This window comes from Monodelphis domestica, chromosome 2 (genome assembly GCF_027887165.1).
Source record: "Monodelphis domestica isolate mMonDom1 chromosome 2, mMonDom1.pri, whole genome shotgun sequence".
Taxonomy (NCBI): Eukaryota; Metazoa; Chordata; class Mammalia; order Didelphimorphia; family Didelphidae; genus Monodelphis; species Monodelphis domestica.
In genome coordinates, this window is record NC_077228.1 from 203,547,793 (window position 1) to 203,608,740 (window position 60,948).

Sequence of the window (60,948 nt, forward strand, 5' to 3'; positions counted from 1 at the left end):
AATAAAATAAAAATTTTCAGCAGAAAACCAGGTGTACCCAAATTACTAAAAATAAAAGACATTAAAAAACAAAACAAAGATTCTGTTGTGTTTTACTGTTCTATTGAATCATATTCTTTCTTACTATTGAAAATAAGATGACAGCAGGATTTATTTTCTATAGGTTTGGAAAGACATTGTGAAAAACCATCCATGAAATCTGCCTTTTCCTTCCCCTTGCAGATTTTCCATCATGTGCACAGAAATCATTCTCATAAAGGTTTCATAGAGACCAGAAAGTAGTCATTTGGGTCTAGAATTGAAACCATCTTTTCAATGACCTTTTGAGATGGAGTGGCTCATTGTTGATGCATTCACAGGTCCCAATTATTTCTTTATTTGTTTTTTGCTCTCAGTAGAATGTAAGTTCCCTGAGGGTAGGGATTGCTTTTTATTTTGTCTTTCTATCCCCTAGTTTCTTACACATAGTAAAAACCCCATGAATGCTCATTGGAATAGATCCTGGTTTGAGATTTCTTGATAATCAGATCACAAGTGTTTTTCAAATTGTGTCATATCCAGAACAAATTTCTGTATTATTGTTGTTCAGTCATTTACAGTTTTGCCCAACTCTTCCAAATGTTCCTATTTTGGGCTTTCTTGGCAAAGATATTGAAGAAGTTTGTCATTTCCTTCTCAATCTCATTTTACAGTTGAAAAAACTGAGGCAACCAGGGTCAAGTGGCTTGCCCAGGGTCACAAAGTTAGTATGAGTCTGAGACCAGATTTGAACTCAGGAAGAGGAGTTTTCCTGACTCCCAGCTTCTGGTGCTCTATCTACCTAGCTGCCTCCGTCTATATTAAGTTGGCTCCAATCATTTTTCCCAGCTTCTTCATGTTGAGGCATATGTACTCTTGTGATGGTTATTTTATTTTATTTTTTAAAAAAACCCTACCTTCCACCTTACAATCAATACTGTGTATTGATTCCAAGGCAGAAGAAAAGTAGTAAGGGCTAGGCAATGGGGGATAAGTGACTTGCCCAGGGTCACACAGCTGGGACGTGTCTGAGGTCAGATTTGAAACTAGAACCTCCTGTCTCTAGGTCTGGCTATCAATCCACTGAGCCATCCAACTGCCCTCTCTTGGTAGTTATTTGTGATATTAATGATAACTGTTTTAACTTTCTAAATGGTGAGCTTCTTGGCTTCTGGGACCAAGTGTGGTACTAGTTTATTTATTTATTTTTAAATCCCTTACTTTCTATCCTAGTAACAACACTAAGACAGAAGGGGTAAAGGCTATGCAAAGGTTAAGTGACTTGTCCAGGGCCACACAGCTAGGAAGTGTCTAAGGACAGATTGAGGCTCTAATTTATTTTTTCATATCCTAGCACAAGTGATAATTCCCTGTTTTAAGTAGAGATCCAAGTAGATGAGCTGTTTAAATGAGGTGAATTGGACTTCTGGCTCTAACCCCCTCAGAGTCAAAATCTCGGTGAGATCTTTCCTCTTCAGATTCCTTACCTGGGCATTGGATAACTTGGTTCATAGAGTTGGAGACAACTCTCCCCCTCCAAATTGGAAAAGCCGTCAGTACTGATGGGTAGGAAAGGGAGAGAGAGGGAGCACAGGTCCTGAGGTCTGAACAGGGCTAGTCCACCTCAGTTCCTCCTATCTGCCACACCATATGTTGGGGGCCCCAAGACTGGCTGTAGTTGAGAGGGATCTGTCATGAAGCCAAGAAAAAATGGCTCTGAGTGTGTGCATCTGTGTCTCTGTGCATGGGTATTGACATCTATAGACATCTGGGTGGTGTGCCCTGTGTGCTACGTATGTGGAAATATGTTATAATATGTGGTGAGAAAGTGAACAGAATACTGACCATAACAATTGATTCATTTGCTCAAGTCTCCATTTTTCCAGTAGTTTCTGCTCTATAACAACAATTCTTTGTGACTATAAGTTAAGCTTGAAAAATAGGGACCTACCTATTGAATCCTGTCTTAACTGCACCAAAGGGGCTTTGACTGAGAACAATCCTAGGATTTCCTGATATGAAGATCATTATCCCCCCAGAAGAGGCTGGAGAGATTTCCAGAGAAGATAGCACTCCCAGGAACTACTGTCAAGAATCTGCTGTTACACCCATCTCTCAAGCCACAATCTGTTTTTTAATTTCCCCCTTCCTCATCTTTCAAACAACAAAAGCTGGCTAATTTCTATATCAAATAGGCTCCTCTCCTTAGGAGAAGGGTTCTTGCATGCATGTACTTTCTGCTGAGAAGAATACATTAAAAATACTATTTGCCTCTCCCTCAGTTTCCAGTTCCCTCCACTTTCTCTCACTCAGTTCTACTTCTGTCCATGAAGTTAGACACCAGGGAAGGTAATTGGGTTACCAGTAGTAGCAGTACCCTGGGCTGAGGGGGCCAGGTTGGTGGTGGTGGTGATGGTGGAAGGGAGCACTAAAGAAACATTTCTCCCTCTTCAATCCAGAAGCAAAGTTTCCTTCCTTTTCCATATTTTAGGCTTCCTGAATATTATATTATAGTCGGAAAATCCTAGCATTGGGAGGATTTAGGGCTAGAAGGGACCTTAGGAATCATCTAGACCAGTGATGGCAAACCTTTTAGAGACTGAATGCCATTCCCCTCCCCCCTCCCCAGAGACCCAATGTTGTGCCTTCCACCCATTACCCCCAGACAGGGAAGGGAGAAAGGGAGGGGAGTGGCCCAAATACCCACTTAGGGAAGGGAGTAAGCACTTCCATTGGGCTTTCATTGGCTCCCAGAGGGTTGGGTAGGCACATGGAAAGGGTGAAGGGAGCAGCTCTGCCAGGGTCCCTCTACCTTTCTAGTAACTAACTCTGGCAGCCGACAGTACTCATGCACACAGAGAGGTCTCTGCGTGCCATCTTTGGCAATGTGCCATAGGTTCACCATCACAGATCTATTGCAACATCTTCTTTTTAAAGCATAGAGGTTAAATAACTTTTTTAAGGTCATACTTTGAGGGTGGGACAAATGAGAAGACCTAGATTCTTATCTGGACTTTGTCACTAACTGTGTGTCTCAGTTTTCTCATTTGTAAAATGGGACAAGAAGTGGGTTATATTAGGTGGTCTCTGAGATCCCTCTCAGCCTTTATGTTCTGTGGCTTCATGACCAAGAGCCAGGAGTGACATAAAGCATCATTTTTCAGATACAGCAGAAAGAGCAAGGAAGCAACTGTATTTCACCAGAAGAGCTGGGAGATGAAACTTCTAAGTCTTCTCTTTATCCCTTTATCCACCATAGAAGGCACAGAATTGTCCAAGGTACACAGCTGAGGTTCTTATCAAGGAGGGCATATTTCAGGAGACTGAGTTCTGAGGATGGTAGGGCTGGGTGGGGAGCCTCCAAGGAGAAGGAAGGAAGGGAGGGAGGGAGGGAGGGAGGGAGGAAGGAAGGAAGGAAGGAAGGAAGGAAGGAAGGAAGGAAGGAAGGAAGGAAGGAAGGAAGGAAGGAAGGAAGGAAGGAAGGAAGGAAGGAAGGAAAGAAGAAAGGAAGGAAGGAAGGAAGGAAGGAAGGAAGGAAGGAAGGAAGGAAGGAAGGAAGGAAGGAAGGAAGGAAGGAAGGAAGGAAGGAAGGAAGGAAGGAAGGAAAAAGAGAGGGAAGGAGGAAGAAATGGAAAGAGGAAGGAAGGGAAAGAGGAAGGGGGAGAAAAAAAGAAAGGAGGAGGAAGAAAGCCCACTAGGAGTTTGCATCATTTTAGAAGAAAACAAAATATGCATTTGTAAATGCAAAATACATACCCAATAAATACCAGGAAATGTGTGCATGAGGGAGGGGAAGAATGCTAGCACTTGGGAGAAATCTGGATAGGCTTCACTTAAAAGTTGGCATAAGAGCTGAGAACCTTGAAGAAAACTAGGAATTTCAAGAGGTGGAAGTGAGGGCAGAGTAAGAAGGTGCACTTCAGGAATGGGGGACATCCTGTACAAAGACAGAGCTGGGCAATGAAATGTGGTGTAAGAGAATGTGTCTGGAAAGGTAAGTTGGGACCAGAAAATGGACTTTAAATGACAAGCTGGGAGATTTGTATTTTAATCTTAAAATGATCATGAGCTTCTTGAACAAAGAAGTGACGTGGTCAGATCCACTCTTTTGGGAAATCATTTTGGCAGCTGGGAGGAAAATCAATTGGAATGGGGAGAGAACTGAAGCTGGGAGACCAATTAGGGACTGATTGTAATAGGAAAAAAAGAGATGAGAACCTGAATTAAGGCACTCCCGTGGAGAGGGGAAAAAAGACACGGAAATTAAGATGGAATGGACAAGACCTGGCCACTGAGCCTATATTTTGAGTGAAGGAAGATCAGAAGTAAAGGATGACGCTAAATTTGTAAACAGGTTGACTGGGAAGTGAGGGATGGGGGCGGGGGTGTTGTTTATCTCTAGTCGCAGTCTCCACCTTCTTCTAGGCTCCCGACCACGCCCCACTCTCTAGTCCAACCTCTCTTCTTTTTTTTAAACATAATTTGGTTTGGCCAATCAGCATCCTGTTCCTTTATTTCGCTGGTCAGTTTCAACGGGGATTCAACCAATGGGAGCCGAGAGAGATACAGGGGCGGAGCCAGTCGTAAGGACTCCAAGTCCTATCTCTGGGCTCCTCTTGGTCTGGTGGGGAAGGACGTTAACTCCTTGCGTTCCATCCAAAAGCACGTGTTTACTAAGCTCTAAAACCATGGAGGTAGAAGCGGGAAAGGGATCCGGAAAAGGGAAAGTCTCTCGAATTTCTGCGCTTTGGGAAACGGGAAAGAACTGGCTGGGGACTGAATGGGTTCCCAACTCACTTCCCCTCCCCTTTGGGAAGCTAAGTAGAGGTCTTTTTCTCTATTAAGGACAGACTAAAGAAACGGTTCTTGGTGGTTCTGCCAGTCCAGAATTGCTACTTGTTCTTCCCCCAACCTTAGGCTCGAAGGAAAGAGCTTTAGACAACAGCCAGGACTGCCAGAGACACAGCAGGGATGGAGGTCCTTTTTTAGAAGAGAGCATTGATTTTAATGTCTGTACTGGGGTAGAAAGGCTAGATTTAAACAACTAATAAGCCCAACTGTGGGATTCCTCTTTGGGTCTCAGTTTATTCATCTGTTAAATATGGGAATTGGACTAGTTGCATTTTAGGGTCTCTAGTTCTGATATTCTGTAGTTCTGTGACTGGTTCCTCTGAAATTTGGGTATGTTCCATCTTTCCCTCTGTTTTCTAATCCATTCCCAGCTTATCAGAGCAATACTCAATACCCCTACCTTGGGTGTGTCCTAATAATACAAAATAATGTAATTAAGAAATTGCATGACAAATACTAATAATATGGAAATAGGTCTTGATCAATGACACATGTAAAACCCAGTGGAACTGCTTGTTGGCTACAGGAGGGAATGGGAGAAGGATAGGAAAAGAACGGGAATCGTGTAACCATGGAAAAATATTCTAAAATCAATTAAATAAAAATTTTCAAATTAAAAAAAAAGAACTTGCATGAGAGAAAGGGTTAGTGATATGGGAAAGAACAAGGGTAGTCATTGAGCTCCACTGGTACCCTTGCAGTACCAGGAAAAAGTAAAGAAGGCTTCCAGCATATAGGACAGAGGCCCTTAGACAAACTTATGGGAGGGCACAGACAAAAGGTGGAATGGATTGGTGGCAATTTACATCATTAAAAGGGGATTTCTGAATTGATTACATCTCAGAGCCATTTGAGAAATTCAAAAGGCAAAGGTGTCTATTGGGTTATCACTACTGAAGAAAAACTGAATATTCTCATGCTACTTTTTCTTGTTTAAAAATTTTAATACAGTGCTTGTCAGTTTGGGGAGAGGGGAAGAAAGAAGGGAAGGAAACAATATGGATCATATAACTTTGGAAAACTTATGTAGAAATTTGTTATTAAAAATTTTTTAAATAAAAATTTAATTCAGAGACAATTGGGTGCTTCAGTAGATTGAGTGCCAGGCCTAGAGACAGAAGGTTCTGGTTTCAAATTTGACCATAGACACTTCTTAGCTATATGACCCTGGGTTTAACCCCATTGCCTAGCCCTTACTGCTCTTCTGCCTTGGAACCCATACACAGTATTGATTGGAAGATGAAAGGCAAGGGTTTAAAAAAAAATTTAATTCTTCAATGTAAATAACAAAAAAGTACTTCCTTATGGGGGAAGGAAAAGGAATAATCATTTTTATAGTGCCTGATATGTGCCAGGCACTGTGCTAAGTGCTTTTACAAGTATTATCCCTTTTGTTTTCATACATGATAGAACTCAAAAAGAGGATTATGAGACCATGACAATGCTTGTTTTTTTAAAAGTATGTGATTCTCTGTCTTTTTGTCTCTCTCTGTCTCTCTGACTCTCTTTCCCCCACGTCCTCTCTCTCTGCATTTGTCTCTTTCTACATCTTTTGAAAAAACTACTTAAGTTGCCCCCAAAGTTGCTAAACTATGAAACCTCTTTTACCCAATGATATATTTACTAAGTTTATACCCCAAAAAGAACAGAGAGAAAGAGAGAGAGAAAACTTAGGTATTGATCTTGCAAGTATCTGAGTCACTTGAGGGGGGGGGAATTAAAAATGAGAGAAAGGAAAAAAACATCCTTTTAAACAAAATTTATTTTGCTTATAGAGAGGCTGTTCTGAGTAAATTTTGTTTTGTTTGGGGTTTTCTTCCCTCCTCTCTCCCTTAACAAAAGAAACAGACATATATATATATATGTATACACACACACACACACACACACATATAGTCACTTAACCCCATTTTCCCAGTCCTTATCACTCTTTTGCCTTGGAACTGATACTTGGATTCTAAAACAGAAGGCAAGGGTCTGAAAAGTGTGTGGAGTGGGTTTGGGGGGCCTAGCAGACTCTGATAAGATGGTGACAGGATGTAGCCATTATTAGAGAAAGAGCAGACCGCAGGGAACATTACTGAAGATTACCTCAGCTGTATCCACTAGCTTACAAGAAAAATCTTTATTTTATAGGAAAAAATCTATGCAATGGTTGCCTTGATTAACCACCTGTGTTTCTTATCTGACATAGTCTTTACTCCTTTTTAGTTCCCAGCTAATTCAGTCAGGCTTCAAGAATGTACAAGGCCAAATCGTACCAGTCTTTCTAGATAGGGGGACAAATTCCCATGGGAGATTCTCCTACTGTATCTTCTAGGCTCCATGGCCTCCTCTGTACTGTAATTTTCCATGAGATTCCATTTTCCTAATGCTGATTACAGGTCAATTGAGAAAGAAAAAAGGGTGGGGGCAGAGAGAGAAAGAGAGAGGGAGAGGAAGAGAAAGAATGAGAGAGAAAGAGAGAGAACATTATGGGATATAAAATGGATAATTTTGATTACAACAAATTAAAAAGGTTTCATATAAACAAAACCAAGGTAACAAAGATTAGAAGGAAAACAGTAATTTGGGAAAAAATGTACAGCTAGTATCTCTAATAAAGGCCTCATTTGTTAAATATTTAGAGCACTGAGTTAAGTTTATAAGAATATGAGGCACTCTTCAATTGATAATAGTCAAAGAATATAAACTGGAATTTCCAGAAGAAAAAATTACAGCTATATTTAGCCTTATGAAAAAAATGTTTTAAATCACCAATTATTAGAGAAATGCAAATTAAAACAACTCTGAAGTACTCTATCAGATTGGTTAATATGTCAGAAAAGGAAAATGATAAATGTAGGAGGTGATGTGGAAAAACTGGGACATTAAAGCACTCTTGGTGGAAATGTGAACTAATCCAGCCATTCTAGAGAGCAATTTGGAACTAGGCCCAAATGCCTACTAAACTGTGCATATACCCTTTGACCCAGAGATACCACTACCAAGTCTATTCATGAGATCAAAAGAAAAGAACTATTTGTACAAAAATATTTATAGCATATCTTTTTGTGGTGTCAAATAATTGGAAATTCAGGTGATATCAATTAGGGAATGGCTGAACAAATTGTGGTATATGATGAGAGGAATGCTATTGAGCTAAAAGAAATGACAAACAAGATGACTCTCAGAAAAACCTGAGAAGATTTACATGAACTGATGTGAAGTGAAATGAGCAGAAACAGAATATTGTACATAGTAAGAGAAGTATTGTGTGAAAATTGATTGTGAATAACTTCACCATTCTTAGCAATTTAGTGATCCAAGACACTTCTGAAGGACTTATGATGAAAAATGCTATCTACCTCTAGAGAAAGAACTGATGGAATCTGAATAGAGATTGAAACATATTTTTAAAACTTTCTTTACTATTCTTTCTTTGTTTTGGGGGGTGGGGTGGGGTTCCCAGTTTCTATTCACAAGAAAAAGGTTCTAGTCCATCTTTTAATTTTTTTTGGAAAAATTCCTGATATTATAGAACTAAACTGAAATGTATTATATTCTCCTCTTACATTTCAATGACAAAAACAGAAAAAATTCATGAACTCTCCAAAAAAAAAAAAACCTTAAAAACAAACAAACAAAAACCAGGGAGATCTTGGTTTGTTTTTGTTGTTATTATTGCGGGGGATATGTTTTCCTTTGAAATATAGCTAACATGGAAATATTTTGTATGATTGCATGGGTATAATTTATTTCAAGTTATTTGCCTTTTCAGGGAAGCAGGTGGTAAAGGAAGGAGAAAATTTGAAACTCAATTTTTTAAATGAATGTTTAAAATGTTTATATGTAATTGAAAGAAAAAATTTTTAATTAAATGATTAATATGTCATTAATAAAAGAATATCAAGGAATAAATTTTAAAAACTAAGAAGGAAAGATTCCTACCAATACCAGATTTCAAACTGTAATAAAAAACTATATTTGTCAAAAACAATTTGATATTGGGTAAGAAACATAAACTGATGACTGAAACAGTTTAGACATATAATATACAGAGGCCAAATAACCTAATGTTTGATAAATCCAAAGATTCCAGTTATTGCAGCAAGAACTGACTATTTGATGAAAATTATTGGGAAAACTGGAAAGAAGTCTTGGCAGAAACGAAGTATAGGCTAATATCACTCTGTATACCAAGATAACATCACAATGGACACATGGTTTAGACATAAGGGGTGATATCATTAGTAACTTAACAGAGTAGGGAAGAAATTACCTATCAGATAGAAGGGTGAGGGAAGAATTTATGACTAAACAAGAGTTAGAGTGGTTCATGGGAAATAAGATAGATAATTTTTATGACATAAAATTTAAAAGGTTTTGCACCAACAAAAACCATTTCATTAAAATGAGAAGAACAGGAAATCATAGGGGGAGGAATTTTTGTAGCAAGTTTCTCTCATAAAGGCCATGTTTTTAAAATATATAGGGAATTGAGTGAAATTTGGAAAAATAAGAGCAATTTTCCAACTGATAAATGATCAAAAGGTATGAATAGGCAGTTTTCAGAGGAAGAAATTAAAGCTATCTCTAGTCATGAAAAAATGCTCTAAATCCCTAATAATTAGAGAAATGCAAATGAACAATTCTGAGATACTACCTCACACCTATAAGATTGACTAAGATAACAAAAAAGGAAAATGAGAAATGTTGCAAGGGATGTGGGAAAACAGGTATACTAATGCACTATTGATGGAGCTGTGAATTAAGCTGCTATTTTGGAAAGCAATTTGGAACTATGCCCAACAGGCTACTAAACTGTTTAAAACCAACAATATTGGTACTAGGTCTATACCCCAAGGAGACCAAAGAAAGAGGATAAAGATTCATATGTATGAAAATATTTATAGTAGCTCTTTTGGGAATGGCAAAGAATTGGAAACTAAGGGGGAGCCCATAAATTGGAGAATGGCTGAATAAGTTATGGTATATAAATGTGATGGAATACTATTGTACTATAAGAAATGATGAAGAGGGGACAGTTGAGTGGCTCAGTGGATTGAAAGTCAGGCCTGGAGACAGGAGGTTGCTGGGTTCAATTCTAGCCTCAGACACTTCCCTGCTGTGTGACCCTGGGCAAGTCACTTAACCCCCATTGCCTAGCCCTTACCACTCTTCTGCCTTGGAGTCAATACACAGTATTGATTCTAAGATGGAAGGTAAGGGTTCAAAACAAAATGATGAAGAGGATGGTTTCAGAAAAAAAAAAACTAGAAAGACTAATCTGAACTAATGCAAAGTGAAATGAGCAGAACCAAAATAATCAACAAAATAACAACAATGTTGTAAAGATAATCAACTATGAAAGACTTAGTAACTCCAGTCAACATAGTGACTAGCCACAATTCCAAAGAATTCATAATGAAATGTGCTATTCACCTCCAGATAGAGAACTGATGGACTCAGAATGGAGACTAAAGCAAAATTATTTCTTCTTTTTCTTTTTTGGGAGGTGGGGGGAGGAGAATATAGCTAATGCAGACATTTATTTTCTATGATTATTTATTTGTAATAGGTCTTGTTTTTCTAACCTTCTCATTGGATAGGGAAGGAAGTAGTGGAGGGAAGAGAATTTAGAACTGAAAAAAGTTTATAAGCTCTGTGCTAAAAGATAAACAAGCAAATATACATTTATTTAACATGTGCTTACTATGGTAATATCTCTTCTCCTCTTAAACCCCTCAAGGAAAAATCAAGAAAAAAAGCAACAACTTTGTAACAAATAAACAGGCTAAAAGGAATCTAAAAATGTTTATCTTTCAACACATTAGAGTCCATCCCCTCTCTCAGGAGGTGGGTAACATGCTTCATCATAGGTCCTTTGGAGACCTGGTTGATTATTGCATTCAGCAGTGTTCTTAAATCCTTACAATGTTATTGTCCTAAATTGGTCTCTGGGTACTGTTCACTTCCCTCTGCACTAGCTCACATCACCTAATATTCTCTGAAATCAACTTTATCATTTCTTTAAGTATAATAATATTCCATTTTATTCATATAGTAAAATTTGTTCAGCTAATCCCCAGTTGGTGGGTATCCTCTTTTGATTTTTTCTTTTGGTTCTCTTCTCCTTTTTCTTTTGTTTTTTTTTCCCCTTTACTGCTACCTTCAAGATCAGGAAGTTTATTTGTTTGTAGTACTATTCTCTTCATGGCATTATCCTTCCTTTTAACCCCCCACCTCTACTCATGCTTGTTTCCCAGTTGAGTTTGATGCATTTCTCCATCAAATTGTGTGTTTATATTCAACCTTATTTGTCTTTTTGAGATGAGTGAAGTTCATCTGATGTTCTCTTTTTCCATATTTGTGTACTTTTTTCCGCTTGTGGATCTCAATTATGAGAAATAGTTTTATCTTTTTCTTCCTTCATTAGTGTATTTCTTTTGTCCTTCTCTTTCTTCTCTTAAAATCCTCAGAACAAAATCACTCCACTACCAGGTCTTCTGTTTTTCTTATATAACTCCTTTAATACTCTTTGAAATATTAAGATTTTAAGGGACATGGTTTCTTCTTCCCCTATTAGAATATTACGACTATATCATCGCATTGTTGTTTTTCAGTCATTTTCGGTCATGTCTGACTCTTTGTGATCCCACTTGGGGGCTTGGCAAAGACACTGGAGTGGTTTTGCCATTTCTTTCTCCAGCTCATTTTACAGAGGGGGAAACTGAGGCAAACAGGATTAAGTAACTTGCCTAGCTAGTGTCTGAGGCAAGATTTAAATTTAGGAATATAAATCTTCCTGACTCCAGGTCCAGTGCCACTTAACTGCCCCAGCTTTAAGGGATTCATATTTATATATGAATGGAAAAAAGATGGTTTGGTTTTGAATGACTTTTTGAAAATGACAGAGTAGCTGAGATCACAGTCCTCAGTCCTATAATTATATATAGAACTAGGCAGTCTGTTGAGAGCTAGCATGAGGATTACAACTGTAAGAGAATGCAGACTAGTCAGTCAGTCAATCAACAAACATTTATTAAGCATATTTTATGTGCCAGGCACTATAGTAAGCACTAGAGATACAAAGAAAGATAAAAAACGATCCCTGGAAGAAACTAGGATAGAGAGCCAGGTCTGGAGATGGGAGGTCCCAAGTTCAAATTTGACCTCAAACATTTCTTAGCTGTGTGACCCCACCCACCCACCCTGTTGCTTAGTCCTTACTGCTCTTCTGCCTTGTAACTAATACACAGTATTGATTCTAAGATGAAGGTAAGAGTTCAAAAGAAAAAACAAAAAAGACAGGCCTGGTTCTCAAGGTGCTCTTAGTCTACTGGAGGAGACAACATGCAAAAAGCTAGATACAAACAAGCTGTATGCATGATAAATTTGAAATAATCAATGAGGGAATGCCCTAGAATTAAGGGGATAAGGAAAGACTTCTTACAGAAGGTGGGCTTTTAGCTGGGATTTAAAGAAAGTCAGGGAACTCAGAAGGTGGAGATGAGGAGAGAGAGCATTTCAGCCCAGAGAAAATATGCTGAGCCAGGAGATGGGTCTTGTTCAGGGAGCAGCAAGGAGATCAGTGCTCCTGGAAGAGGAAGAGAGAGGGGGGGTGGGGGAGGGAGGGAGAATTGTCTAAAAACTGTGCTGAAGGAGAACCTTTTGAGATTTGTTTATTTTTTAATTTGGCATTTGAAAAGTCAATCAGAATTTTGCCACATGGACTCTGTTGTGGTTTTTGGTTCTAGTTGTTGGGAGAGGCACTTGGAAAGACAATTCTTAATTCTCAGGAGTGCAAGGACATTTTTGAATTTGAGGATATGAACAAATTGGTTGATTGCATCCTGATCAATTTGCTGAGGTCAGGCAACTCTGCTACATCAATTTAAAGTATTTCCATCCTCACCTCCCACACTGAACTCTCGCTCTCTTTCCATTCCCCCCTCTATCTCTCCTCCCCATCTCCTTTATCCTAGAGCTCAAGTCACAGGCACATTCTCCAATCTGTGACTTTGAGGTTTTTGTTTTATGCCTTTCCCTGAGTATATGTGGGCAACCCAGAGCTGGTTATCCCTAGACTTTGTGGTAGCTTTATGAGTTCCAGAAGTTAGGAGCTCAGGAGTCCCTCAGTGACAGCTGATTGGCCAAAGGAGGAATTGCTTGCATTGGACAGGATGCCCCTTACTAGGAAGAGGATCCCAAGCTCTGGCATGATTGTCCAAAATTTTTTAGAGTTGCCTGATCCATCCTACATGGTAGTTCCAGACTTCATCAGCTCCAGGGGAACAGTTAGAGGAATTGACACTGACCTGCAGCACCTGGACCCAGCACAGGAGGGCAGAGTCTTAACAGCACCCACAGTACTCCTGCCAAGCACAGGAGAGCAGCCCTGCTGCAGCAACCATTTGTACAAGAGGACAGAATCAGGTTCCAGCAGTGATTGTGCAATGTGTCTTCAGAAATACTTTAGCAGTGGCAACTGTTCTATCCTGTTACACAGAGGTAGCTGTTGACCTTGACAGAGGGGGTAACAAGGGTAGATGCAAGCTCAGAGGGGAAGAGATACTGGGTAGGGATATGGACTTCCATGGCAGCAGACTGAAGAAATGGCTCCCAGTGGAGAAAAGTGAGCACTGGCATGTACAGTGACAAAAGGCTGGTTCTTTGTAGCGTTTTGCTTCCTGTAATATACAGCTGATGAGCCCCTCCACTTTGCTTCCAGTACAGCACTGAGTAATCATTGTGTAACTAACTCCTCCCCAGGAAGGACTTGGAAGACCAAAAGCTGGCATCGTTGGGAAGAGGCTTGCTTTCTGACCAAAAGGTGTGATAAAAACATCCAACCAATCCCCACAGATGAAGGGAGGGCACTTCCTCAGAAGCCTTTCACTGAACAAAGACTTTGTATTCTCTCCTTCTCCACACTATACCCACTCCTGGCTCCCATGGAATTCCTAGGAAAGGGGAGGCCTTGGCTGTTGGGCCAGAGAATACTAAATGGGTGACAGTATAGGGTAATCTTCCTTGCTCCTTGATATGGATTGATGAGCAGGTAGGAAAAGACATCTTCTTAGCCGTAGCCCTGATGTCTCTGGGGCTCCTCCAGCTTATGGTTAGCTATTTACATGGAGACCCACTGACTACAAAGGTTTGGCATCATGGACCTGAATGTTTAAGATCTGACCCTTCCCTATACCTTCCTAGATTCGATTACTCCTTCAGGTTATTGTGATATTGTTTGTTTTGCTTTATTGTGCTTATATATGTCTTAGATTTTCTTTTTCCTTTTCCTTTCCTGTTTATATTTTTAACTTCCTGAATATCAGAGGTTAGAGTTGACCAGTAACAGTCATATAGTCATTTCATTGGTGGAAGTTCCTCTAGCAGACCTAAGGATCTTATCACCAAACAATAGATGTGCCTGGTTTTTTTTTTCCTTAAAAAGTATTTTTTTAAAAACCCTCGGGGGCAGCTGGGTAGCTCAGTGGATTGAGAACCAGGCCTAGAGACGGAGGTCCTAGGTTCAAATTTGCCTCAGCCACTTCCTGGCTGTGTGACCCTGGGCAACTCACTTGACCCCCATTGCCTAGCCCTTACCACTCTTCTGCCTTGGAGCCAATACACAGTATTGACTCCAAGATGGAAGGTAAGGGTTTAAAAAAAAAAAACAACCCTCACCTTCGGTCTTAGAATCTGTCAACATGGAATCTAGAAATCCCAAACTTATAGCCTAGTAAGATCTGATGAACCCCAAGTTTTAGGACTAGCTTGTAAATTGGAGACCCCAAAGCTTGTTGCTGGTTCTGTGAGAATCCACCCTGAAGGGAATCTCTGGCTAGCAGTTTCAGACTGAATAATAGATCCTGAGGTAAATGACAACCCACTTCAGGTGGGGGCTAAGCCCAAGCTACAAGCTAGTCCTAAAACTTGGGGTTCATCAGATCTTACTAGGCTACAAGTTTGGGGTCTCTAGATTCCATATTTACAAATCAATACTATGTATTGGTTCTAAGGCAGAAGAACAGTAAGAGCTAAACAATGGGGTTTAAGTGACTTGCCCAGGGTCACACAGACAGGTCTGTCTGTGTCTGTGTGTCTGAGTGTCTGAGGTCATATTTGAACCCAGGACCTCTGGTCTCTAGGCCTGACTTTCAATCCACTGAAGCACCTAGCTGCTCCCCACTCCCCTTAAAAAGTGTGGTTAGATCAGGGGACTTAAAACGCAGGTTGTTAGAGCCCGGTCTGGGTTATTTGAGAGAGACATACAAAACAGCCAGAGGGAGGTCTTCGAATCATAAAGAGCAACTCAGGCAAAGCAATTTCCCTCAGCTGAATCAACCTGAGGTGGCCTTAGGACCTATCCTCACTGAATAGCCTTCTCTAACAAGTAAATCCCCCTTTATTCATCTTTGAGGAATTTTGTTTGTTTCTTTGTTTTTAAACTCTTATCTTCTGTCTTAGAATCCGTACTAAGAATTGGTTCCCAAGCTGAAGAATGGTAAGGAGTTAAGTGACTTGCCCCAGGGTCACATAGCTAGGAAGTGTTTGAGGTCAAATTTGAACCCAGGACCTCAGGCTTGGCTTTCTATCTGTTGAGCTACATAGCTGCCCTCTCATTTTATTTCAACACTGAAATCTAAACTATTTGAGGATTGCTCTGAGTTTGACCTACTTCCTTCCTGCCCTTATCTCTCACAACTTTTCCAACCTGGATTCCAATCTGAAATAAGATTTCAGATATATGTAGAAAAGTGGGAAAGCAGGTTGAAGGAATATTCATTCTTTCCAAGCCAAAGGAGATAAAGCAAGAGAAAATGGATGTATACTGCAGCAAGAGCCAATTAGGTCAGATACATCAGGTACTAATGGGACTAGAATGGGAGAGCAGAGCAAAGGAGTCTACTTACTCTTTAAGAATATGATGACAGGGGGAAGCTGGGTAGCTCAGTGGATTGAGAGCCAGGCCTAGAGATGGGAGGTCTTGGGTTCAAATGTGTTCTCACACACTTCCTAGCTGTGTGACCCTGGGCAAGTCACTTAACCCCCAGTGTCTAGCCCTTACTGCTCTTCTGCCTTGGAACCAATACACAGTATTGATTCTAAGATGGAAGGGAAGGGAAGGTTTTTGGTGGTTTTTTAAAAAAATATAATATGATGACAGATCTCAGCTGTGAGTCTAAAAGCAGAAGTAATATCTAGGGTGAGTTAGGAATTAAGAAAGATAAGAAGAGATGAATGCTATGGATTGAGAGACCAGGCAGGACCTTGGGTTTAAAGCCTGGAGTTGGTAGAAAGTAATATCTTGGAACAAAAAACTTTACTGATCATATTCATAGAATCATGTGATTTAGAGCTAAAAAGGGACAGGGTGGAGGCAGTGTACAAATTGGAGTAGAATGTTGAGGTGAAACAGAGGAATCTTTCTCTTCTCCCTCAATTGAAGCTTCTTGGAATACTGGGTAAGCTAGGGAAAAGAATGGGGGAGAAGGATGTGGCATCTGGCACAGCTGAGAAGGCAGAAGAGTGATGGGTAAATGGGAGAAAGGGTTGTGTCCAGTTTAGAGAGAAGATTGTGGTGGCATAGAAGGCATGAGGGGAGGAGGGGAAGGAAGTCAGGTTTGTGCTTAATTTCTTCACTTCATCAGGGGTGAGGGAGACTATGTTCAGCTGGTGGGGGCCCATGTGACAGGAAGGGCCCAAGTGGCTCTGTGCCCAGTCAATTGCCTCATTCAGAGCTGGCAGATGGCACGGGAAGGCACGCTCTGGCAATGGAAGAGTTAATGGCAGTGCCCATCTGGACAGTTGGCCCTGCCCTCCACAGGGGATGCTGGGGGCGTGAGTGTGGGGGTGTCTGTTAAAGAAGCTGGTATCTAGGCTGGTACCCTCTGCAGCTCGCTCAACACATAACTGGCTCAGGAATGGCCATGGCTTCCCCCACACCCATTTTTCTCTGGCTTCCTCCAGCAAACTGCAGGGACTTTCATTCAGTACCATCTTTCACCCAGAGACCAACAGACAGACCCTGGGATTGCATTCCCTTGGAACAGCCAGGTAGGGAGAGAGAGGTCAGACTGACAGAAGTGATATACAAGAGGGTGTCAGGGCCTCTGGCCACGACTCAGGGACTGAGAGATGCCCATTCTAGCTCAGAGATTAGAGACGCTGGAGATAATAACTCAGACACTGGAGACCAGAGATCGTCCCTGGGGGTAGGGGGTGGCCGGTGGTGATTAGACTCCTCCCCTCTTCTTCCCCCATCCACCCACCCACTTTTCGCCCCCGCCCCATGATTTGGCACCGGCGCATTCCAGCCTTTTCAAGGGCCCCTACATACTCGGCCCTGGCCCTCCTCTCTTCCCTAACACCCAACCCCTGCACCCTTCCTCGGATTGGACTCTGGCCTGTTGGAGGGCGGGACCTGGGGGCCCTTACGTCATCGAGGGAGGAGGGAGGTGGAGCAGGGAGGGGGGAGGGTGGGGGTGGGGAGGGGGAGAACAGGGCGCAGGCAGGCTCAGCACCACGGAGAGCTCCCTCCCCGGCCCTTGTTTTGCTGCGGAGCTACTGTCACTTGAGGAGGGAGGGGGTGAGGGGCCGGGGGCTCTGAGTGTGGAATCAGGGGAATGGCCAAGGAGGGGAGGGGGGGTTGGGGCCGGCTGAGAGCCCAGTCCTGAGCCGGTAGGGCGGCCAGGGCGCAGGGTAAAGGTAGGGGCGGGGGGCCCGGGGAGCAGAAGGGCGGCGGGCAGCGGTGGCAGCACCACTTCTGGATGGAATCCAGCTGCGTCCAGTCCACCATGGCTCTGGGGCTGTCCTCTAAGAAAGCATCTTCTCGCAACGTGGCCGTGGAGCGGAGGAATCTGATCACCGTTTGCAGGTGAGGAAAGGCCGAAGAGGTGGGGGTGGGAGGCTGCCAGGGCCTGTGGGGAGAAAATTAGACCACGAAGGGACAAGACAGATGAAAAGAGCTGGGGTGGGAAGAACTGGCACTGGGGGGGAGCAGGGCTGGTCCATTCCGAGATTTATTCCGAATACAGGTTGGACTTCTAGGATCAGGGTGGCTATGGGTATAAAGCACCCGACAGAAGGCAAAATACTTAAAATGAATAGCAGGCCTGCTTAACTGGTCACTAAAGTGGGGACAGAAATTGAAGAGGGCTGTCTCCCACCCTTTTAGACCTTTTCAGGGCCCATGTCTAGCTTGGGGACAAAGGGAAATTCCTCCTTTGGCACTGAGGCTTCCTGCAAAGACAAGAAAGTGCCATTATATCTGGAGAAGGGAGAGAACTGGAGGGGGAGGAATAGGAAGGGTTGGCACCCTGGGGAGGGTGGGTATAGGGAGCAGGTACTGAGAGTGACAGCCTGATGGATGGTGCCTATCACACCCTCAGCACAGTTTTTCTCCTCCTACATGACTTCCTTTCACTTCAAGAACAGAAAAAGAGGGAGACACTTCTCCCTGTTGACTTGGACCTCTGGAGCAGACTCTTCTGTGGTGGGAAGCATGGACTTGAAAATTCTCACTAATACCCCAGGATATGGACTGTGCCCCATCATCCCTGGGCACACATTCTACAGTCTGGGTCAACTATTTTAAATGATAGGGGGAAACTGGGCACTAAGAATCTTTCTAAGTCCTGAAAGATGTCAGGAGGCACCAATAAGAGCTGTCCATCAGTGAGAACCTAGGGTGGAAGGAAGGATAGAGTATACCCACTCTCCAATCATGAGGAATCTCTCTCAATCTATTTCATGGTGGGAGGAGGGAAGAACAAATTGGCAATTTTGAAAAAAAGTTTTTCCTTCTCAGGTACTGTGGGAATGTCAGGACTCTGAATGGGGCTGGAGGGCAGGGAGAGAATGGAGGGAGGAATGGGGCTGATTACATGAGGAGAGACCCAGAGACATAGGGGTAATAGAGGAAGTGCAGCCAAGAGTCTAAAGGGATGTTACCACCTCTCAGATCTTCCTCCTCTTGCCCTAGTGTCCAGGAAATACCCCCTGCCCAGTTCTGGTATTTCAGTGATTCAATTACTTCTGACTCCATACCCAAAATAAATCCTGCCAATAGCACTAACCTCACACTTCAGAAGGCAGAAGTGGCTTCAGGATGAGCCACCTTCCCCTTAATCACATCCTACCCCAGTTTCCCTCCTTATATTTCTTGTTGCTATTTCCCCATGCCACTTAAACCTGCAAAAAGCCTCAAGATACCATATTGGGAAAAGAGGCATTTCTGTGGAGGGCTCCCCTAAGTCAAATGTAAGAAATCAAGGCTGTCCCCTGCCACACACAACTGGCATCTTCCTTCTAAATACAGGCCTTTGTTCTGGCCCTTCTCTCACTGGAACCTATGGTTACCAGCTACCTGGGCTAGTCTCTGATGATGCTCTCCATGGGCTTTGCATCTATGCAAATTCAGTTATGAGCCCTAAGTCCAGTCCAGGCCCCTATCCCTTCCAGCCCCCTGGCTATCTCACTGCTTGTCCCTGTACTCATGGTCCCTTCTCCAGTTTCTTTGTCCCCTCCTCATTTTCTTTCCTCTTCTTGCTTGTCATATGGCTGTCCACCATTACCTTGAAGGGAAAACCCCTTCTCTGTACTTCAAACCTCTCTTCATGATCCTCCATTCTCTCCTACTTTGCTGTAGTCTCTAACCAAGAGACAGGCTTTCTTCTTGCTAAAACCAAAACCTGCATGTGTCCTCTTTAAGAAAAAAATTCTTAAACCCTTAGAATCAATACCATGTATTGGTTCCAAAGCAGAAGAGTGGTAAGGGCTAGGCAATGGGGGTCAAGTGACTTGCCCAGGGTTAGGAACAGCTAGGAAGTATCTGAGGCCAGATTTTAACCTAGGACCTCCAGTCTCTAGGTCTGGCTCCTCAACCATTGAGCCACCCAGCTGTCCCCAACTTGTGTTCTAGATCCCTTGTCATCTCCCAGAGGTAGCTTACCACCTCGAGCATCTTGAATTTCTCCATCCATTAGCTGCTTTTTTTGCTGCTTCTGGACACTTTTACATTTACATGTAAAATGTAACATCTCCACCTCCTCAGAAACCCTTTACTTGATCATGCCATCCCTTCCAACTATTGCCTTCTCCATTTCAGAGCCAAACTCCTGGAAAGGCTTGTCTACATTTAGGCTTCCATGTCCTCACCTCTTCCTCATTCTCCTCCCTTCTGACTTCTGATGCCACTACTCTCTCAAAGGCTGCCATTGATGTAACACTCCTATGTGGTCTTGGAGAAGTGACTTCACTTCTCTTGGCCTCTGTAAAATGAGAGGGTTACACTAGATGATCTCTAAGCTTCTTTTATCTCTAAACCGATGACCCTATGGTCTCACCTGCTGTTTCTCAGTATTTATTTGATGTGGCCTCTCTGTAGTTCTTGACACTGCCAACCACCCCTTTCTCCTGATTACTCTCTTCTCCATGGGCTTCCATGATGCTGTTCTTTCTTAGTTCTCTTACCTATCTGATCAGTTTTTTTTTTCCTGTTTCCTTTGCTGAATCATCATATAGTTCCCATACCCTAAATGTGGGCATCCCCCAAGGCTATGTTTGGGCTCTCTTCTCTCTCTAAACCCTCTCAGTGATCTCATCAGCCCCCATGGGTTTAATTACCATCTCTGCAGATGACACAAAAATCTAGGTATTCAGACCTAATCTCTTTCCTCAATACCAGTACCTCGTTGCTGCTTGGACTTCTTCACCTGGATCTCCCGGACATCTTAAACTCGACAGATAGAAAATCAATCCATTTCTATCCTCCCCACTAAATCTATCCACCCTCCACACTTCCCTGTTTCTGGGGAAGGCTCCACCATCCTTTCCAGTCACCCATTTTTGAGTCATCCTTGTCTGTTCCCTTTCCGTTCTAGCCCCCACCCACCTATATCCAATCAGTTGCCAAGGCCTGTTGATTTTACTGTTACTGTCACAATATTTTTCACATGGGTCCCCTCCTTTCCATGCACACAATCACCTCCCCCCAACTTAAGCAGCCCTTCATCACCTCTCACTGACTATTACAATGCTCCTCGAATTAGCCTGCCGTTTAAAAAAAAATCTTCCCTTCCTTCTTAGAATCAATATTAGATATGGATTCCAAGGCAAAAGAGTGTTAAGGCCTAGACAATTGGGGTCAAATGACTTTCCCAAGCTTATCTTCTAAACCCATCCTTTATGCATCTGCCAGACTGGTATTCCTAAAACACAGGTCTGACCTCATCATTCCTCTATTCAAAGTCTTTCACTGGCTCCTGGCTGCCTCTAAAATAAGATGCAAAAGGGGAAGCTGGGTGGTTCAGTGGATAGAGAGCCATGCCTAGGGATCAGAGGTCCTGGGTTCAAATCTGGCTTCAGATGCTCCCTAGCTCTGTGCCCCTGAGAATGTAATTTAATCCCCATTGTGTAACCCTTGTTGCTCTTCTGCCTTGGAAGAGACACCTAGTATCAATTCTAAGATAGAAGGAAAGGGTTTAAAAAAATAATAAATAAAATAAATATTTTATTTACTAAATAAATAAAATCAAATTATTAAATAAATAAAGTCCTCAGCTTCACATTGGAAACCATCCATGATCTGGCTCCCATCTCTCTTTCCTGTTTCATTTCATATTATACACTCTCTGTTCTAGTAAAACTGGCCTGCCCACTGTTCACTTTCTATGAAATTCCTCCTCTCACCTTTTTACCTTTGCTGGGCCTGGCCTCTGTTTCTGGAATGCAGGAGCTCCTCACTTTTGTCTCTTAGATTCCCTAACTTCCTCCAAAGCATTGCTCAGGTGCGACTTCTCCATCCATTCCATTGCTAGTGCTCTCAGCCCATCTGCCTCCCAGCCCCAGTTATGTCACTTGTATACATGCTCTAGCCTTCCCTGCTCTAGAAGAACATAATCTCCTTGAGAGCAAAAGCTTTTTCCATTTTTGTTTGTAGATTTTTACTTCCTAGCATAATGCCTTGTACATAATAGAGGGCTTAAGGGACAACCAGGTTGGCTCCTTATGTAGAAAGCCTGGCCTGGAGACAGGTTCAAATGTGGCCTCAAACATTTCTTAACTGTGTGACCCTGGGCAAGATTTTTTTTTTTTTAGAAAATAGAGGCTGAGAAATGACTGTTGCATTGAATGTGGACAAAAATTCCAAGAGGGGGTGGGATCTCCCTTCTTGACCTGAAATCTCCATGGAGTCAAGGAGATAACAGTGGAAGATCATAGACATTGATTATAATTTGGAAACCAATATGGTTTCTGAATTTATACTCCCCCCCCCCAAACCTTTACCTTCTGTCTTAGTATCAATTCTAAAACAAAAGAATGGTAAGGGCTAGGTAATTGGGCTTAAGTGACTTACCTAGAAAGTGTCTGAGGTCACATTTGAACCCAGGACTTCCTATCTCCATGCCTGGCTCTCTATCCACTGAGCCACCCAGCTGCCCCTTCATTTACACTTAACAGCCCTGAGAAGGATTTGTTCTCCCCAGGGCCACTATCTCGTAAGTTGCCATTTTATCCAAATTTATTAGAGAACATCAATTATGATGTTTTTTGTGGATGAGAGCCATTTGAACCTTGGGCCTGGTGGTTCCCATAGGAATTTACATGCTTGGGAGAAATATCTCACTGTGGTTGCCATATGGACCCCAACTCTAATTATATACTCACATATTTATTCAGTTTCAACTAAGACCCTTCCACCTCAACTAGAAATCCTTTTTTGTTCATTCAAGAGACCCAATCCCCCAAAAGAACACTAGGAAATATACTTCCTAGCTGTGACCCTGAACGAGTCACATAACTATTTGTCTAGCCCTTGCCTTTCTGTCTGAGAGTGTTCTTAGGAAAGAAAGTAAAGGATTTAAAAGGAAAAAAAAATTAGAGAGTAGTCAGAAAAGAATAGGACGTGAAGGCCTGGCTTAAGATATAAACTTATAACCATAGCCCCAAAGCCAATTTCAACCTAAAATCAACTGAACCTCTAAAAGAATCAATCCTAAGCAAGTCTCAGAGAGGCTTAGTGGCATAGTGGATAGAGTTGGTCTCTAAGCCACCAAGACCTGAATTCAGGTCCTGCCATTGATATATCCTGGCGGTGTGACCCTCAGCAAATCACTTACCCCCTCAGACAATTCTCTATGACTGTAAGTCAGAAGGTGCCAACCTGCATTTCTAAAAATTCCTTCCCTTTTGTCCTAGTAGCAACTCTAAAACAGAAGGGCAATGAAAACACAGGCCCATTCCTTCCATATCCCTATTAAAGTCTCAGTTGACTAAGAAATCCTAATCCTAGCTCCAAACCTTTTTCCCCCAAAGGAAAGTGACTTGGCAGAACCTGGAACATTGCAGTGTTGTAGAAAGCCCCTTGCGTCCAGAGTCAAAGAACCTGGGTTCAAATTCTACTTTCAATATTTCCTACCTGTGTGATCATAAGCCAGTTAATTATATACATATAATTAATTTTTAAAATCATTGGATTTTGGTTTTCTAATCCATTAAATGAAAGGGTTGGTTGGGCTAGATGACCTCCAAGAATAAATAAATAAATTTAAAAAATTTTTAAATGAATAATATGGAAATAGGTATCAAGTGATAACACAAGTACAACCCAGTGGAATTGCTTGTCAGCTCTGGGAGGGGGGTAGGAAGAGGGGTGGGAGAGATCATGAAGCAGGTAACCATGGAAAAATATTTTAAAATACATACATTAATTTTTAAAAATAAATAAAAATAAAAAATAGATGACATCTGAGGTCCCTTCTAGATCTAAATCTAACTTAAACCTGTCTTTGAATCCCAACTCTGCCCTAACTCACTCTGCAAACTTGGACAAGTCTTATATCTATTTAGGTCCTCAGTTTCCCCATCCTAAAATAAGGATTTAGACAAGAGAATCTCTGAACTCCTTTCTAGCTCTGGCATTCTATGATTCTCTGAACACTAATCCAACCCCAGGGCTAATGTTCATTCATCCAAATCTGCTCTGTCTAGATCTTGACCACAAAATCCTAACCTCTAATCCAGCTTCATCCTCAATGTCCCCCTTCTTTCTATTTGTGCCAATCATCACTGCAACTCTCAATCCCAACCGATCAACCCAAACCCAACCCTTAGCCAGTTCTGTGCCTTATCTCAGCCCCAAACTTAACTGAACCTCAGCCCCAGTAATGCTGCCCACGAGGATGAGGGATATTCTCATGGAAGGGTGGCAGCCATCATTGGTTAGCCATGTGGATCCTGCCGGCTCCATGGAGTCAAACACAATATAATCATTATAATGCAGGAATTGGAGGCATTGGGGAACTATAAATTCACTCAGTTTAATTCATTACAACATAATTCATTCAACCAACAAACATATTATGCCTCTACTAAGTGTAAACTCACGTACTACGGAAACGCAAGATCGCATCAGCCACAACTGAATCTTAGTAGTTTTTCCCAATTACATATAATAATAGTTTTTAATGTTTTCCAAATGTTTGAGATCCAAATTCTCTCCCTCCCTCCTTCCCTGAGATGGTTAGCGATTCGATCTAGGTTACACATGTGTGATCATGCAAAACATACACATACACGACTTGCTCGCCATGTTTGGAAAGGCATTTCCTTCTCATCTCTATGACTCAGAGCCTTCTCCCTTCAAAACACAACTTAGGAGTTACCTCGGACAGGAAGCCTTTTCTGACCTACCCATTGGCTCCTGCTCTCTCCTTCCTGAAATTCATTTGTGTAGCAATCAATGGACAAGCAATTATTAAGTGCCTCCTATCTGCCAGGTACTATATAGGCACTGATGATATAAAGAGAAAAATGAAAGTTCATCACCCCCAGGGAGAAGCCACAGAAGTCAGAGAGCTGATCTTGAATCCAGGAAGACCCTGGTTCAAGACCCACCTCTAGGGGCAGCTAGGTAGCACGGTAGAGAGTAGTAGTGCCAGGCCTGGAGTTGGGTTCAAATGTGGCCTCAGACACTTCCTTGTTGTGTGACCCTGGACAAGTCACTTAATCTCAATGGCCTGGTCCTTGTCATATCCAGAATCCCAGAAGGCTGCAATGCATATTGGTTTAGAAAGCCACAAATTAGCATTGTCTATGTGGTATTGCATATTATTTTGTTAAACATTTTCCATTTCCATTTTAATCCAGTTCCAGCCTCACTGGCTGCTTGAGACTGACACCTCCACTCTCTAAGACAATGCATTTCAGAAAAGGGATTCCCTGCACCAATGAAAGAGCCTCTCCTCCCTCCCCTGGGAAGTCACCCTTCCAAGGAAAACACAGGTCTAGTTCCTCTCCCTATGTACACAGATAGGTCATGGGGGTGGAGGTGGGGGTTGGCATTAGCATCTGGGATGTGGCGTTCAAAAAAATTCACAGAGAGGGTGATGCTTGAGCTCAGCATTAGCGGAGACCAGGGATTCTAAGAGGCAGAGCAGAATTGAGCTACTAGAGAGCAGGTCTTATTTCATCTTTGCCTCTGTGCCTGGCATACAGTAAACACTTAATGGTTGTTGAACTCCATCACCAAGGGAGTGTGAGGTGGAATGTGGGGAGGGGATGTCTAGGCATCAGAAAAGGCTTCTTCAAGGAAGGGAATCCGGAGTTGGACCTTCAAGGATGAGATTTGCATAGCCAGAGATGCATCATACCAAGCCCAGGCTGGCCCAGGCAAGGCACTGAGATGGGAGCGGGCCGACTAGGAGGAGGGGCGCATTCCTTTGGCTAGAAAGTGGAGAATGGGATGGGGAGGATGGCAAGATAAAGACCACGGAATCATAGATTCTGTGTAGGAAGGTCATAAGTCCAAGCCCCTCTCTTTTTGTTATTTAGTCATTTCTGACTCTGTGACCCTACTTACGATTTCTTGGCAAAGATATTAGAGTAGTGTGCCATTTCCTTCTCCAGCTCATTTGAGGAAACTGAAGCAAATAGGGTGAATCCAGTCCCAGAGCTCTATCTGCTCATTTTGCCAGTGAGGAAACTGGGGCACAGAGAGATTAAGCAACTTGCCTAGGGTCCTGAATCTAGTATAAGTGTCTGAGGCAGGACTTGAACACAGGTCTCACTTTGGGTCTAGTGTGCTCTTTTCTTTATATCGCACTTCCACTCAAGGCTGAAACGCTAGGTTGGAGACAGACTGTGGAGGGCCTTGAAGGCTAGATTAGGAAATAGGCACTTTATTTGATAGGTAAGAGGCTGCAGTGGAAAAACCACATGCTGCTGAAAAGCTCCCAGCTGAGTGTCAGTGTGCCAGCCTGACCCCAGGAGCCCATTCCTCAAGGTGAGGTGGTTAGGCCTTGGCTCCTACCTCTCCTGGTGCAGAGGAACAGAATGCCCCTGCCCCCAGCACTCACTCCAATTGGACCTTGGTGCTACCCCACTCCTTTTTGTGTCTGCGTCAGATGCCACATTCCCCTCTCCCTTACTGGAATTAGCACCACCAGGGTGCAGGGCAGCTGGTGTGTGGGTGGCTGGAACAGCACTCAGAAGGAAAAGAGGCAAGAGGATTGGGGGGGGGCGTAAAAGAGGAGTCTCTAAGGAAAGGAGGGGCATCTGGGCAGTGGTGCTCCTTGCCCTCTGCTCTTAGAATGGAGAATAGGAAATGCTCTACTGGAGGGAGTGGATGTGGGGGGTGGCTCTCCCTATACCTGCTGTCACTGTCCCCCCCTTGGCAGCCCCTTCCTTCCCCTGCCAGATTTCCATTCTTCTTCCCTCAGTGTTGCCCCATCTTTCCACCCCCACCCCCATACTTGCTACCCCTTCCTTCCCATCCAGTTCCAGGTCTCCATCTCACTGTTGGCTGCTCCAGGCTTGGTCTGGCATGCCATTCCTCTCAGGTACCATCCCAATTTTGCCCCTGATGCCCTGTCACCCTGTGTGCTTAGGTTCTCCGTGAAAACTCTGCTGGAAAAATACACAGCCGAGCCGATCGACGACTCCTCGGAGGAGTTTGTCAACTTTGCAGCCATCTTGGAACAAATCCTCAGTCACCGTTTCAAAGGTGGGCATGTCCCCCCCCCCCCCCAGGTCCCAGACACAAACCCATCAGCCACCTTAATCCTTGGACACAACGGCTTCCTCGGCTCCTCATGGCTTTCTTCTTTCCTACCATCCTGGGCCATGTCCCTCTCCATCACATCCTGGACAGAAGGAGGGGGATCCTGGGGATGTGTTTCCCTGGGCAGGGACCCTCCTGAGCTCTGCCTATGCAAGACACACTACAAATAGCACCTGGCTCAACACAGTTACACAGAGAAAATGCTCATGCATGTATGCCAGTGTTCATGCAATCAACATGTCTAAGTACATGTATGCATAATTCCTATGGACACATTTTCTACATGCAGACATCACACATGTAAATGTTTCTATGCCTGGGTGTATACCTCTCGTCCTCTGGGCCTCATGGGCCCTCTCCAGGGTGTCCCTGGCTCAGCTTCATCTCCCTTCCAGGCCCTGTCAGCTGGTTCAGCTCTGATGGGCAGAGGGGCTTCTGGGACTATATCCGACTGGCCTGTAGCAAGGTGCCCAACAACTGTGTGAGCAGCATTGAGAACATGGAGAACATCAGCACAGCCCGGGCCAAGGTGAGGGAAACCTCTATGTGAGTAAAGGGTAGAAGCCTGCAGTGGAAGGGAACGTGGGTTCCCTTTGTACTTTTAAAATTCACAGTATAGAGGAAGAAGGCTACAGGTGAGGGATTGTATGTGTGCCTGTAGACCAGGGAGTATATGTGTATGGCACAGGGAGGGTTAGACAACTGACCATGGTACCATTTATCCATCCATGGATCCAAGAGGCATCAAGTTCCCCAGTTCTCTTTCCCATCCCTCCCATTTCCCTCTCCTAAGACCTCAGACATCTCTAGCCCCAAAATCTCAAAGATAGGTGAGGGGAGACTTAAGGAGCACGACCCACAGAATAGGGATGAGAGGAGGTGATGGGCTTGTGTTCCTTTGGGGGAGGGGGTGCTCCTCTACTGTCCCCTTCTCCAGGGGCTGCATATGATGAGCTGTGGGTTGTAGGGCCGAGCTTGGATACGGGTGGCGTTGATGGAAAAGCGGATGTCAGAGTATATCTCCACAGCCCTGCGGGATACCCGGACCACCAGGTCAGAACCCTACTGTGCCCTCTAACTCTAAAGACTTACAAGTTCCCCAGCATGCAGAGCTTTCCCCCATCTCTTGGCTCCCTTAGCTCTTCCTCTTCTCTAGAATATACTCCCCAGCTACTTCGACATACCTGGGAGGACAAGTCCTGGGATGTCCAGATTTCCCAAAGGCTGTCTGGGGGTGGGCACTCCAGGGCAAAAAGGGGAAGTGACTAAGGAGGAGGAAGCATGTGCACCGTAGCAATGCCCAGCTGATTTCACCCAACCTGTACTTCCCATTCGTACATCCACACCCTTCCTCAACAGCCCCTAAGAACTAGATATTAGAGGAGACATTGTCCCTGCCCTAAGGGACATTCTATTGCCTGGCAATAAGGACTATACTTTTGTAGGGGCAGACACACAGGAAAAGTGCCTTTCAACAGGGAAAGAGGTTCTGGTGAGGAACAGGGTGGAGGAGACTTCCAGGGCCTCAGTTTCATCAGCTAGAAAATGGCAATGATAGTTTCACTACCTGCCTCACAAAATGGGGAGGAAAGCCCTTGGCAAACCTTAAAACCTCAAGTGAACAAGACTATTACCAGTCTGAGGTGGAAGAATTATGGAGGGGACAAATGGGATGGAAAGAGCCCCATGGATGGAAGGGTAAGAGGAGTGACAGACAGCACCTTTCCTACTGCAGAAGGTTCTATGATGCTGGGGCCATCATGCTTCGGGAAGAGTCAGCAGTGCTTACGGGGATGCTGATTGGACTTAGTGCCATTGATTTCAGGTGGGTATGGATTCACCCTGCCACCCCCCAGTTCCCATCACCTAAGCTGACTTCCCTCTCCTCTTTCCCAGCAAATCTTCCCTACTCCCTGATGGGTCCTTTCTCTTTCCCTTCTCCTCTAGCCTCCAGCCCTCCATCATCACACCAACCCCTCACCCACCCTGGATTGGTTTTTTGTCTTTTTTTGTCTCAGCTTCTGTCTTAAGGGAGAGGTGATGGATGGGAAGACTCCAGTTGTGATTGACTACACCCCCTACTTGAAGTTTACCCAGAGGTGAGATTCCTCACTGCCACCTGCTAGAGATCCTGCCCAACTAACCCAGGGGCAGGCAAGAGAAAGAGGTTGAACTAAGTCAATCCAGATATCCAACAGGATAAAACCTTAGACTGGGTGCTCCTATCCCCTCAGTTTACACAATCTCTTTCCCACCCAAAAGGAGAGGTATCTCAATAGCCAGCTCTCTCTGCTCCACCTGCAGGTGCCAAAGTGTGTGATGGTGGAAGGGGAAGGGGGGAATTATGGTAAAGCCAAGATCTTGCTTCCTGCCTTCAGGCTCAAGTACTTTTCCAGATCCATGGGGTGGAAGGCAGGAAGGAGGGAGATACAGAGTTCTCAGTCCTTGTCCTTCCAGCTATGATTACTTGACTGATGAAGAAGAGAGACACAGCGTGGAGAGCAGCACCAGTGAGGATAATTCCCCAGAGCACCCCTATATGCCTCTGGTGACAGATGAGGACAGCTGGTACAGCAAATGGCACAAAATGGAGCAGAAGTTCCGCATTGTTTATGCTCAGAAGGTGCACAAGCATTGGGACGGGGATGGCTAAGGGAGTGGGGACACCGGACCGCCTCAACTCCTTCCCCCAGGCTGGCCTGAAACAAACCAGGTAGTGGTCCAGTGCTGCCCTCAAAGGCCCAAACTGAGGGGCTCTCCTGTCCCTTCTCCCCCAGGGCTACCTGGAGGAGCTTGTTCGACTTAGAGAATCACAGTTAAAGGACCTGGAAGCAGAGAACAAGAGGCTTCAACTGCAGCTAGAGGAGGCAACGGTACAGAATCAGCTTGAGAAGCGAGAGCTGGAGGGAGTCATCCTGGAGCTGCAAGAGCAACTGTGAGTGTTTTTGGTCTCCATTGTTCTCGTAAAGCCTTGCTGCTGCTCCACTGGCCCCTAAATTCTGCCTCCAACCTAGCTGACCTTCCATCACCCTTTTCATCATTGTTCCAAAACCTTTTACATACCCACTAACCCCTAGAGCCCCCAAATATCACATCTAGTTCTTAACGGATCTATTCTTAAGCCTGAATTTTTGCAAGCCTCATGACCTTCCTGACCCGCTGCCCCCCTTGCCAATCTGACTCTACTTTGAACCTGGCTGCCCTCCAAGCCTGACTCCCTTTCTCCCTCAGGACAGGCCTGATCCCTTGTGAAAATGCCCCCCTAGCCCAGGTCTCCAAGGAGCTCACCTCATCACCACAGTGGCCATCACTGGGGACACTCAATGGGAATGAGGCAGGGAATGATCCCAAGATCTACCGGAGGTAACAGTGAACATGGTCAGGCTTTCCCCCTACCTCTGGGGTTCTGGGCAAGGGTCCCTTCCTAGAGCATAGGCATGAGAACTTAAAGACAGCTGAGGGGAGGGACAGATGCTGGCTGCTCCTGGGGGCCCCTCTGTAGGGTAGAGGTGGAGGTTCCTGGGTGTGAATCCTATCCACCTATCTGCCCACCTGACAGACACAGCTTTATGAGCACTGAGCAGCTGTCTGCTGAGGCCAGCCTGAGCTCTGATTCCCAACGGCTAGGAGAGGGCAAACGGGACCGGGAACCCTGGGGTCCCATTGGTGAGTCCCCTCTAAATTCCCCCACCCCCATCATCAGCGCTGACCCCTTCCCTTCTTCCCTTAAAGGGACCAAGTTTGCCACTTCATCTGCCTCTCTCCTCAGGGAAGGACCCAACACCCTCCATGCTGGGCCTCTGTGGCTCCCTGGCTTCCATTCCCAGCTGCAAGTCCCTGGCAAGCTTCAAATCCAACGAGTGCCTCGTGAGTGATAGTCCAGAGGGCAGCCCAGCCCTGAGCCCAAGCTGAGCCAGGAATTGCCCCACTGGGCCAGACACATGGCCCTTCCCCTCAGTTCTTGTGGATAATGAGGCCACCTTTCCCAACCTCCATCATCCATTTCTCCTTCCCGCTGAAGAGCCACAGCTGACCTGGCAGCTTGGGAGGAAGGGGTAAGATGAAGGATTGGATCCAAAAGCTACCTGGTCTAGGGAAGGCCTTGCAAAACCACTGGGAATGTGAGAAGGGAGGAGGGGAAAGGCCCTGGATCGAATTCATTCTTCTCTCTCATCCTTACATCAGGCTCTTAGGGAGAGGGAGAAGGAAAAGCTTGGACAGTCTCCTGGCAGTCTTCTCCCCCCTCTAAAAGCTGGGGAAGTTGGGTTAACAGCACCCACTCCTTACCACTCTTCTCTTGTTTGTCTCTACGGAAACCCCCTGGGTCATCCGCTCCCTTCCCCAGCTCCCTGGGTGGCTCAGCGGAGGGGAAGACAAAAAAAATAAAAGTTGCAGAAATGATGTGACTTGTGTGTGGACTTGGGTTGTGCGCACAAGGTTGGGTGTGGAGGGTGTGGAGACTGAGTCTTCGAGAGAATCTGCCCAGGCTGTTGAGGAGCAGCCCCCTCTCCCAAGGGCTTGTCTGGGTCCCAGAGCCCCCTCTCTCACTGGCTGGGGTTCCTGCCCTCATGAACCCCAAGTATTAAGAGTCAAAGCCAAGAATACAGCAAAGCTTCATCATCTTTGGATCCAAAGGATTCAACAAGGGGCATATTGAGACAAAGCAGGATCAGGGGGTGGGCTAATGTCCAGAGGAAAAAACAAGGGGCCAACAATAGGAAACAAGAAGTTTGGTCTGTAGGAAAGGAGGAGAAAATATTGCATGGAGGAAGAGGGGAGTTTTGTTCCCTGCATGGTACCCTAGTATTGTAAGGTAGGAGTAGGCATCTCACTCTCCCTGGGACATAAGATGAGAGGGTGATGCCCTGCCCTACCACCCACCCACCCCCAGGGTAAGGAAAGATTGTGCAAGTCTCCTCTCCCAAGGGAGAGCCAGAGCTGGTTTCCTCAGGAGACTGATATCTTTCACTTCTCTCCCACTCTCCCTTCAAGGTCCCCGGGGGCATTTTTCAAGGTTCAATCTCTGGAAAAAATTTTTGCTAAATTCGTAGGTGCTGATCATAATGGCACAGGAGGGGGCTGCCTTGATGATCCGTGGGAGGAAGCCTTGGGGAAAGAGCAAAAGAAAAAGACTAGGGTTAAGACTTAGAAGGAACTCCAAGAGGCCTTCCCTAAGTTCATCCCCAGAAGCAGCCAGCCACACCCTGTCTCCTGCCTTAGCCCTTGATGCCCACCTGCAAAGAGTCCTCTGGCCCCTGACTCAGCCTGAATCCGTCGGAGTAGCAACCAGGTGGAAGTGGAGCGTGGGGATGTCACTGCAAAAGGAGGGAGGGCCTGAGGAGCTCCACAGGGAATCCCCAGGCAGATGGCTTACACACCACCGTGGCACTGAGGCTTGGTCATCAGCACTGCCCTATCCCCCAGGTATCTGTGCTGGGTCTCTAGGATGCCCAGGCCTTTCCCAGCATTCAGCACAATGCCCAGAACATAACAGGTGACTGACCTCTCAAGGCTCCCACACTTCCCAGCTCCATCTGACGCTGAGTTTTTACCACATCAAAAGGCAGTGTGAGCACAGCAGCCACCTGGGGTGGGAGAAAGGCATTAACCCTGTCCCCAGCTCCACCGCTCCACTGCAGGGCCCCAAAGATCCTCCCTCTCCCCAGCCTCATCTTTCCAGCTCCACTCTGCCCCCAACAAAGGCAACAGGATGGGCCCAAGACCCAGGGGACCAGGAAGGTTCAGTCCTTGTGAGTTTGGGGGCCCTGGTTAAGTCTCCTAACCTCTCTGGGCAAAGGCTTTTCACCCTCTCCACAACGTATAAAGCCCCTATTGGACAGGGTCCTCTCAGCTGTCCCTTGACCCTGCAAGTTCCCCCTCCACTGCTGGCACCCACTGTTCCCCAAATTCTGCCCCTTATGCTCCCCTCCCCCGGTATCACCCACTCACTGTTCCTGAGAAGGCTCCAGACACAAAGCTGATGCCGACTGAAGTCCGGTCCTTGGCTGCCATCTTACAGAGCCATGTCTTCACTAACTCATAGTTAAACCAGTACAGGGCTAGAGGAGAGGGTGGGAATGGGGCTCAACAAGGGTTTGGGGAAGACCACCAAGAGGCACCCTGGTGTGGGTGAGCAAGATGGGTTCATGGAACAGGCAGAGACAGCAGTCCTATCAACCCTCCATCCCTCCCCTGGGTCATACATCCCACCAAGTCCCTCATACTCCAACTCCAGGACTGCTCCCCAATCCTGCCTGGCCTTCATCCCAGTCCCTTCTCTCATGCCGACATACCTGAGAAAGGCACATCCCTTAATGCAGTGGCACCCCAACCAAGCCACAGAGAGCGCCAGCCGCCCTGGGACACAGCTGCCCGGACACAGGCCCCAAGTTCACGGTAGGACAGATGCTGAGCCTGAAGCTTTGTTCTCACTAGCTCCAGGGGGCTGATCACAGTCACAGTACCCACTGCAGGAGGAATGGTATGAAAAGGGCATCAGGGTACTGATGGCCAAAGGACAAGAAGCCTGAGACTGGGCTGGGGTGAAGGAAGCTGAGGGTCTGAGGGACTAGAGGCCTTAAGAACATCAGTAAGGAGGGGGCAGCTGGGTAGCTCAGTGGATTGAGAGTCAGGCCAGAGATGGGAGGTCCTGGGTTCAAATCTGGCCTCAGACACTTCCCAACTGTGTGACCCTGGGCAAGTCACTTGACCCCCAGTGCCTAGCCCTTACCACTCTTCTGCCTTGGAGCCAATACACAGTATTGACTCCAAGATGGAAGGTAAGGGTTTAAGAAAAAAAAAAAGAACATCAGTAAGGGGAAGGGAGAGGAAGAAGAGGTCAATGATTGAAACAGTCAGCGTCAGAGATCAGGAGTCAAGGGCAAAAGGTGGTACTACTGCCTTAGCTCCCTCCTTTCTTCTCCACTGGCTACATTGGGCTGGGCAGAGAGCACTCACATCGGGCCATAGCCCCTGCCACCATGGGTGCATAGAGGTCAGAAGTCACAGTTCGGCTGCACAGGAGAGCCTTGAGCTGGTCATAAGTGGTAAAGTATATAGCGGTGGCAGGCACTGTCATCACTCTGTTGGAAAGTTATAGGAGAGAGCTGCCATGGCATCTGGCCAGGAAAATATCCACCCTCTCCAGCTCCCACTGTGGAAGCCAACCACATCCTCTAAGTAACATCCTCCCCAGCCCAACTTCCCACCCACCAACCACCCTAAAAGTCTGGAAAAGGGCAGGCAGGAGGAAGGGACAAGGTAGAACCTGGAAAAATCCTTACAGAGTTGCAGGAAGGCCACTCCACAGGGTCTTGGCACCCTCATGCCGAGTAATCTTCACAAAGGCATCCTGGGCAAGTAGAAAGCAGAGGGATAAGATGGGTTCACTGAAGGGTACAAGGCTGGTGCTCTGACCCCAGATCACTTCTGGATATCCAAATATTAGCCACCCTGACCCAGTTATCCCTGAGATAGCCCTCTGGGGCACAGGAAACTATCCCCAGGGAATCCAAAGAGCTTTTGTGCACAGAGGCTCACCATGGTGCCTGTGAAGTAGGTGGGATGCTGGTACCAGACAGCACATCGGGAGCCATTCTGACAGAGATAGAGGGGCTCAAGGATGCCATTGCAGTAAAGCATACACCTCCCTGGAGGAAGAGAAGATAGCTGCAGGGATGGGGGTCATAAGTCCAATGGCTGCCTCTTCCAAGATTGAGAGGGAGGTGATGAAATCAGATGACTAACTGAGGTGGGATGACATTTTTCTTTTGGTCTGAATCCATGTTTTTATGGGGAGGGAAGTGGGGGAGTTGAGAAACTCCTAGAGTGGAAACTCCTTCCACCAATGCAGACTAGCAGGTATCTGTAACTTGTAGTCCTAAGAAAGGTGTTAGAACACATTGAAGATCACAAAACCAGTATTTGTCTGAGGCAGGATGAGACACCAAGTCCCCTGATGACCATTCTCCTTCCATTCTGAATGAACACAACCTCCAACTGCCACCAGTCCCAACCCTAGACCTAGTTTGTTGGTTGGTTGGACAACTATTTATGGAGGAACCAAAATGGACTTACATTTAGTGTAGGGAATGCTCCAGGACCCCTGGGATTGTGCCAGCCCTAGAATATAAAACCCACTACCATTTAACAACTTCTTCCAATGATCACCAATCCCTAGGATGCCCATACTCGCTTGTTCCCCTCCACCCAATACCAATTCTGAACCAGGGTTGAGGGAAGAACACTTGGAGAATAAATATGGCCCATCATCTTCCTCCACCCCAGCCCAGGTAGGCACTCACCACTAGTGGGAGAAGGACGCTGGGATTGTAGTCGGACCTTTACCACATCCAGTGGGGTCACTGAGGGAACAAAGGACAACTCTGAAAACACTCAGCCTGACCTCCAATCCCCACTGCTCTAGCCTTGGCCTTCCCCAAACTTCCTTACTGAAAACGGAGGTAACGAGGGCCCCTGTGCCTGATGCCACCATCTGCTGCAGGGGGCTGATGCCCCCAGGTGCCTTCTCTGCCATTACACTGTCTCTTGCCTGTAAAACATCATTGAGAACATCAGCTATCACCTGGGTTGGGGGTGGCTTGCAAGGCAATAAGTCTCACTTACAACCCGACATCCTTCTAGGTCTGCCAGATATTCCCCATCATCCCCACAAACACATGCATACAGGGCAGCCAGGGGTGGGAAGTACAAATGAAATACAGGATTAGAGAAGGGGGAACCAAAAAATGCCAAGCATTTACATGCTGATAGGATTGTCAGTAATCTCCTGCTTTGAACTCATCCTATCCTCTACCTTGTCCCATATCTAAACTGTCAAGCTTCTGGGATTGGGGCAAAAGGGGTGGGGTGGGGGGTCCGGAATAAGGGAATATCATAGATTTAGAGCAAGGACTTCAGAGAACATGTAGTCCAACCTTCATTCTACAGAATGAGGAAACTGAGGCCCACAGGCATTAATTACCTTGCCCAAAATCATATTGATGACTGTAAGGAAGGGAATAGGTGCCTACTATGTGCCAGGCACAATGCTAAGTGCTTTACAACTATGTTCTCACAAAAAACCCTACAGTATAAGGTGAGTGCTATCATTATCCCCATTTTATAGCTAAGGAAACTGAGGCCAGCAGGAAGTTACATGACTTGCCCAGGATCACATAGCTTTTAAGTGTCTAAGGCCACCCTCCGCCACCTAGCTGTCTTCAGTAGTAAGGAAAGGAGAGGGGAAGTAAACATGCTCTCCCAAGATAATGCCCTGTCAGAGAGATCTGGCACCCTTCAGAGGGGTTCTGGCAGCACAGACCAAGATTCCCTCGATGAAGGATGGCAGAATTGGTGGAGAGGGGGAGGTGCCTGACCTGTACCCTCAAAGAAAAAGAAACTAGGAGGATGTCCTGGGGAGGCAGGGGTCATCTTTCAGATGAGCAGAGGGAAACAATTTGGAGAATACACACCCGAAATGGGGCAGCCCCTACCATGTACCTCCAGGCCAGGACAGATGAAATTGGGGACGGGGATGAAGGAGAGAAAAAGTTGATAAGAACCTGCCCCCCTCCCCTCTCCTCAGGTTCACCAAGTTTTGGGGGTTCAGAGAGGGGGTCCTCCTCCCCCATTGACTGTTACTCACCCCGTATACCCAGATCTATGATTTACAACGTTTAACCCCATTGTATAAAGGAGGAAACTGAGACTCGGGGAAGGGGGGATGGAGGGGCGAGACTCGCTCAGGGTCTCTCGACCAGCCCAGGGAGGCCAAGGGAAAAATAAGCCTCTCCTCCGGGTCCCTAGCCCGTCCCGGCCTGGGCCCTAGCACTTGCCCCGACCTGCCGGCCTACCCTCCTCCCTCCCCCTCCCTCCCAGCGGCCTCGAGGCCCTCGCCTTCCTCGGCTCCCACCTGCCCCAGGCCCCGCGGGGGCTCGGTGTCCTCGCGCCGCCGCCGCCAGGCGAGCCCATCCTCGTAATGGGGGGGGGGGAAGGCCGTAGCTCTAAGCGCCCCCCATCTTCACGCTCCCGGCTCCCTCCAGGATCCCTACCCGGTGCCCCCGCCCCCTCGTCTGCTCCTCCTCTCCCCTCCCCCACCCGCGCGGCACGGGCCAAGCAGCCGAGATCCCAGAGTGACGGCGGCCCCGCCCCCAGCCCACGGGCGGCTTCCGCGGCGCACGCGCTCCTCACTTCACGCATGGCTGAACGGTGGTGAAGCGCCGGGTCTGGGAGGCGGCGAGGGTCCTCCGCAGACCATCCCGGCCCTCCCCCGGCCTCGGGCCCATAGCCCGGTGCCTGCCGCCTGCCGCTCTCGGAAGCCGAGCCTAGATTCCTGCTCCTCCCAGCTCTAGGATGGGCGGGGCCGTAACCCTGGAGTTTAGAACTCCCCCTTCCTCAAGGTCACAGGAAGTCCTGGCGGGGAGGGGAGGAGAAAGAGGGAGAGAAGGGGGAGGGGCAGGGAAGAAGGAAAGGGGGAAGGGAGAGCCTTCTCCTCCCCGACCCCTACCTCCATCCGGGCTCCCCCTTCCTTTCTCCCTCCTCTCTCTCTCCATCTCCCCCTTCCCCCCTTTCTCAGGCAATTTAATTAATGAATTTGGTGATCCTGAAGAGTCAGGGGAACCTGGGTTCAAGTTCAGCCCCCGACCAAAAATCAAATACTGTCTGCACATCCTCTGGCTACTCTCTTAAGAATGAATTGCGCAGATGCCAAATCTGTATCAGAGGAAGGTAATGTCTCCCTTCCCGCCTCCCGCCCCCCGCCCCCCCCCCTTCCAGTTCCCACTCTCAGTGAAATCTGTATTTTTAAAAAATAAACTCATATTAATAGAGGGAAACATATCCAAAGAAGAGAGGCAATTCATCCAAGATCACACAGCTCTCTATACCCATATACATATACATATATGTAAATGAACCTTATAAACATATTTTGTATTATAATGAAACCTTATAATAAATATAATGAAATTTACTGGTAATAAAAATAAATAAGATTTGCACAGCACTTTACATATTATCTCATTTGATTCCCACAACAACCATATGACTTAGGTGCTAGTACCATCATCTTCTAAAGTGAAGCCTATAATTTAAGTGATTTCCCACAAGACTGAGGCAGGATTTGAAACAAGGTTTTTCTGACTCTTAAGTCCTGAGCTGTCCTCTACACTCCACTTGCAGGGAATACAAAAGAGAAAAAATAAATGTCTCATGGGGAAAGCCAAACTCTGCACATGTCAAATGTGCTTTTGCACTTAATAAATTCTTGTTGAGGGAATAAAAATAGCTAACATTTACAGCACTTTAGATACATGAGCTCAATGGATCCTTACAGCCACTCTTGATTGGGATGGTATTTTATCTCCATTTTACAGATGAGAACATTCCAGCTTGGTTAGGATCAGGTTAAGTGTTTGGGATTACGCAGAGGCTAAATGAGCTGAGGTCTTCCCTTTAAGTTTTCCCCTACCCCATCAATCAACTCCTCTGCCTCCAAATCCCAGGGCTGTTTCTCTGACATCACCACCCTACTAGAAAAAAAATAAAACCCTGCACTGCAAACCAGGACTCTTGGTTCAAATCCCTGCCTTCCTAATTGCCTGCCCCAGGGTGCTTCAGAGGCAAGACCACCAAGTCTCTTCTAGAATCAAATAAAGTCAATCTCAGGGAAAGCGGTTTGGCATTCTGGTGTCACCTATGCCATAGCCAAAACCCTTCAAAAGCTAGACTCTGGCCTCTTCTGGGCAGGCTGCCAGCCAAGCATGTGGACTTGGTGAGGCCAACAGGCAGCTTTACCAGGGAAAGGACTTCACTCTTCCACCCTCACCCCCCATCTCTAGCCCTTTTTCTGGGGGAAATCTGTACTACCCTCTGGGGTAGGCCTTGGGAGACACACCAACGCTGGTGAACTTTTAAGGGAATAATAAAAAAAACTATAATATTAACTGATTCTTATGTACGCCTTCACAGACCTCTACTCTGATGCCTCCCCTTGAAATGTAGTTTATTCTGGCTTCTTAAAGACTGGCAGTGGGGGAAGCAAGGTGGCAACAGATAGAGAGCCAGGCCTAGAGATGGTAGGTCCTAGGTTCAAATCTGTCCCCAGACACGAGTTAGCTGTGTGATCCTGGGCAAGTCACTTAACTTCAATTGCCAGGCTGTTGCTGTTCTTCTGCCTTGGAACCAATGGGCAGTTTTGATTCTAAGATGGAGGGTAAGGATTAAAAACAAAAAAAAAAAAGACTGGCAGGTTTTACCACAAAGGATATGTTTCCAATATGGTCCCAGTAAACTGCCCAGTCTGTTTTCCAAAGACCAAAAGAGCTGATTATGGGGCAGTTCAATAGACTTGAGTTCAAATTGTACCTCAGACATATTAGTTATGTTGTTGTGGGGTGCAGAGGTGAACCCCCAGGGTTCAGGAAGGATACTTTTTTGCAAGAATGCAAGACTGAAAGTAATGTTGAATCTGGCCAGGAGGGCAGCATAGGTGGAAGCCTGCCTCCTAGGTGGAACAGCATGGGTGGAAGAGCTGCTCCTCAGAAGGACCACAGGGATGGAAAAGTATCCCCCAGAGGACATCAGTTCTAGGGATTTTATACTCTTTACCTGCTGTGAGGATGGGACACTGGAGCTAGAGGTTGGGGGAAGGTTTGCCCGAGGGCATGGGGGGTGGATCTCCTGATTTGGAGGACAAATGAATGAAGTGTGTCTCCTCTTCCATCTCAATCAATGGGACTGTCCAAGGAGGATAATCCTCTAGGTCTGATGTTTTGGGTTGGGAGTCAGAGGGTGTAAAGGGAGCAAAGGAATGTCCAAACTAAAATCCATGTGTTAGGTGATCTAAACAAAGAGATGTGGAGTCAAGGTATCTTGCCTACACAGTTACTGGACCTTTGGGCAGATATTTTGCTGGGGCAAGAGAGGTTAGCTATGGGAGAAGACTGGGTGGGGGAATGTTGAGTTAAAAATAGGTGTAGGAAGTGATTTAATTACTTTGGAAGACACACCCACAATAAGCCATTTCAAGGAGAAGGTAATCACTGTGTTGGTTGTTCACAGACTCTTTGGGGTAAGTCATACTTGAGTTTTCCTGTACCTTACTTTGGTGACCACTGATGTAATTCATGGGTCTTTGAATTAAGGTCCAGAGAGACCCATGGTAGGGTCTTCAGAAGGATTAGGTCCCCATCTTCCTAACTAAAATAGGCTGTGCTGGAGGGGATGTGGCAAAGTTGGGACACCAATGCATTGCTGGTGGAGTTGTGAATTGATCCAACCATACTGAGGGCAATTTGGAACTATGTCCAAAGGGGGCTAAAAGACTGTCTGCCCTTTGATCCAGCCATAGCACTGCTGGGTTTGTACCCCAAAGAGATAATAAGGAAAAAGACTTGTACAAGAATATTCATAACTGCGCTCTTTGTGGTGGCAAAAAATTGGAAAATGAGGGGATGTCTTTCGATTGGGGAATGGCTGAACAAATTGTGGTATATGTTGGTGTTGGAATACTATTGTGCTCAAAAGAATAATAAACTGGAGGAATTCCATGTGAACTGGAATGACCTCCAGGAAGTGATGCAGAGTGAAAGGAACAGAACCAGGAGAACATTGTACACAGAGACTGATACACTGTGGTACAATCGAATGTAATGGACTTCTCCATTAGTGGCAATGCAGTGATCCTGAACAACTCAGAGGGATCTATGAGAAAGAACACTGTCCACATCCAGAGGAAAACTGTGGGAGTAGAAACACAGAAGAAAAACAATTGCTTGATTACATGGGTTGAGGGGATATGATTAGGGACATAGACTCTAAATGATCATCCGTGTGCAAAATCAACAACATGGAAATAGGTTTTGATCAAGGACACCTGTAAAACCCAGTGAAATTGTGGGTTAGCTAGGGGAAGGGAGGGAGGGAAATAATATGATTCTTGTAACCAAGAAATAATGTTATAAATTAATTTAAATTTAAAAAAATTAAAAAGAATGTGGGAGTTGGGATAGAGGGGTGAGGATCAACCTTTAATAAAACAGGTTTTCCAAGCCTTTATGATCCTTGGAACAGAAGATATTTTGAAATGTATAAAAAGTCTTCTTTAATCTTATGCCTCTTTTCTGAGATTATGACCCCCCAAATATATCCTGTATATATTGAGTTTGTTCATAGTTTTTGGCATAATATCTCCCCATTAGACTGTGAGCTCCTTAAGAGCAGGAACTATCTTTCACCCAATGATGAGTGCTGGGCCTGGCCCAAGGTTTATTAATGTCAGTTAATGTCTGATTGGCTAACATAGCTGAATCATATTAATCTTGACATTCTTGCTACATGGAAAACCAGAAGGAAAAGTTGCAAAAGAAAGGAGTTTGCTAAAGTAGGTTTTCTCCTACACTCAAAGGCAACAAGGAAGATTATTTTAAGGGCTATTTGGTTATCACATATTGCAATACTAATAAGTGTTTGCAAAAAGACCATCATGAAAATAACTACAGCTTCTTGTCAGGAACTTGACAAGATCCTCAAAATGAGGATCTCTTAACCTTTTCTGGTTTCCTAAAACCCTTTGGCAGTCCAATGAATCCTGTGGAACTTTCCTTAGAAAAATATTTTTAAATGCATAAAATAAAATCTCTTAAGATTATAAAGGAAACTATTGAAATAAAGTTATGAAATTAAAAAAAAAACCCAAGTCCAAAGACTTCAGATGAATAGACTCTACTCTAAGTTAAATTTAATGTATAAACTCTGGTACCTGGTGACCTCAATGCAAATGTGGGAAAAGGGGAGAATGGGGAGAATATATGAAGATTTCCAGTTAAGATGACAGTAGGGAAGGTGATAGAGGAACACAATTTTCACATATAAACCCCAGCAAAGATTAAAAAAAAAAAAGCATAATAAAGAAAGATGAATGCTGAAGCTGAAAAACAAAACAAAACAAGACCAGAAAATAGGTCCAGAATTGCACAAAATAATCTATATTGGCTAATGGGAGAGGGAGATTGGGGTAACTATTAATAGTTTAGGCAAAAGGAAGAAGCGGATAGAATTAGGGAACTTAATTGTACCTGGAAAAGTCAGCATGGTTTCCTTCAAAAGGACTTGAAGTTAGTCAGCTCTTTGCATAGGTCAGGGTTGCAAGCTTGCAATAAGTTAAATAAGATATTGATGATATGAATAGATTTTGAGAAAAGTTAGATGTGATAAATATCTGGCAATTAGTGAATAGAAATAGAATGGAATATATATTTCATAGTTGTGCCTGGGAACTTTATAAAAACCGACTGTATACTAGTACAAAAAAACCCTAACCTTGTAAAAAAAATTAGAAATTAAACCTATGCCTCGACAATTTTGTTTTATGGAAACCCCAAATTAGCCTTTATCACTTGGGAATTTGCCTTAGGGGTGTAAACCTCAAAATTTCTTAGACTTATAAATGTTGGAAATTTCACCATTGGGAAATTTCATACTTGAAAAATTCCCTATTGATAGTGGGTCTTGACTATTGGAATGTGAACCCCATTGGCATGGGAGGTTCCTTCTCCTACCTTCTTAAGATTACTTTAGGACAGAAACCTTTTGCTGAACAATGGAAAGGACTTTGACCTATGCTTAAGCATAGAACAGGAATTTCTTTGAGTCATGATTGATTTTAGAATTGATACAATGGAGATACTTGGAATCAATCTCCACCCTATTCAGTCCTAACAGGATTGAGTAAGGGCTGCAGCCTAGATCAAAATTTAATTATTCCAATCTCTACCCTACTCAGGTTAACAGGATTTAGAAAGGGCTGTAGCAAAGGATCAAAGATTTAATTATTTGAAAATATGACCTTCAACAGACATGTGCAAAAGCCAGAGACCTCTGGGCGGTCCTGGGTTTAAGCTAGAGCCTCCATTGGCACAGGGAAATTGATGGACAGGTGATTGGTAGATGTGAGGACTGAGGGGAGGCAACTTGGATGGTTTCCTTAAAGATAGGGGAGGCTGAAGACTCGGGGTGGTGGTTGAGAAGTTGGTTGGTGTGGTTGGTGTGTGCTCTGAGAAGCTTGCTCTGAAGGAAGCTGAAAGTGGGGGCCTCTGAGACTGTTTCTCCATTTTTGGTCACGTGAATAATAGGGACTGATCTCTTTCCTTTGCCCCAGCTATCTAAGGGCTTGGGCCTTTTGGCCCAGCCTAAACAGAAGGGGTATTTAAGCCCTATTTCCTTCTCTCCCCTTTCTCTCTCTCTCTCTCTAATTACTTCCTCTTGTTGTAATTAAACTCCATAAAAGATTGACTGCTGATTTCAGTTTTCATTTAGGAATTACATAGCTGATTCCTTGGTGACCTTAAATTAATATATATCAGTTCTTTAAAGTGATTTCCTTGTCACAGGGGAAATCCCAGACTGACCTTGGAATTGGTAGTTCTAATGTACCCTTTTGTCTTAGAAATTTCTCTCATTGTATCTAGGCCTCTCCCAGGTAGTCTAGCTGGAGGCTGAAATCTTCCTGCCTTTGTCTCCATTGTAAGCTGCCACATGAAGTCCACCCTCACTCATGATTCCAGGGGTTCCCAACAGGTGGAAAATGATCAGTCCAAAAAATAACAAATGGAAGACAGCTTAATCATTATGGCCATGGGACTGCTTTGCATCTGATAGCTGCTCCGCCATCCCCAGGATTGATGTTTATTTTTATACCCATTTTCTTGGCACACAGATACATTACCTAACACACATGTCTAAATGGAGATAATTGGAAAAGTGATACATTAACTTTTAACAAATCACTTGATTAATATTCTATAGTCTTGTATTGTCATTACAGACAGCATAAAGGTTCCACACAAAATAAATGATTTTGTCACAGGTAGCTTAATTTTCTCATTACCCTGTGAGAAGTTTTGAGCTTTCAAACAATCAAGGAAATTTACTTATTACTTTTAATAAAATTGAATAATTAATCAGAAGTTCTTAAAAGACAATTCAACAATCATCATTGAGGTTGAGGGGTACTGGGAACACAATTCAAATTTAATATTAGACATCATTTTTCAGGGTTTTTCTAGGGAGTTTCTGAGTTATTGGTTTGTGAAGTTGAGTCACTGAGGCATATTGAAGTTGAGTGTGCCTGTATTGTACCTGTTTATCTTGTATGGGCCTTTATTATTGATTTGTGTGCTGGCTTCATGATAATAGGTTTCTGTGAGTGGGAAAGTTCTGGGAATTATGTACCTACGTAGAAGTTAACCCATGATAGTCTTTTGGGACTGGGTTTGAGGATATTATCTTTTGGTGATGTTTTAGAGAATTAGGGTATAGGTATTTTGCTCTTGCATTATTCCTTCTGAGAATAGGGGGGAATAATAAGCATGTCAATTTCATAGGTAAGGGATATTGATGAGAGATATCATGCAAGGGGGATTGAGTAGGCAATCACATCTTACCAAGGGCCACTCTGTGGCCTCCTTAGCTACCACGTGTGACTCTGTCAAGGTGTTATGGCCTGATGGCTCCCAGCAGTAAGCCAAACAATTGTCCTTCCTGTCCTTTATTCCCCCAAAGTGTATGTAAGCCCCAAGTTATTCACCTCATTAGAAAATTCCCTTTAGAGGTACTTTTTCCCAGAAACATTGTTCCCAGAGTCCCAAGCTGGACTCTGTGTGGTATCTGGCACATGACTTTGTGTAGGGCCAATTAGAGCAGCATCTTCCTCGTCCTGCGTAATGACTTATTCTTTCTATCTTTTTTAAAAAGTTTATTTACTTAATTAATTTAGAATATTTTTCCATGGTCACATGATTCATGTTCTTTCCCTCCTCTCCTCCCACCCTGCTCCCATAGCCAACCAGCAGTTCCACTGGGTTTTACATGTGTAAAGACCTATTTCCATATTATTGATATTTTGCACTAGGGTGATCATTTAGAGTCTACATCCCCAATCATATCCCAATCGAACCATGTGATCAAGCAGTTGTTTTTTTCTTCTGTGCTTCTACTTCCACAGTTCTTTCTCTGGGTATGGGTAGCATTCTTTCTCATAAGTCCCTCAGAATTGTCCTGGATCATTGCATTGCTGTTAGTAGAGAAGTCATTACATTTGATTGTGCCACAGTGTATCAGTCTCTGTGTATGTATAATGTTCTCCTGGTTCTGTTCCTTTCACTCTGCATTAATTCCTGGAGGTCATTCCAGTTCATTATTCCTTTGAGCACAATAGTATTCCATCACCAACATATACCACTTCTTGTTCAGCCATTCTCCAATCAAAGGGCATCCCCTCATTTCCCAATTTTTTGCCACCACAAAGAACATGGTTATAAATATTTTTGTACAGGGACTTGTTCTTTCTAACTGCTTTGGTGGTTCTGTGTTTTTGAAGATTGACATATTTGGAGGCCTCAGTGAGATTCAAACACTATATATTTAAAATCCTGAATACCATATTTTATTTTATTTTTAAAAATCCTTGTCTTCTGTCTTTAAATTAATACAATGTATTGGTTCCAAAGCAGAAAAGTGGTGTGGGCTAGGCAGTGGTGATTAAGTGACCTAGTCAAGGTCACACAGCTAGAAAGTGTCTGAGACTAAATTTGAACTCATGACTTCCCATCTCCAGGCCTGGATCTCTATCCTCTGAACTACTTAGATGCCCCATGGATACCATATTTTAAGAAACTGTAACTCAAAAATTGCCCAGACTATTAGAAACAGGGGTAAAAATGAAAATAGAAAGAATCCACTAGACATCTCCTGAAAGAAATACCTGGAATATTAATATTAAAAATACAAGGAATATTAAAGTCCAAATTCATAATTTCCAGGTCAAAGAAGAAATTCTAAACAACAGCCGAAAAGAAAAAGTTTAAGTACCATTGGTAGCTGCCAATATGTAAGAAAACCTTGTGATCTGATGTTTCAAAAGGCAAAAGATAAAGGCTTATAACCAAAATGACCTATCCAGCAAAGTTAAGTATAATCTTAAGTGGGAGAATGTATTTTTAACAAAACAGAAGAGTTCAAGGCATTTCTGATATTTGGAACTGACTCATTGTTTTGAAATGAAAATACAGAAGCGAAATATATATATTGCATATATATAAAATATGTAATATGTGTATATATCATAAGTGTAAAAATGGAGATTTGAACCCTAGACTTCAATCCCCAAAAGTCCTTGGTACTTCCCAGAATTCCCTATAATTTCACCTGAGTCTCCACCTGGCGAGATCACAATTGAATATTTAATGGGCTCTCTGCCTCCCAAGAGCTCTCTTCCTGTACTCAGAGATTGCAAGATGTAGTGAGTATGCTAAGCTCCGGGATTCTGAATTGGCTAATCAGTCATGGACACGTGGTTTTCTACTTTGTATTCTTAATTCTAATAATCCTTAATAAACCTCATAAAATAATAATTATATATATATATAAATATATAATAATAATACTTTTATTATTAGAAACTAATTTAACTTTAACATATGTACATATATAAAGGCATATACAATTGTTTAATTGAAAGAACACATGAGGATAAATTAGTTATGCTAATGGAGGGATAAGAATCAAGTGATTCTCAGAACTCTAATATTGTTAAAAGTTCATAAAGGCAAATATGACAGTCTATGAGTGTTGTTGTTTTCCTATTTTGACAATCTCAGGAGAAGACCAAAAAGGTGGACCAGGAGACTATACAGGGGAAAAGGGAGGAGAAAAGGGAGGAAATTCACTATTATATAAAAGAAGTACTGTAAGAATTAAATTTTAATGATTAAAGGGGCAGCTGGGTAGCTCAGTGGATTGAGAACCAGGCCTAGAGATGGAAGGTCAAATCTGGCCCCAGACACTTCCCAGCTGTGAGACCCTGGGCAAGTCACTTAACCCCCATTGCCTAGCCCTTACCACTCTTCTGCCTTAGAACCAATACACAGTATTGATTCCAAGATGGAAGGTAAGAGTTTGTAAAAAATTTTAAAAATTTTTTGTTAATGGTTGACTAAAATACATAAAAAATTTAAATAATATGGTAGTCACCAAATCAAAGTATTATTGCTCAAAGTCAAGAAACACAAAAGGGTAGAGAAGACATTAGCCTATCTAACTAAATATTGCTCTGGTGCTTGATTCAGCCAGGACTTGTTGACTTTTAAACAGAATTAAACTCTCTCCAGAAAACCGGAAGGAAAAACCAGCTATCCACTCACCAAGTTCCCTCCAAGAGGCAGGTCAAGACAATGGCTTAAATAGAAGGTGATTCCTGAGTCTGACTTTCTTCTTTGAGCCAACCTTCTTCTTGAAGCTGACTTCCTTCTTGAAGTGGACTTTTTTTTAGCCCCAGAAATTCAGGGCCTTTTATACTGGTTTCTTGTCCCTTCCGCTTTTCACAGAGCAATCACAGCCTCCAAATTGTCTAGCATTGTCCAGTGCTGATCGAGTTTCTGAGGATGTGAATTCTCTAAGTGGGTTGTGAGCTCCTCCATCTAGTTCAAGTTTTTGTTGATTCAATCAAAAGGTAGACAAAGAAGAGTTAATTCTGTCTTCACAATCTAGTGAGGTACTACTACATAGGGGTACTTACGTTATTTTTAACCAAAGTGTTAGCTCCAACTAGGCAAAGAGAATAAAGGATTTCCTTTCACAAGTGTAAACTCAAAGAGAACAAAGAAATCCCTTTTACAATACAGAATATGAAGTGTATTTCATCATGGAGAAAGGGTGTAAAGGGATATAGACATCCATGAACCTTACTCTCAACTGAATCAAATAAAGGGAAATTGAACACCATTATACATAGACTCTATGTGTGTACACTGTGAAGATTAAATTGCAATCCCCTATCTATTTTTAGATTTTAATTCCCAAAAATATAAGTACAGAACTTAAAGTTGAGTATGGAGATCTACCCATTTTGGATTTTAACCACAAAAAGGTATGAACATCCATTTCATACATTGAGTGGGAGGTCTGTGACCCATGTGTGAAAGAGTGGGCAGTCCTGGAGTGGACTGTGATTGATGGACATAAAATTTAGGGGAAGTGATGCAAGAGAAAAAAGTCTTTAAAAGTGGAAACAGAGACACAAAGAGAAACACATGGAGTGAAGAGACATTTGGAATGAAGAGACACGTGGAGTGGAAAGAGACACTTGGAGTGAAGAGACTCACTTGGGGTGAAGAGACTCACTTCGAGTGAAGAGACACACTTGGAGTGGAGAGAGACACTTGAAGTGGAGTGACATAGTTGCAGTGGAAACTCACACTTGGAGTGTAACCTCCTGTAAGAAGCAGTTCTACTGGAGTTGAGGCTGATAAAGAATCTGCTGATTGAACTGACACATGGTAAGTGTAAAGGCTGACTTCCTTTCCTTGACTCCTTACCCTAACTAAGGCCTTTGAATTCCTACCTGGCTCAGAGGAAGCTGAAGCTCTCTCCCTTTTCTTTTCTTTCTCTCTTTCTTAATATCTTCCCTCTATTATAAAATAAACTACCATAAATTCCATTCTGACTTTAGTAATTCTTTTTTGGGATTTAGTAATTAAATCCCTGATGACCAATTAAATATATTCAGTCCAACAAAAAATTAACAACCCACATACATATAGTTCATGGGAGATGTGTTTCTCTTTACATTTTCTTTTTTTTTTTAAACACCTTTACCTTCCATCTTAGAATCAATACTGTGTATTGGTTCCAAGGCAGAAGAGTGGTAAGGGCTAGGCAATGGGAGTAAAGTTGTTGTGGGGGGTAGAGGTGTATCCCTGGGGTTCAGAAAGGATATCTTTTGCAAGATGTAAGATTCCAAAACTTAACTTAAAAATAGAGAGATTTATTAGTAATGCTGAGTTTTCAGCCAGCAAGACAGCACGAGTGGAGCAACCTCCCAGAATGTCTCCATTCTAGGGTTTTTATGTTCTTCTATAGCAGTGGGCACATGACTCCGGAACAAGGGGTTTGGGGGGACAAGGTTAGCCTTGTTAGTTCTGATTTGGAGGATGAATGAATGAGGTGTGTCTCTTTGTCCATCTCAATTCAATGGGGCAATCAAAGGAGGGTAATCTTCAAGGTCAGGTGTTCTGGTTGGGAGTCAGGAGGGCCTAAGGGAGCAAAGGAATTTCCTGATAATAGTTTACCTGAGTTTCTGGGGGTACAATGCCCACGACAAAGTGACTTGTCCAGGGTCACATAGCTAATAAGTATCTGAAATCAGATTTGAACCCAAGACACCTATCTCTAGGCCTGGCTCTCAATCTACTGAGCTACCCAGCTGCCCACTTACATCTTCTTCCATGATTAAACATTCTTCATGTGTGCATTTGTTGTTGTTATTCAATAGTTCAGGTGTGTATCCAACTCCTTGTGATCCCATGTACCAATGCAATGCACCAGCCATTTCTGTCCATCTCCTAAAGTCTGTTCAAACTCATGTTTGTTATTTCCATGATGCTGCCATAATATATAGAGACAAAGTTTGTAATTGTGTTCAATTTTCCTTTACTTAATTCATATGAGAATAAAGTTCATTGTATACCTCTTTCCCTTTATACCTTTGGGTGTACATATATAAATACATGTGTATGTATATATACATATATGCATGACATATATGACACATACATACATACATACATATATACATCCATATATTTAGGGGAAGCTAGGTAGAACAGTGGATAGAGTGCTGGGTCCAGAGTTAGAAAGATCTGAATTCAAATCCAGCCTCAGATACTTATTAACTATGTGACTCTAAGCAAATCATTTAATTCTATTTGCTTCAGTTTTCTCATCTATAAAGTCGTCTGGAAAAAAAATACATTTGTTATATGTGTGTAAATAGATATTATATGTATATATTACATATTCAGATATATATATATAGATATTAATACATAGACAATGGTATAGAAATGTTATACTTGAAAGGGAAATAGGAGGGAACAAAAACATAGTGGGGGAGAGTAGGATTTAAGAGGGTCAGCAAGATAGGTAAGAGAATAATCATAAGCAAAATAAACTCAAATGTCAAAGATAATGAAAGAAATTTAAAGGAAAAGAATAAAAACATGGGATCAGAGGCAGGGCATGGGAAAAAGTCACAAGAGAATTGAAGCAGACCATTTTATTGTTAGATATGGTAACCTTTCTCGCTCTTATCACCTTATAAAAAGTGGTGTAACAGCAAAGAGCAGGAAAAGTATGACAGGGAAAGGATGTAGGGATGTACCAAATTAACAACCAAAATCATGAATGTGAATGACATGAATTAACCCATAAAATATTAGAGAGAGCAGAATGGATTAGAAAAGATAATTCAATAATGGGTTATTTACAAGAAATATACTTGAAACCCCAAGATTTATATAGAGTTAAAATGAGTGAGGAGTTGGAGTAAAATCTAATATACTTCAACCAAACTAGAAAACAAAGATATCCATTTTAACTTAAGGCTTTGAAATGAAAAATTCTGAGACATAACTTAAAGAGAAGGTAAATTGCATTATTCTTAGGTAGAGCAAAGATGGAGGACCAGAAGCAAGAAATACAAGCAAACTCTGTTCCACAGATCCCCAAACAAATCTAGAAAGTGTGCCAGATGGATTTGATTGAGAAATTTGAGGAAAAAAATCATAGTGAGTCATTTTCCTAGTCCAGGTGGGCATAGGGAGACAGAGGTCTGTGGGCCAACGGTCAAGGGTAAGGAGCTGCGATGAGGTCTTGGCAATACTGTAAAGATTAAAACTTTGAGGAACTGAGGCAGGTAGAAATTAGTTTCTCTCTGCAAGGAGTATTATATTTTTAGAGGTTTATTAAAGATTAAAATATAAAGAAAATACAAGTAAGAAAAGCATGTGTCTAGGCCCAGAGAGCCTATTCACGATCACTCACATCTTGCCTGCTAGGTGGAGAGCCGCGTGTGCTCTGAAGCAGAAGTAAAAAAAAAAAAAGGCTAGAACCTATTCAGAACCAGGTTAAATACTCCATCTTGCTCTCAGCCCAGGTGAGGTTTCAGTGAGATTAGAGGGCATTCTGGGGAAGTGGAGCAAGGACTTCTGAGGATTGAAGTCCTGGTTTCAAGTCTATTTTCACATTCCCCCATTTGATCCTCTTGGGAAGGACTTCCTCAAAGGATCATAAAAACATAATCAATTTAAAGATTACAATAATTTGAGGATAAGAGAGAAAAAAAAACAAACCCAATAATTGCTGGACGCATTGACAAAAAGCCAGTTAGGGGGGCAGTCCCCTTTGGCATGAAAGTATACATACAAATAAATGTTCAATCAACCACACCCAAAGTTCTTTTTTGTGCAGCTTGTGGTCTGGAGGGTTCTTTATGGTGTCTCCTCCAACAGTTCAGTTTCTGGATTCAGGGAAGTATCATCTTTCTTTACCTAAAATTCTTCTAAAAAGGAAATTTAAACTTTGCAATTTAAATAATGATATTTTTTACATTCCCCCATTAAGAGGGTGATTGAAAAAACACAGGATCACTTAGGGATGCATGGCTGAGGTATGTAAATCTTGAAATCTCTCAGACTTGTGAATGTTAAAAATTTCCCCATCGGGGAATTCTTAATTGGAACAAATTCCCTACTGAGAAACATTCCCCATTTTGATGTGAGAACTTGCCAGGATCAGAAATTGGAGGACCTCTACTCCAACCATACTTAAGACTGCTTTAGGGGAGAAAACTCCTTGCTATGGGAGGACCCCTACTCTACCTGTACTTAAGACTGCTTTAGGAGAGAAAACTCCTTGCTAAACAATGAAAGTACTTGGACCCATGCTTATAATAAGGCAAGGAGTTCTTTGAGCCAGGCCTGTTTTTAGAATTGATACAATTGATAATTACAATAGCAAACAAACACACTATCATAGTTCACATAAGTTGCTGTATGGCATTTTTTAAAAACCTATGAATTGATGGATATCTGTCACAATTTTTTTTACAAATGTAGCAATCTTTCAACCTTGGTAATAAACATATTTTTGAAACAAAGTAAAACTCATTTTGGGTTTTGAACATCATGAAGAAATATCATTCTGGTGGAAGTAAGGTAATGAGCTGAAGAATATAAATGAGAGATGCTCCTTTTTTGGAGGCTTTTTAGGGGTACAAATGCCCTGAGATTAACTGCCCCAACTTCCATTCACATATTTAGAAATGCAGGAAGGTTATAAAATGTATTTCACTTTAGCTAGAATTGGCCTTACACCTCGTGTTAGGGGCGGGCAAAAATAACCAGAGATTGTTAAAAAAAATTACAAAAATCATATTTAAAAAAACTCTTAAAATCAGTTGAGATATTTAGCACATTAAATTTTCCAAAGGTTGTTATAGCAATTGTAACCAGTTCTGATGAAGGCCATCTATCCTCTATGTGACAATTTACAAAGTCAAAATAGAAAGACTATTTTTTCATATATGGGCTTAATTACAATGATTTTTTTTTCAATATATGGTTATAGGGGAAAAGCAACAGAATTTTAAAACTCAGTACATTAAATGAACAGTATAACAGAATAATATTGAATGCAGTAATATATGAATTTAAAATCACAAAGTTATATCTTAAACAAAACAATCAGGAAAATGCAATAGAAATATAGAGATTTTTAAAAAATAAACCATTGGAATCTGAAATGCCTTAAAATATATAACCTCCAGTCTTTAAAGTTCCTTAGGCGTGTTTTTTTAAATTATTAATTATCCATTTAAATGTCTATTGTCCGAAGGCAAATTGATAAGGGGTAAGCAATGAGGTCCAAGCGATCTGCTCAGGGCCACAGGGCCATGAAGTGTCTCAGACCAGACTTTAACTGAGAACTTCCCATATCTAGGCCTGGCTCTCAGTTCACTGAGCCGCAGAGTTTTTTTCCCAAAGTTAGCCAAATGGTTGTAGGGAGCTAAATAGTTTCCCTGACATGCAGGTGAAGTCAATAAAAGGATCAATGCAATTAAAAGACATCCTTGTAAAATAGCCATGTTTGTAAGTTCCTGCTTGAAAAAAACCTTTCTTCTTTCCCTCTTGTCTCTCTCCCTTCCTCCAATCCGCCCACATGGAGCCCAATCTGCCCATGTGGAGCCAATACCCCTGTTTGTTACCAGCTGGTAGAAATGAGTCCTGAGTGATGAGTGATATGCTCCAAGGCTAGAGTTTGTTGGGCAGGCAGGTCACCAGGTGATTGCAATCTAGGTTGAATCAGGTGGGCCAGGTGAGCAGAGAGAACACCAGGGTGGGCAGGTGAGCTGCAACTGGGTCAAACAGCAAACCGGTCCGGAGCGGGGGCTGCAGGCAGGAATGCATTCAGGCAGGGAGAAGTGGCCGAGCCAGTGGGAGGGAAGGGCTCAAGAAAGTCCAAAGCAGATGGCTGCCAGCAGGAGCTGATCAAGATGATTTTCTAAAAAAGCATCTTGGAGAAACTTGGCTTAAAAAAAAATTCTAGGCAGTAGCTAATAAAGGCTGAACTAAAGATCAGTAAAGAAAAGAATCAGAAGATTGAGAGTATTTAGTTTTCCCATTAGGTCGCCAACTGTAAAGATTAAAAATTTGGGGAACTGAGGCAGGTAAAAATTAGTTTCTCTCTGCAAGTTGTATTATATTTTTAGAGGTTTATTAAAGATTAAAATATAAAGAAAATACAAGTAAGAAAAGCACGTGTCTAGGCCCAGAGAGCCTATTCACGATCACTCACATCTTGCCTGCTAGGTGGAGAGCCGCGTGTGCTCTGAAACAGAAGTAAAAAAAAAAGGCTAGAACCTATTCAGAACCAGGTTAAATACTCCATCTTGCTCTCAGCCCAGGTGAGGTTTCAGTGAGATTAGAGGGCATTCTGGGGAAATGGAGCAAGGACTTCTGAGGATTGAAGTCCTGGATTCAAGTCTATTTTTACAATACCAGACATGTAAATCATTTTAATGTAGGGAGAGGCTGTGCATAAGAACAAGAAGTCTCAAATCTGGCACAGTGAGATATAAACTTGTGACAAAAATATTTAAGGTACAAACCAAGAAGTAATGCCAACAAAACATCTATAAGTAAACCCTAAAAACAAAAACAAAAGTTGGACACAAATTCAACTAAATTCTTGGTTGAGATGAAACAAAAGGGTTTTTTTTAAATGATTTTTTGAAAACTGGAAAGAGTTAAAGAAGTTAAAGAAGAAAGAACTAGAATAGGAATTAACAGATTTGCACAAGTGGTATAAAGTCTTTACAAGCAATAACCTTCCCTGAAAACTAGAATGGATCAAACAGAAGTTAATGTTTACAAAAGATATTAAAGTCAAAAGATTTAAAAAAGAAAATAGATAAAAAGGCAAAGTATCTCATAGCAAAAATAACTGATCTAGAAAAGAGAGGAGAAAATTTAAGAACCATAGGATTAGGGGGCAGGTAGGTAGCACAGTGGATAGAGGATCAGACCTGGAGTCCAGAGGACCTGAGTTCAAATGTGACCTCATACTCTTACTTGCTATATGACTCTAGCAAGTCACATAACCCCTCTTGCCTAGTCTTCTACCACTCTTCTGACTTGGAACCAATATATAGTGTAGATTCTAAGAAGAAGAAAAGGGTTTTTTAAAAAAATCATAGAACTAGCTCGAAGTCATGACCAAAAAAAGCCTAGACATCCTATTCCAAGGAATCATAAAAGAAAACTGCCCAGACTTCTTTACTAGAGGTAAAAGTAGAAATGGAAAAAAAATTCACCTTCTGAAAAAAAAAACCCTAAAATGAAAACTTCCAGGAGCATTATAGCCCAAATCTAGAGCATCCAGATTAAAAAAAAAACCCACCACTGAGAGCCACAAAGAAAGAATTCAGGTACTCAAGAGCCACATTTTATAATCACATATTATTTAACAGCTATCACTGTAAAGAAGCAGAGAGCTTGAAATAGTATATTACAGAAGGCAAAAGATATAGGCCTGCAACCAAGAATGAATTACCCAGCAAAATTGAGTGTAATCCCATAGGAGGAAAATTTTTATTTTTAGTGAAAGAGGACCTCTAAGCATTCCAGATAAAAAGACTAGAGCTAAGTAGAAACTACAAAGAGCAAACACAGCAGTCAAGAGAAACAAAAAGGTAAACATAAGCAATAAAAGCCTAAATAAGAACAAACTGTTTACTTTCTAATAGGAAAAATGATATATTTGTCACCTCAGAACTCTATTATCATTAGGGATAAGAGAGGGAGTCTAATTAGCCAGAAGGTCTGGGAGTAGTTCTGTTATGTTTTGATGATCTTAAAAGAAGAATGAAAAGGGAGGGGAAGAAGAATATAGTGGGGAATTGGAAAAGGAGAAGAATGGGGAAAATCTCTCACATAAAAGAGAATATGTGCAAGTGTTAAGTCTATACAAACAAGGAGAAAAAGGAAGAGGGAACAGCTAACTGATACTTGAACTTCTCTCTCATGTGAACTAGTCAAAAGAGGGAAGAACACACACAGTTGAGTACAGAAATACATTTCACTCAATAGGGAAATAGAAGGGAAAGGGGAGAAGGGAGAGAGTGGAGGGGTGTAGAATAAGGGAAGGATTAGTCCTAATCAAAACAAACTCTAAGCATGTACAAAAATGTTTATAGCAGCTCTTTTTGTGGTTGAATAGAATTAAAACTGGAGGGGTTCCCACAATTTAGGGAATGGTAGAACTAGTTGTAGTTTTAAAATATGATGGAATATTATTATATTTTAAGTAATAGGGAAGGGAAAGGTTTCAGAGAAATCTAGTTAAGACTTATGTAGAATGAACAGAATAAGTTATATGAGGAAAACCAACTTTGTGAGACAGGAAATTTGATCAATGCAAGGACCAACCATGATATTGGAAGCCTCCTGATGAAACATGCTGTCCACTTGCTGATAGAATGGTGATGAACTGAGTGCAGATCGAGAAGAATTTGTTTGGACATAGCCATTGTGAGAATTTATTTTGCTTAACTATACATGTTTGTGAAAGTAGTTTTGCTTTTCCTTCCTTTCTGAATTGGGGGAAAGCAGGTTAAGGAGAAAAAAGATGGACTTTTGTTGATTAAAATGTTTAATTATAATAACTATATTATACTTAAAGCACTATAAATAATGAATCTATCTCAATACTTAGTATATATGTACCAATTAGCATAGCATTTAAACAATTAAAGGAAAATTTATTTGAATTGGAGAAGTAAACTAAAGTTCTAATAGTGGGGGATCTCACTGTACCTCTTTCAGATCTAGATAAATCTAATCTAAAAATAAGCAAAAAAGTTAACGATATGAACAGAACTCTAAATTAGGGATAATAGATTGCTGGTGATTACTGAATGAAAATAGAAAGGAGCTTATATATCTCTAAGTTGTACATAGCACCTTTACAAAAATTTACATGTCTTTATGAGCATAAAGTTCTCACCAAAAAAACATAAAAAAGCAGATATATTCAACATATCATTTATGGATTATAATATTAAAAATTTCACCAAAAAATGAGAATATGAATTTCAATATACCTAAAACAACTAAAGTAGTTCTAGGATAAAAGGCTACATATCTCTAAATGCTTTCATCAATGAGAGAGAGACACATACACAGAGAGAAAAAGAGAGAGAGAGAGAGAGAGAGATATCAGCAAATTGGAAACAGAACAAAAAAACTTAAATAACAACAAATCAAAATTCTCAACTAAGTAGCAACATTGAAATTCTGAAAATTAAGGAAGTCTGATAAAATTGAAAGAAAAAAAATGCTTAATTGACAAAACTAGGAAATCTTAAAAAAAAAAACTAATAAAATAAACAGCTAATCTGGTTTTAAAACCTAAAAAGAAAAAAGAGGAAAACCTAAATCTTCATATAAAAAAATGGAAAAGGAGAATTCATAACAATTGAAAAGGAATTAAAGGAAATAATAAATTATTTTGCATAATGATATACTAATGAAACTGGTATCTCAGTGGAAATGGATAAATACTTTAAAAATATGAAATACTTAAATTAACAAAATAATAGATGTTTTAAATAACCTAATACCAAATAAAGAAATCTAACAAAACAGAAAAGAACTCACCAAGAGAAAAAGACTCTGGGAACAGATGGATTTACAAGTGAATTATATTAAACATTCAAAGAATAATAAATTCTAACAATTACATAAATTTATTTCAGTTATAGAAAAAAGAAGGCAACTTCCTGAGCTCTTTCTATGATTCAAAAATTCTATATGCTCTATAAGAAAGGGGTTGTTTCTGGAGCGTTATGGAGAAAGATACTGGAAGATAAGGAAAGAAGAGGCAGATTTCAGGGGTTTATGGCACATTCTCCATCTTGAAACCATGTACCTAGATGGCTAAGCTCAAGCTTGCCCTTTCCCCAGTTTTTTCTTTCCAAGTAGGATGTGCTGCTACTTTGCCTCTGGAGTGGGTGTTGTTATGCTGTAGATAGTGAGTTAAGAGAAAGACTGAGACCTTTGGCCATTGGCCAAAGACAATGGAGTGCTGCTGTGCTGAAGAGATCAAGTCTGATGAGAATGCCCCGCAGAGACAAGCATTCTTGTTCTTCAGGGCTGTGTTAATTGACCCCTCTTTCTATTAATGCCGGAAACCCCTTGCATTCAGAGGGGCTGGCTGTTTTTAGATCCTATGTTGATTTTCTCCCCCTTAATTTCTCGTTCCTTCTTGCTACTATTTACTATAATCACCATATAAGAAAACTATATCAGTAACCCCTCACCCTTGTTCTGTGTTTAATGTTACTTGCAGTGTTAGAGGTCAGAAAAAGTATAGAGAAAAGTTCTTCCAGTGGGAGAGTAAAAAGATGGCTAAGTAACAGACTCCCCTACCTCTCGTCAACCCCCCAGGATGCTGCCTCCTCTCATTTCCCTTAGCAAACCTGAGGAGATAAGCAGGAAAAAGAAAAATCAGGAAAAGAATAGGGATACTTTGACAGTCAGAGATGTTTCTCCCCATACTAATAGATAAGATATTTGGACAGAGATAGGAGTGTCTCCAGGCCAGCAATGCTTGTCTGGGTTCCCTCTCTCAGTATTTCCCCCATTTCTTATTATATAGCTACTCATACACTATCTATACATTTATATGTGAATATATCTATATATAATATACATGAACACACACATATATGTATATATACAGAACTAGCAATATACCCAGAATAATACAAAGTGGTAAAATAGAGAATTATTTTGGGGGAAGGAGAGCCAGAAAGAAGGGGTACTTCAGCTGAATACAAAAGGAAGAGAAGGCTTCTATAAGGCAGAGGTGAAGAGGCAATATATTCCAGAAACGAAGCAATAAAAAGCAGAAGGAAGTCAGGAAGAACACAGAGAAGGCCAGTCTGGCTTGCCTATAGGGTCTGGACTGGGGAATGATGAGACTGAAAGGGAAGTTGGAGCCTGGATTTGAAAGGCTTTAAATGTCAGAGGAGTTCCTATTGTATTTTCAAGGCAATAGGGAGCCACAGGAGTTTACTGAGCAGAGGCTCAATACACAATCAGACCTCTGATTAAATAAAATCCCTTTGGCAGCTGTGTAGATAGAAGATGGAGAAGAGTGGTGATGTGGGCCACCATGAAAAGAGATATTCCTCTAACACAGCCAAATACCTTTGAAAACAACCAAAGGAACATGGAAATAATAGCTAATTGATGAGTATGGGACCCCCTTTCAGATAAGGCATATGGGCTGCTTAGATGTACAATGATAAGAAAACTTATATCAGTCTTTGGACAAAACCTAGATCCTTGGTGAAGGGTTTCTGAACTTCAAGTAAAGATGGTTAAAAGAGAAAAATCTGATCAAAAGTTGCCCCAGGGTGTTGACATTGTTTTAATCCACCCCTCCCCCCATGCACACTGGGCAAACAAAGTGAATCCTGGGTAAAGTGGTGTTTGTTCCTTAGTTACAGCGATGCTACTACTGCCCAAACAATCAACTCTTTCCCTGACAACCAATCAGGATAAAAAGCATCTTCAAAACCCCTCATATCCCACCTTCCAACGAATTCCCTTCATAATATTTTATAGCTTGTTTCCTCACCATGGAGACTGCCTGAGCTACCATTTATTTCTTTGGATGAGACCCTAATTTCACTGTCCACATCACTGGGGAGACACCTGAGGCAGGAAGACCAATTAAAGGATTGCAATAGCCTTCCTGAGTAGTGATGAGGGCTTGAACAAAGACAAGCGATTTTGTGAGAGAATGGATTAAAGAAATGTGGCAGAGGCAGAAACAGCAAGATCTGACAATTTATTGTGTAGGGTCAGGGAGAGTGAGGAGTCAAGGAGGGAGGCTCCCCAAACCCATTGATATGGGACTCTCTCCTTGTTGGTGAAGATGAAGACCCTTCCCTGGAGGAGAGGCAGGGCAGAGTTGGCAAGAGTCATGAGCATCAGAACCCTTTTGGGGACTCTCCAGACAAGAGCCTTCTTGAAGAACCCATTTGACTCACAATTTTGAAAGAGAAGATAGAAGAAGCCAATACCACTTTCAGTGGTGGAAGAAAAGACGAGGAAAACATGAAAGGGGCTGGCAGGCTCCATCATGTCCCTCTCTCCAGCTCTCTGCTCTAGAGACTTTGGGGGGGACCCAAATCCATGACCCTCTCTCTTGGTTGAGTTGAGCTACCTCATACCCAGTGAGAGAGCTGATTCACTCTGTTTCATCTGGTAGATGTTCTCCCATGTATACTTTCTCTGATGTCTGTCTGTCTTGCTACATTTTGGATATGTGGGTTTCTTTGTGATTATTGATTTTTGTTCATTGGGAAACTGTATTAAGTGGGAAAGGGGCCAAGCCTGGATTATAGAATTGGAGCCATCCTATCTTCCCAAAAATGTTCCAGAATTAGCTCAAGCCTGACCATATCTCTGACAAATTCTATGTAAAGGAGTAGGCAGATATACTTCTAGCCTGGTACCCCAACTTCCTTCTTCTCCTCATGGCAGGAATGAAAGTCTCCCTTGAAAAAGGGGAGGGGAAAAAGAGACTAGATATGTGTATTCTGCCAAGGTGAGCCTCACTACACAAGTGGGACCCACTATCCTTTATCCTTACAGTTATAAACTTTGGAAGGATGCTTTTGACAAAAACATGAAAGTTTGGAATGGGGCAGGTTTGATGGGAAAGATGAATTGTTTTGGTCATGTTAAGTATGATCTCATACATCAATGGGAGATCTAGTTTGAAACATCAAATATATAGTGGGTAATATGGTATTAGAGCTGAAGGGAGAGATTGGGGCTGGAGATATAGATTTCTGAGATATCTACATAAAACCCATGGGAGCTGATGAAGTAAGAGAGGGAAAAAAAAGAAGAGAAGACCCAGGGTAAAGACTTGGGGAACATCCACAGATAAAGGACAGGATATAGATGATACTCCAGCAAACAAGACTGAGAAGGAACAGTCCAAACGATAGGAGGAGAATCAGAAGAGAATAGTGTTGCAAAAAAGAGAAAGGAAAGAATATGGAAGAGGAGAGAGGAGTGTGACCTGGTTTCAGATCTCAGTTCAGCATTACTTAACTTTGGACAAGTTGCTTCCTTTCTCTAAGACTTTAGTTTCTGCTTCCATAAAATGAAGGGTTGGAAGATATCAGATTAGGGACATCCACTCATCTCAGCTCTCCCAACATTTCCCTCCAAATGACTTGGTGTACAAGGAAGAGTTTTTACTTTGGAGAGAAAAATTGTGGGGAGGGGGGAAAAAAGGGAAAAGGGAATATATACACATTCAGTTGTCTACAGAAATGTAACTTACCTAAAAGATAAACAGGAGGGGAAGAGAATAAAAAAATATTCATAGAGGGCAAGGTGGGTGGGAAGTGTAAAGGAAAATTTAGCTTTGTGACCTAAACTATGTTAATTATTTGGTCACCATGGATATCCCAAATATAAAAGAAATATAACCAAGTCAACTGGAAATTTATGGTGATTTAATTTATATAGTGGAAAGAAATTAAGAAGAAGGAAGAAGGAAAAGGGTATAGGATTTCCCCCTCCTGGCTAGTGTCAGGAGGAAGACCA

General features: G+C 42.8%; 2 protein-coding genes across 9 annotated transcripts; one reads left to right on the forward strand and one right to left on the reverse strand.

The window, feature by feature from the left end:
• Positions 1 to 16,783: 16,783 nt before the first annotated feature.
• Positions 16,784 to 31,318, forward strand: RUNDC3A (RUN domain containing 3A). Of its 2 annotated transcripts, XM_056816938.1 has the most exons (11): positions 17,296 to 17,731; positions 26,745 to 26,860; positions 27,313 to 27,446; positions 27,885 to 27,970; positions 28,653 to 28,742; positions 28,936 to 29,016; positions 29,375 to 29,540; positions 29,695 to 29,852; positions 30,149 to 30,280; positions 30,477 to 30,583; positions 30,687 to 31,318. In XM_056816938.1, the coding sequence occupies exons 1-11, from the start codon at positions 17,625 to 17,627 to the stop codon at positions 30,827 to 30,829; spliced, it is 1,320 nt and encodes a 439-aa protein (XP_056672916.1). In that variant the 5' UTR covers positions 17,296 to 17,624; the 3' UTR covers positions 30,830 to 31,318. The 2 variants fall into 2 exon arrangements, with proteins under 2 accessions (XP_056672917.1, XP_056672916.1); XM_056816939.1 differs by lacking the exon at positions 30,477 to 30,583 and having other exon boundaries at positions 16,784 to 17,731.
• Positions 31,319 to 31,519: 201 nt separating this feature from the next.
• SLC25A39 (solute carrier family 25 member 39) lies at positions 31,520 to 37,330 on the reverse strand. 7 transcript variants are annotated; one of them, XM_056816941.1, is made up of 12 exons: positions 37,109 to 37,330; positions 35,369 to 35,468; positions 35,221 to 35,280; positions 34,994 to 35,038; positions 34,457 to 34,566; positions 34,201 to 34,268; positions 33,875 to 33,999; positions 33,211 to 33,384; positions 32,867 to 32,976; positions 32,421 to 32,502; positions 32,152 to 32,232; positions 31,520 to 32,023 (listed from the first exon to the last, which is right to left on the reverse strand). In XM_056816941.1, the coding sequence occupies exons 1-12, from the start codon at positions 37,115 to 37,117 to the stop codon at positions 31,905 to 31,907; spliced, it is 1,083 nt and encodes a 360-aa protein (XP_056672919.1). In that variant the 5' UTR covers positions 37,118 to 37,330; the 3' UTR covers positions 31,520 to 31,904. The 7 variants fall into 7 exon arrangements, with proteins under 7 accessions (XP_056672919.1, XP_007482492.1, XP_056672921.1 ...); XM_007482430.3 differs by having other exon boundaries at positions 35,221 to 35,301; positions 37,109 to 37,275; XM_056816943.1 differs by lacking the exon at positions 37,109 to 37,330 and adding an exon at positions 36,831 to 36,855.
• Between the last annotated feature and the right edge of the window lie 23,618 nt (positions 37,331 to 60,948).

Excerpts from the sequence above, each read along its gene's own strand:
- SLC25A39 (XM_056816940.1), bottom strand. The coding sequence starts at position 36,414 with ATGGTAGGGGCTGCCCCATTTCGG. Across the intron at positions 33,385-33,874 it reads GGCAGGGGCTATGGCCCGAT|TGGGTACTGTGACTGTGATC; the intron begins GTGAGTGCTCTC and ends TTCCTCCTGCAG. Across the intron at positions 32,024-32,151 it reads GGCCAGAGGACTCTTTGCAG|GCTTCCTCCCACGGATCATC; the intron begins GTGGGCATCAAG and ends TCTTTCCCCAAG.
- RUNDC3A (XM_056816938.1), top strand. The coding sequence starts at position 17,625 with ATGGAATCCAGCTGCGTCCAGTCCACCATGGCTCTGGGGCTGTCCTCT. Across the intron at positions 28,743-28,935 it reads CTTAGTGCCATTGATTTCAG|CTTCTGTCTTAAGGGAGAGG; the intron begins GTGGGTATGGAT and ends TTTTTGTCTCAG. Across the intron at positions 30,584-30,686 it reads GGAACCCTGGGGTCCCATTG|GGAAGGACCCAACACCCTCC; the intron begins GTGAGTCCCCTC and ends CTCTCTCCTCAG.